Here is a 51,219-nt window from a genome sequence, read left to right as displayed (position 1 = left end):
GTAGAGGGGCGGGAGCGGAGCGGACCGCCCCGCCACCGCTCAAAAAAAACCCGGGAGCTGGCTTACCCAATCCGCTAACGCTGCATCTGTGGGAAATCCCGCAGAGCGGATCACGGAATTAGCGAGGCACCGTAAAGTTCCGCTTCACGCTCCCTGCATAGAGCGGTATGCAGCGTTAGACCCATGCAGCCTGACAGATATCAAGATTGATCATCCTTCAGGCTGCATTTCCACCCCAACCATCACCTCAAATACCTCGCACGGCCACCAAACACCTCCACCAACCTCTAGCAGATGTTGATTTCCAACAAGATCCACCCCAACAGCTCAGCAATACCCTTTTTCCGTCAGTCAACACACCTAAACAATCTCTGGACTTCCTCAAACAATCAATGCCCCCTCTCCAAATTCAAAATCTCCTATTTGAAGACCGACATGACACAATCTACCCCTTCCCTTGTTTGCACCAGCCGATCATACCCTCTTTCAGTCTATATAAGGTGAGCGTTTCCTCAATCTTTCCTTTTGATTAAGGCAAAATTGATTATCAACTTTTTTACAAAGATTTCTGAATTCTAACCTGTACCCTTACCTTTTGTTAAACTCCGTGCTCATTATTATCAATATTAATAGTATTACAATGGCTCATTCACAATCTAGACTTGCTATTCCAGCTTCGATCAATGGTCCTAGTCTTCGTCCAAGAAGCCCAACGGGTCCTAAACCGGGATATGTCATCCAATCCCCTGATTCGCAAGTTTCTGTTCAACGTCCAATTTCTAGTGAAAGTGATTTACCGGACCTGGATTTAGACTTACCATATGATCCGAAAAGTTCTGGAATTGGCTCTGATACTTCGGTTGTAGAGGTCACCAAAGCCAAAGACTTTCTCAAGGTGCTCTCAAAGAAAAAGAAGAAGAATCAAAAGTCGAAGAATCGTGCGAAGGCTGAGGGTCGACCGAGAGGTTCTGGTGCCTCAGCTAGCCTACCTCAAGGGCCACTGTACCTGTGCGTATTCATTTGGGTTTTCATTTCCACTTCAATCTCTCTATCATCATTCATTCAAGTAACAGCTGATAGTCTTGTCTCGTCTATTCCAATCACCGTAGATCGGGATACCGGATGGTGTTGATGTTAACCAGGACTCCGATGTTGAGGTGGTTGAAACCGAAGGTGTCAAACGCGGTCCAGTTCGACTTGCCATGTTGTTAGAGTACTTCTATCCACCCATTCATGTGAAAAATGAGGTCAGTCATGTGTTTCACTTCACTTTCACTTTATTTTTCTCTTAATGTTGTTTCTCATCTCTTTTTGACTTTCCTATCTTCTATGATTGTCGTTTCCTAGACTGGTGATGATCCGCGAGGATATAAGTGTCGATGGTGTAACAGTGTATTCATTTGTGGCTTCCATACTTTCTATAACATCTACGCCCACTGGGATGGTGGTAAGGGTCGAGCCTCTTGCCCTCAAAGAGCTCGTGCCATACGAGCAGGATGTGTCCTTCCTCTCACTTGGTCTCAAGAGGAAGCAGCCAACGCAGCGGCTTCAAGTGAATCAAATGGCCAACTCACCCTCGACGCATTTCTATCATCTTTGACTTTCAGTGTTGAATTATGCAACACGGTCTTGGTGATGTGGGTATTGAAACACGCCCTCCCTTTCAATCGCTTCAACGACATCCCCCTCCGCGCTGCTTTCAAGCTTGCTAACCAACGTGCCGAATTACGGAGTCCGACTTGGGCAGCTGGTGTAGCCAAGAAGTTGTACTGTAGCTTGAGATCAGCGGCGATAGCCTTGGTATATGTAAGTTCCTCTACTTATATCTTTCAAACATTCTAAATTCTGACTGATTCGATTTGATCTCAGGAAAATGCAAGCAAGTTTTCTTTGGTCCACAATGTGTGGACCACCAAGGGTAACAGGTACGCCTTTATCGGGGTTTCCACAAACTTCATCAATGCCCAATGGAACTATCAAACGATCCATCTTAGCCTCAAGCTAGTTGCATGGAACAAGCTTGGGTACTTACTGGCACAACCAGTGGCTCGATTCCTCATAGCACATGGTCTTCATAAGAAGATAAGTCTTTTTATGAGAATTTCTTTCACTTTTTTGATTGGTAACCTTTTCTTTTAATCTTTTCTTTATTTCTTTTGATGAAATGTTAGGCCAGACAACCGACTCTGGATCTTCCAACAATACAATGGCTCGGGAGATGGAGATTATGTTCTCCAAATGCAACAACCAGGCCAATTGGGACTCTGCCAAGAACCACGTTCGCTGCTATGCCCACAAGCTTGGGTTGGTGGTCAAGAAGGGACCCAAGGTGATCGGCTTGGCAGCCGGTCACATTAAACCCACCACACTTCCCCATTTCTCTGTTCCTGTTCCTGCGGTGGTTTTGAATGACGATCTCACCAACGATGCCATCGACTATGATGCCTCCGATGATGAGGGCAATTTAGTCACTCAACCCGGTCATTGCAACTCACCTGATCCCGTTTCAGATCACAAGGACTTCAAAGATGATTTGTCTTATGATGATACCCCAGTCGATGGGTGTATCGTTGTCGAAGGTGCAATGAAGGTATGATACCTTTGCTTCTGAAATACTCACACTCTCATCTAACATCTCAAAACCCCACTGACCTCCAACTGTTTCTTTCTCTTACAGTTAAAGCATCTCAATGCTTTGCTTACTCGGAGCAACGCCAGACAAGGAGAATTTAAAGCAAGAGCAGAGCAGATGGATTACCACGGACCTGGACCTATTGCTGGATGGGGTGTGCGCTGGAATATAGATCTGGCTATGTACTCTCACCTGGTGGCTGCGCGCAATGTAAGTCTATTCCATTTTTCATTTGTAAAGATATGGACTGACTGGATTCAATGATGTCTAGGTGGTGGATTCAATACTTATCAGTGATCGGAAGTGTAGATATTATGAAGGCATCATGATGTCTATGGATGAATGGGATGCAGTTGATTCTCTATGTAAGATATTAGAGGTGAGTCTTTCCCTAACCTTTTCTTTGTTTTGTCCTTTCCATTATTTCATGTTGCTGAATCAGTTGATATCTTTTGATTTCAGATATTTTGTGCCTCAACCAAACGCTTCAAAGGTAATACTGCATCGGGCTTGATGCTTCTCGCAGAGTATCTCCGAGTGAATGAGACTCTTTTGGACATTCATAACAAGACTTACTTCCCATCCCTTCAAGCCATGATTGATGTGATGTTGGCTCAGCTCAAGAAATACCAAGCTGAAGCGGTGGCTGCTGATGTGATAGTACTGGCAACTATCCTGAACCCAAAGTACAGACTCAAGTTCTTTGATCTTCATTACCCAGAGCACGCATCACGAGCTAAGGAGCTCATTGAAGAGCTCTTCAATTCAAACTTGGAAAGTTGACCAACTACTCCGGAACCCTCTCCGTCTCCACTTAACTCTACTGCTCACGAGGCATTCGATCAATTCGACATCTTTACTTCTTGTTCCAGTTTTCAATCAGCTGAATCAATTCGAGCGTCTGAACTCGATACCTATTTGCAAGGCAACGATCCAATTGTCCCTGGTCAATCACCATTGGAGTGGTGGGAAGTCAGTTGTTTTTTTTACTTATCGACCATCATCTGAAATATACACTGACCAATCCTTTCCTTCCTTGACTTCTTACAGGCAAACTCTTCCAAATTTCAGGTGCTTGCTTTGTTGGCCCGCAACTACCTTTCAATTTTGGCCACATCCTGTTGTGTAGAACAAACCTTTTCATTGGCGGCTGATATCGCCGTTCCTGGACAAGGTTCTTTGAAACCAAAGACCATCTCACGTTCAGTTGGAACCAGGGAATGGCTGAGAGGTGGTATCACAACCGATGACCAATTCTCTGAAGCCCTTTCTTACCTGGCATCCTTTGAAATACACTCGAAGAAGAAGAAACAACCCATAGTATTGTTATGACTGGCTCAAGGGTTCTGGGGACGAGGGTTTTGGGATCTCTACCAGGTTCTTATCTTGTTATGCAGATTGTCGGATAAGGAGAAAAGAGGAAAGTGTACAACGTGGCAAGTACAAGTTGGTCTAAACTGTGACATGTGCCAATGGGCCTTTCACCGCCTGTTACGTAGATGAAATCATAACAGTATCCCCCCTTTTACGCCCAAGCTCCCTCTTGAAAGCTCTGCGTACCTCCCCGGGTAGCATTAAAAAACCCCGTAGGGAAAAAGCTTACCCTCTCACTTTTTTCTCTGTGTCCTTTTGTGTCTGTTTGCTGCGTTGGGAAATTTTGTGTTAAATTGGTCTAATAATTCCTTGCTGTTCTTTAAATTGACTTCTGGCTCCCATGAATTGTTTTCCGCGCTAAATCCTTTCCAACTGACTAAGTATTCTCGTTTGTTGTATCTTTTGCGGCAATCAAGTATGTTGTAGACTTCCCATTCTTCTTCGTCGTTAATTTTGATTGGTTGAGGTTCAGCTTGATGTCTTCCGTTGATGGTATCTTGAGAATGTTTCCGTAATAATGACACGTGGAAAACTGGATGCACTCCTTTCATGGAGAGAGGTAATGTCAGTTCATAAGCTGATCGTGATATTTTCTTAATGATATTGAAAGGGCCCAGCCATTTGTGGTCCAGTTTTGGGCTTGGCCTCGTCGTTGAAATGTTCTTGCTGTTGAGCCACACTTGATCGCCTATGTTCCAGTCAGGTGTTGGTCTTACATCTTTGTCAAATTGAGTTCTCATATTTTCCTGTGCAACCTCTAAGCATTCAGTCAGCTCTTCTTGGACTTCTTTCAGTAATTTCAATCTTTCCTCTACCGCAGGTAGGCATTGTTCGCTGGAGGGTATACCACTGAAGTTTGGTTCGAACCCGTAATTAGCTTTGAACGGTGATACTCCTGTCGACGTGTGATCTCTATTGTTATAAGAGAATTCGGCTATTGGAAGTAAGCTGTCCCAGTCGTCCTGTCTGTAGCAGATGAAGTGCCGAAGATACTGCTCTATGACCTTGTTCACAATTTCAGTTTGTCCGTCCGTACGAGGGTGGTATGCTGTTGAAGGGTGAAGTCGTATACCCAGTCGTTTGTCGAGTTCTTGAGTTATTTGCGAAATGAATATGCTTCCCCGGTCTGATGTGATGGTCTTGGGCGTTCCGTGGAGCTTCCATACGAACTTGATCATCAAATCGGCGAGTTCACCTGCTGACATTGTCTCTCTGCAGGGTATAAAGTGACTCATTTTTGTTAGTCTGTCAACCACTGTCAATATGCTGTCGTTGTTATTTGATAGGGGTAGACTTGTGATTAAATCATAACTTATGTCTGTCCACGGCCCTGCAGGTATTGGCAGGGGTTCTAGAGTTCCTAGCGGTTTCTTTGTGCTTGTCTTAGTTCGTAAGCATGAATCACAACCATCCACGTATCTGTTAACGTAAGCTTTCATGGATGGCCAAAAGAAACTCCTACGGATTAGGCCTAAGGTTTTAGCTCTACCTGGGTGTCCCGCTAGAAGGCTGTCGTGTCTGCTTTTCAGTATATGTCTCTTGATGTCTTCGTCTTCAGGTACTTCGATTCGTCCTTGATTGTACAATAGTCCATCCTTCACTTCATATTTCTTTACCGCTTGTTTCAATTTTGTCGATAGAGGGTTCTGTACTGCCTCCATAAGTTCTTGTAATCTTGGGCTTTTCTGGTTTGCTTTCTTGATAAGGTCAATGATTTCGGTGTCGTTGAGTATTGGATCTTGTGGCTCGGTGTCCTCAACTCCTAAAATATCAACCTCAAACCAGTGATCAGCATTATCAAGTTCAATGTCTTCATTATCAAAGAATGATTCGAAACACGCGAGATCTGCGGTGAAAGTTTCTGGTCCTATATTTTCAGGTCTGATCATTTGTCCAAAGGTCAGCTTCTCTTTGCCAGTTGGGGCTAGGTCGGGGCGTCTGGAAAGGGCGTCTGGTTTGGTGGCTTGGCGACCGGGTCTGAATTTTATTTGAAAGTCGAAACACCCAAGTGTCTCTGCCCATCTGGCCTGTCGTCGAGTCAAAGCTTTCGTGGTCATAAATGTTTCAAGATTTCTATGATCAGTGTAAACAATAACCTCCAACCGGTTTGGATTACCTTCAAGGTAGTGTCTCCACTCTTTGAAGGACGCGACAATCGCTAATAATTCCTTATTGAAGATTTCATAGTTGCGTTCTGCTTGTGCTAAAGATCGTGATAAGTAGGCTACTGGGTGTATTTCGCCATCCACTTCGCACTTCTGTGATAACACCGCTCCCAATGCGAAATCTGAGCAGTCACATTCCAATACAAATGGCTTGTATGGATCAGCAATTTTCAAAATCGGGGCTGACGTGAACACGGTCTTCAGTTTATTGAACGCAAGTTCGCAGGTGGTATCCCATATGAAAGGAGTTTTGTCTCTGGTAAGATTGTGAAGGGGTCGTGTCGTGCGTGAGAATTGGTCAATAAATCTTCTATAGAAGTTAGCGAATCCAATGAATCTTTGTAGTTCAGATACGTTGCGGGGTGCTGGCCAGTCAGATACGGCTTTGACTTTAGTGGGATCCATTCTGATTTTATTCTTTGATATAAGAAGCCCGAGGTATTCTACTTCTTTCTTTGAGAATTCGCATTTTTCCGGTTTAAGCCATAATTGATGCTTAGTTAAAACGTCAAGAATCTTATTGACAACTCCTTCATGTGTTGTTCCTTTCTTGGTGTAAATCATTATGTCATCTAAAAATACGACAGTATCCTTTCCAATATGACCCAATAAGATATCCTGCATGAAGTACTGGAAATATCCAGGCACTCCTGTTGGTCCAAATGGCATTGTCAGGGGTGCGAATTGACCTTCCTTACAGATGAAAGCCAGCTTTTCCTCATCGCCTTCGTAAACGCGTAAGTTTCCATATGCGTTGCGTAGATCGAGTTTGGTATATTCGTCGGCATCGAGGAGGCTGTCCACCAGATCCATGGTGAGAGGCAGCGGATACTTATTTTTCACAGTCAATGCGTTGAGCTTCCGGTAGTCAAAGCACGGTCTCAAGTTCCCGTCTTTCTTGCCGGTGAATAGAACAGGGGCGGCCCAAGGAGATGTTGTACGGCGTATTGTGCCATTAGCTAATCCGGTGTTGATCATTTCCTTGAGGACGTCGCTTTCTGCCGGTGATAAGGGTATTATGCGGCTAGCTTGTGGCTGTGCGCCTTCAATCAATTCAACTTTGAAATCATACTTTCGTCTTGGCGGGAGGTGTTGTGCTTGCGACTTCTTGAACATATTGAGATGTCGATGGTAACAGCTAGGTACTAACTCCTCGACCGGTTGGTTTGGAGTTTTCTTCTTTTCGTCAGCTGCCAATCGCGCCGAAGTCGACCAGGATGTCTTGGCGGCTGCAATGTCAAGGGGTATGCTAGAATTCAAGGGAAAAATGGGCTTGCCAGCTGCTTCACGTGGGTTAAAGAGTCTAGGCAAGTCGAACTCACATTGCGGGGGCTTAAACGTATTAGAAACAATACTCGCCCCCTCGTCACAGTTCCTAGCGTGCCCTGTGGGCTCCATTTTTGGGCTTTCGGGGTTCTGTTGCGGACTCGACGAGGCTGATATAGCAGCCGCAATCTCGTGGTCTTGGTGCGGTTCTTTGTGTGTGTTGTCTTGTGTCTGGTTCGTTGTGGTAGCGTCGGTATTGGGCTGTAAATTCAGGAGGGAATAAAGCTTGCCAGTCTTTTCTTTAGGGCTATGGGTGAAAAGATCGATAACAGACTCACTCTGCGGGGATGTTAACGCATTATGTGTAATGCACATCCCCTCGTCACAATTCTTAGCGTCCCTCAGAGGCTCCAACTCGGGATACGTCGAGGGTGGTGTCAGATCGGACGACTCCGCTTCGGTGGAGGCAGTGATTAAATCAATGTGTATTGTCTTTGTCTTCCAGTCAATCATATGGTAATTATCTTGTATCCAGGGAATGCCTAGGATACCATCGTAGGTGTTCTTGAGGTCAATGATGATGAATTGGGTGTCGTGCTTGTCATTGTTGATAGACAGATTGATTTCGTGGGTTGAGCTAGTTGCTGATCCGTTGAATCCAGTGACGGCTCGTGAAGTTGGCGTCACGTATGGTAGTAAGTTTGCTTGGAAGGCAAATGCTTCTCCCAACACGTTGTGAGTGGCACCCGAGTCAATCAAGAGTCAAGCACGGGGGTTCTTAAATGGAGTGGCTTTGGGGTCATGGGACAAAGATAGTGGAACACAGTGAAATAAGTGTGGATCATTTGTATTGCATTTTACAACTGTACTAGCTCCCAAATCTATTGTATTCATGATAACCCCTTTGCTCAAGCTAGGCACTTCCTTCAGGCTTGAGCGCCTCCATTTTTTGACATGTCTGCTCTACTGCTTCCTTCTCCACTTTCACTCCTCTCTTCACTTCTACTGCTAAGCTCAGCTAATTTCACTTCTAATTCGGCAACTCTTGCTTTGTATCCTCCCTTTCCTTTTCCAGATCTGTCATTTTTTCGATTAGGGCAAAAAGTGGAGATGTGTCCCTGTACATTACACCTAAAGCAGGTTCCAGTACGTAATCGTCTGGCTTTTTCGTCGTCAGTAAGTCTCGTGGATGACGCCGAGATGTCCATAGCGTTAGGGTCGCGGACAGGGTTTGGTGGTGCAACAGATGTATCAGCGGATCCATGAATCTTGTTGTCTAGTTTGATAGCGAGATTCGAGATTTGTTTGATGGATTTGAACTCTTCTTGGACAAGGACCATGGCTACTCGGATATCACGCTTCAATCCTTGTTTGTACTGGCTGATCAGGGTTGAAGTTTCCCAGCCAGTGCTTGTAGCGTACAGATTAAACTCGTGAGTGTATGCAGCAACTGTGGACTTCTGAGTGAGGGATCTGATTGCCTTTTCGGCTTTGGATTTCTTCTCAGTGTCGAAGAACATTGCTTTGAAGTTTTGTACAAACCGCTCGTAGGTGACAGTATGAGCGGTTTCGGCGTCGAAGAGCTCAGCGGTAAGCGGTTGGGCCCACGCACTCGCAGTCCCGGTAAGGTAAGAGAGGGCGAATACGACTTTCGAGCGGTGTGGAAATCAAAATCAATGATCATTTTTTTTAACATTACTTGTTGATATTCATTTGATCAAGGATTTAAAGTTATTTAACAGAAAAAAAAAGAAAAAACTATATCAATCTTATATTTTGGGTTTTGTCTTCAAGTGCTCACTCATTTATATTATCTTGTTTTTGATATCAATTCATTAGATCAAGTTCACAATCATGAGCTACAGAATTATTCAAAATTAAGGCTCAAGTTTCATTACTCATCTCAGACTGATCAGGCTTACATTATTTTGATTATGGTCTATTAGATTCAAATCTGGTACTTTTATTATTTTATTACTCATTTCTTCATAACAGAAAGTCTACATATAAGCAAACAAAACAAAATACACAAAAGAAGACATAACTCGAAAATAGTCCTTTAATATTCAATAAAGTAAAGAATACCTACAGTCCAATTAAAATGAAGGTGTCAGTATTATTCATGATCACGATTAGGGTCCAAAGTCAAGATTTAAGATTAGAAAGAAACAGGAATGACATACCAAAATAGAAGGCTGAGATCGAAATTGAAGAGGTTGATTGATGAAGGTTGTAGTTGAAAAGGAGTTGAGATCGAAATTGAATCAGTTCAATAGATCTAGGGTGTGATTCTGAAGATGAGAAGGTGGAGAAGATGTGATAAAAGACTTACTTGAAGGTTAGAGTGTTGAGTTAAGATTGGGGGTGGTAGTTGAAATTGAAGCTCTAGATCGAAATTCAAAACTAAAAGTAACAACAAGAAGTAAAGTAATGATGTCAGTATCAGGAAAGTTATTAAAAGAAGGAAGCTAAGAAGAAAATCAAAATTGAATTCACTCAAAGGATCCAAAATCGAAATTGATTGATTGATTTAAAACACAGTCCAGAATCAAAATTCAAACAAGCAAAGCCAAGATGACCATGAGGATGATGCGATGAGATCGAGGTGGAGAAGGAGATTAGAGGTTGGCATTGATTGAATAAGTGGGGAAGATGAAGCAGATATTAGTATTGAATGAAAGAGAAGAGGAAAGTGGAGAAAAATTAAAGGAAACTTACTGTGATGTGATTAGAGAAAGGAGGGGAATGAGTTGATGATGTGATGCCGGGTGCGATCGGGGGAAATCTTAAATAGATTGGTTGGGGCAAATGATGTGAAAGCAACGGTTGAAGCGAAGGTTGTGAGTATATAAGGAGGGGGGTTTCTAGCGAATGGAATAAGGATCCTATCATCCTATCAGATATGTTTTGATTTGATCATCGTGTTCGTGTGTGTGTTCTGTTTTGTGATCGAGTTCCAGTGATCAATTTAAAAGGTCTTGAAGAGTTTCTTTTTTCAATCTCGAGTGTCTTGTGTGTGTTATTAAGATCAGATAAAGTGTCTTGAAGAGTTTTATTGAGTTTAAATAAGGCTATTGAGAGTCTTGAGAGTGATCTATTGTGTTCTTGAAACTTGCTGAGTCCAGAGCGTTAGTGTTATTGATATTGAAGTCTTGATCGGTTGCTGAGCTGGTGTGAAGACGTTGGTCTTTATTTTTATTATTATTTTTTTTATTTTGTGTTATCTGTGTCACTGTTTGTGAAAGCTCAAACAACTCGGGGCCAACCCTGAGCACCGGTTCGAATCCCATCCTTTCAACAAATTCGCCAATTTTGAAAAATCCCTTTCTGGAAATTCGACTTTGTCAATTATTCGAAACAATTATAAATTGTTAAATTTGGGGTCCGAGTACCAAATTTCTGGAAAATCCCCGCCGCCGACAAAACCATCTCCCCCCTCTCCAATTGTAAAAGTACACTACGGACTCAAAATCCGAAAGTAGTGAAAAATCGAAATTTGCATAACTCCGGCTATAGACGTTGTGTAGGCGTGTACTGTACATCGCCAGACTCCGCCAGACCTTGCGCATCCATCTACGGGATAAACAAAGTTTGACGGGAAAAATTCGTGAAGATAGAAAATTGTTAGATTGCTCTGGTTCTTTTCGAACTGCAACAAAAGGTTGAGGGCAGCTTCACCGCACCCGTAGTTTCATCCGCTCTCACGAGTGGTGATTCTTACCCTCTCCGGCTCAGCCTACGCTACACTGTGTAGGAGTTCTACAGCGGGTGTTTTGAAATAGATAAGGGTGAGCCATCATGTACAGCTGTACCTGACTGGCGAACACCTCTGCTGGTCCGCCTCTAGCACCGTTAAACTTATCAGGCACTGAAACTTTGGGTCCCTTCAGGATGTTTGTAATTTCGGGATGAGCTCCAGATGGGCTAGACGTCGCGGGATTGGTCACATCAGGGTTGGTGTTACGGCCCGCTATCATTGCTTCTAGACGTTCCTCCGCTTGTCTACCTCTCGCTTCTGCTTGTTCTCGCAGTTGACACTCTTCAGCGAGGGAGTTCTGAAGTTCATTGAGCTGGCGTTGAATGGCTTCCATGGCTACTGATTCTAATGCAGGAGGATGTGGGGTAGAGGTAGGATCAACAGAGTTCGAGGAAGATTGGTTCACGCTGATGTACGAGTCGTTCAATTCGGATTCGACGTCGTCTTCTGTGGGGATTCTGTATGAGGGAGACGTGGTTGTGGTGTTCTATAAGGTATAAGGTGTTTCGGTGGAGTGAGTTCTAAATAAGAGATTCTGGGATGATCAATCTGGAAATTCTAGGTTTAAGGTTTCAAGTTTATCCGAGTCGAGGTTCTGTGAGGTTCTGAGTGTATCTATATCAAGTTCTAATCTTATCAATCTTATGCGGGGTTGATTTGCTGGTATTCGTGGAGTTAGATCGTCTTAGTTCTAGTTTAGTTCTAAAATTCGATTCTGGTATTCTGGTTCTGTCCGTTTGTGAATTCTGTAACGCTCGTCGATGAAAGATCCGACAATATGTTATGACTGGCTCAAGGGTTCTGGGGACGAGGGTTTTGGGATCTCTACCAGGTTCTTATCTTGTTATGCAGATTGTCGGATAAGGAGAAAAGAGGAAAGTGTACAACGTGGCGAGTACAAGTTGGTCTAATCTGTGACATGTGCCAATGGGCCTTTCACCGCCTGTTATGTAGATGAGATCATAACAAGTATTAGTAATTGACTAAATGGAGATATGATACACACTAATCTATGTTTTCCTGGTCTTATTTTTTTCCAGAACTTATCCTTCTCTAGGTTTTTTATCTTATTGTCACTGTCATTCATTAAATTTCTCTTCCTTTCTTGATCTTAAGTTTTTATTTTGTCACTCATTAATTTTTTCTTGATATCATTCTTTCAAATTGTCTTATCTTTCTCTTTCTGTGAATTTTGCGAGCCAATCTTTACAGTTATTTTAGTGCTTTTTACATACATGTTTTGAATTGTTTTTGTTTGTTTCAGTTGTTTTGTGTATATATATTTTTCCTTGTACATAATGAAAAAAAAATTGTGAATAGAAAAGATCGCCTTGTGCCGCTGCCCTTCCTGAGAAATTGACAGAGCGGAGCGCAAGCGGCTGAAAAGACCGCCGCGCTGCCTTTTGTCTGTAGCGCTTGTGTCTTGAAAGCGGAGCGTTTTTGGAGCTACATGTAGCGGAAAATCGCCGCGCTTCAAAATTTCCGCGTAATAGCGGAGCGAAGCTGAGCGGTTTAGGTGTTGCCAGTACACAGTCTTCACTAAGTCCCTTGCCAACGGCCCAAGGAACGAGTGAGGGACTTGCCTCAAAAACCAGAATTTTGGCTTGAGAAGTGAGCTGTATTGAGCTCAGAACTGCTACATTGTGTTCTTGGTTTTGTGGCTATTGGTAGTGTACCCTAAGCTCGCGTCGGTACAATACAGTCCATTACGACGGGGATGGGAGGTGTCGGGAGAGACCGTGACCCGAGGCATCCTCGGGGTCACAACCACATTGAGGTGGCGTTCCAGTTTGGAAGGTTTTTGGGAAAAAGTTTTCCTTCCATACTAGAAGCAACCACCTCAGTTCTATCTCTCCTAGACACCTGATTTCTTCTCTCTCATAAAAGCGATCTTGATTCTTTTATTTTGTTTATTCTATAATTTTTTCTGGTAATCTCGTCTACTATACTCATTACTAGTCTATAAAAACTCAGATATATCTATTCCAAAGAAGTTCCGATTGAGAATTATTTGGATGAACAAGGGTCAACGCGAAAATTTCTTGAAGAACAAACATCAACGTCAAGAAATGGTTTCTATGTCGAAACAAGAAGAGGAGAAGAAGAACATGAAGTTGGCGAAACAGGCTGAAGAACGTCAGAAGAGAGCTCAATCTCGCCTCCCGAATTCGTCAGAGCAAGATGGGGTTCCACGTAATCCGAACTTGCAGGAAGAAGAAGACGAGGATAGCGGAACGGACACGGCAGACGTGAAGCCACTCGAGGTTAAGAAGAGAGAACTGGAGAAGATGGAGAAGAGGAGAGAGGAGGAGAAACGTCAGCAGGAGGAAGCTAAGAAAGGAAAAGGCTTGGCTGCCCGGAAAGAGAATGACGGCGCACCGCTTGATGGTGTGTTTCGAATTTTTCCAGCAGTAATTATCTTTCTCCCCTATGTATTTCATCCCTCGAGAAGAGAATTATTCTTTCTCTGATCCAGGTCTCAGGCAGTGATGCATTTCGGCAGCTAGTAGCGCCAGGAGTTTGAAATGTGGAGTCGAGTGTGGTTTGTGCAGGCTGCTATAGCGCCGATAAGTCATGACTGGTAGATCCCAGGTCTAGGGCGGCTGTTGAATCGCGCCTGATGATGTTTCCTGAAGATGGTTGAGTGGAACCATAGAGCAGCTTGAAGCGCTAGTCAATGAATTGAGTGTGATGTACAGTTTCCACTTCGGTGGGAGACTGGTGTACAATATCACAGAACTCTTCTTAGATAACTGGCATCAGTCTATCATTGCAACCAACAATTTCTCTAAAAATCCTGCATGAGATTCAAGAGGAGGCGAAGACATACTTACGAGTTTTCTTCTGGTTTATTGCAGTCATTAAGGACACGTTGAACAGTGGTGCGAGTTCATCAAACCCTGGTAGCAGAGCTATCGTCAAAGCTTTAATCGAGGCGTTAGACAAAAAGAATGGGAAAGAGGCGTATAGCCTCATTGGTGAATTCAACGACAAATTTGGTTCAATAGTCTCTATGGAGTTCGATGAACCGGGTTCGAAATCCACTGCTAGTTCTCATCAAACCCCAGTTCGTCCAGACGGGGATGACTCTAGTCGACTCCTTGCAGCAATCTCAGGTTCCGGCCCCCTAGTCGAACAAGACAATCTCATTGTTAGTAACAAACGAGACAAAGGTGGGAATTCAAAGAGAGATGACAAGAGGACAGATGGTAAATAAGAAAATCCTCCTTCTAGCGATTCTGACGCTTCGAAACCGAGGAAGAAGCACAAGAAGAAAAAAGCTAGGAGACACGAAGGGAGAGACAAACCTAGCAATTCCTCTTCCTCAGATGATTCTGATTCTTCAAAAGCAAAAAAGAAGAAGTTGCCCAGTCCTTCTACGAAGCAGTCAGACTCCGACTCAGATGATTCATCATCAGGCGACGATTCAAGCTCCGATGAATCTGAGAAAGCCAAGAAAGCAATCGTAGATTTCGAAGATATCGACTTTGATTCAGCTGACTTGCCTGACTTGCCGAAGAAATGGGATAAAGGATTCAAGCGTCTCAGTTCTTATGTTCCGTTATCAGCGTTCAAGAAATCTTTTTTGGATACATACAATGATGACAGTGATGATGAGAAGAAAAAGGAGAAGAAAGAGAAAGTGAAGTCAACTCAGAAATCTCTAGAGAAGCAGCTTACCTTTGGAGACTTCGTCGAAATGTGTGATCTTGAAGAGCGCTATGCTAGAGAGATTTATCAACTAGATGGTTATGCGGACTATATTGTAAAACACAAGCAAATAGTTTCTGATTTGAAAAAGAAATACTTGTGCTGGATGGTCGGCCTCCACTATCACTTAGCCATCAGAACTGTCATTTTTCGTCGTCGCAAGTTGATCAAATCTAAGGAGAACGGTAAAACGGTGTACCGGGACAAGATTCGGTTACCTCGTGGTCTCCAGCCGAAGGTCGAGGCGGACGCGAAGTCCTTTGCTGACAGGGCAGGAGACTTGCAGTTTGAAGAGAACCCTTATGCGGTGGGAGGTCCAAAATTTGGCTTTAGTTTCACTACTGGTAGACAGAAAGTTGAGACTCCTTGTCCCAAAACGGTGGAGAAGTCCAATGATCATCAGGACAAGTCGTTTAGAGGGAAAAGGGCGGGGAACAAGAAGCCTTACGTGAGAAAGAACAATAATTTCTTCAATCGTAATGGTGAGTTCACTTGGTCGTACCAATCTGATTGAAAGCTGAAGCTGACTGTGTTGTGAATTTTTTTTTTTGTTCCTATTATGTCGGGTTCTCCTGGTGAAGACAATCCACCGGCAACTAGTAATGCGGTACCGGTGGCCTCCACGTCCTACAAGCCTAACTATCAATTCAAAGGGGCTAAGCATAATGCTAAATCTACTACCCAGGAAGAAAACCAGGCAGTGTAAGTGCTGCACTTCCAATGTGAGAGATGGTGACGGTTGGCTGACAATCCTTTTTGTTGGTTTGGTAATTGTAAATCGTCACGGTATGGTCTGGTTGTTGGGGGGCATGGGACTCATGTGCTTTCTATCTCTTGGGACTGATTACGAATCTTGTTAGTGCTTAGAATGTTGATTATTGTATCTAGCGATGATTGAAGTAGTTCTGAGTGAAATCCTATGTGAACAATTAGTGATAACAGGTTAAGCAGTCCCCTGAGCCAACAGCGAGAGAGAGAGAGGATGCTTACAAACCACAAGTGCACGGTGGAGGAGACCACGACTCTTGATAGGAGCCGGGGAAAAGAGGCAGTTGAAGTCGACTTGCCTGCCACACCTGAAAGAGTAGAAAGAGGACGAAGTCATATCGAAGATGATTCAGTTTCAGGTTCGGAAGCTTCAGTAGAGGAAGAAGATGAGAAGTTGAAGAAGATTCCTATACCTCTTCGTCAGAGGAAACTGTTCATAGCGCCAGTAACGGTCCCGTGGCCTATGCCAGTTTCGTGTAGGATGAAGGTCCATGAGTGGGCATACTTGATGAAGGAGGTAGGCTTAGAAGAGGACATACCATACATAGTCAATGGGTTCAACGAGGGTTTTTGTTTAGGCATTCCCCAACATGAAATTGAAGGAATGCGGTGGTATACACCAGAAAATCACAAATCGGCCTTCGAGGCGAGATCCCAGATCGAAGCAACGTTAAAGAAAGAGCTCGTGGCTGGAAGGATCGCAGGTCCGTTTACCCACGAACAAGTGTACGCAAAGTACGGTTTCTTTTGGTCGAACCCTATGGGGAGTGCGGTGAACAGTGACGGGTCGGTGAGAATGGTTAACGATCTGTCCTTCCCGAAGTATGATAATAAGATACCGTCAGTTAACTCTTTCGTGAACAAGTCAAATTAAGGGACCTACTGGGACGACTTCAACAGAGTAGCAAAGTTCTTCCAAGAGAATCCAGGGGAGTGGGAGGTCACCATTTTTGATTGGCAGAAGGCATATTGACAACTTCCGATACATCCGTGCCAGCGTCGATATCTTTGCATTGTGGATTTCTACAATAGAGTGTGGATAGACCTAGCAGTCGGCTTTGGAGGAGTTGCGAGTTGTGGCGTGTTTGGTGCACCAGCCCATGTATGGAAACTGGTAATTGAAAGGTTGCTAAAAATCATCATCTTCAGATGGGTCGATGACAATCTAATGTTCAGACGACCAGGTGACAAAATTGCTTTAGCAGACGTGACATTTCTGAGTGAAAGTTTAGGGGTTATGACTAATCCAGTAAAGAACCATGATTTCGCCGAGGAACAGTGGTTCGTAGGCTTCATATGGAATGGTCTTGATCATATGGTTCGGCTTCCTGAAGAGAAATTGAAAGAAAGACTCCAGATCATAGTGGACCTAATGAATCCAGAGACCCAATGGGCCTTTAACAAAGTCGAAAGCATAGTCGGGAAATTAGTTCATACGGTCCACATCGTCCCACATATGAAGGCATATCTGAATTCGTTCTACAGATGGATGAAAAGTTGGAGGAATAAGGCTGCTTTGCGATATACGTCAGACAGTGTTAAGGCAGATGTAAATGAGTGGTACTGGGTCTTAAAGAACTTTAACTCACGAAGGATTATACCGTCACCTAAGGCAGCTGAGGTCTCCTGGGTAGGAGATGCGTCTTCGTCCTTTGGGATCACGGTCTTGATAGGTGACCATTGGGCGTGTTTCGAGTTCACCAAGGGTTGGCAAAATTTGGGCCTAGTCGACGACAAACGCACCATAGCGTGGGCAGAGACAGTTACCATGAGGTTAGGCCTGTTAATACTACAGAAAGTACGGCGGGTTGCAGGTGAGTCGGGGATCCGTAAGAATTGTCAGGCAAGCAGATCTGACCAGGACCCTCCTATAGGAATGAAATTTGCGGTCTGGACTGATAATACGACATCGCAAGCTACAGTCAGAAAGAGACGATCGAGAGACAATCTGGTTAATGAAGAGTGGAAAGCCATTCAGAGGCTACTTACTGTCTTGTCATGTGATATAGAGGCGAAACGCGTAACATCTAAAGGGAACATCGCGGATGCCCTTTTGAGAGGTTATCTCGGAGATCTCTTATGGTTTAATGAAGTGAAGATAGAGATTCCCCTGGATTTAGATACGCTGTTGCGACAGGTCTTTCCTCCAAAGCTTCATCCACCTAAGTCTCAATAACGTCAGGACAATTCAAGCCTCCACTCGTCCGACGCCTTAATCGACCTGTCAGGCCACAATGGTAACCAGAGGAACTTCGGTGACCAAGAACGTGGATTTGAAGAAAGTGACAAAACCTTTTGGGGCATTCAAGAAGAATGCGTTAGGATTGGATGATTCAGACGTTGATGAGGTAAAACAGCACTACTTACGAGGTTCGTGGGGTGATGGAACATTGAAAAGTTATAACTCGGGAGTGGTGAAATTGCACCGGTTTGCGGTGGTGAAGAAACTAAACAAGTCAGAACTGTTGCCGATCTCACCAAAAGTCATGAAGTTGTTCGTGGTGTGTGCTTCAAGAAGGAGCGTTGACCGAGCGGAAGACGATGAGTCGGTGAAATATACGACATTGAAAGCTTACATTGCTGGAATAAATGCATGGCACCTTTTTCACGACAAGGAATATCCGGTCGCGGTCGATGGTGCGGTCAAAGCCCTGTTGAAGGCATCACAGATGATAGAAGCGGAACTGGCGGAAGCGGATAAGAAACATCCTCCTGTTATGTTATCGGATCTGGTGGTCTTATTGGAGGTACTGCCAGAAGAAGGAGAGAGAGGTCTGGCAATGTTAGCAGTAGCCTTAATAGCTTTTTGGGGTACAGCTCGCTTAGGGGAATTGATATCTGATGATCCCAAGAAGAACTTACCCAAGTGGAACGATCTATGCTGGGCTGAAGATTGCTCATATGTAACAATTGCGATTTGGAAGGCCAAAACGGCGAGTCCAGGGGAGATCCAGTATATCAAGCTTCATAGACAGAATTCGCTTCTGGACCCGGTGTCAACCCTTGAAGAATGGTTCCATTTCAAGGATCGGAAACTGGGAGACGAGATATCTTCCATTTCAGTGGAGGGGAGAAAGAAACGTCTGGGGAAATTAGAGACGATCACTCACCTCAGAAGTATATGGAATGCCAGACGGTCAAAGAAGAAACAAATGCTACATGGCCATTCTTTTCGCATCGGAGGAGCGTCTCTTCGTTGGAATCTAGGGGCAGATAAAGATGACTTGAAACGCTGCGGTCGATGGGCTTCTGATGCTTACAAAGTTTATTTGAGAAAATATTCCGAGAAAGACTTGAAGAAAACGAAAAGTTTGATGAAGGAACTGATGTGGTTATAAAGTTGTGCGGGTATGAGGAAAATACAGGGATCTGATTTGATGCAAGCCTCAATACATCTGATGAACAATCAAAGTTTCTCCCGCGTGCTCGTTGAAGAGCAGTAGTTGAAAAGATCTCCCAATTTTGAACTATAAAGTTCGAGTAGATGTTTGAGTAGATTCAAACTCTACGGTGGTTTGAGAGATGGGGCTTCTCAGGCTCTTGGCTCAAATCACCGCGAGTTTAGGGGAAGAGAAGCCCACATCGGCTTCTTTGCTCTCACCCCGGCGAAGTGGATCTACCTCGGTGATAGACGTCTATTACCGGGGTAGACCCCTCCCATTTTAGCCGGGGCATACCCCCAAACCACCCACAGTAGATAATACTTTACTAGAAGTGGTCGCAAAGAATAACCGGTAAAGGTAACAATTCTTTGGGATCTCATACAAAATCAATGAATAGAAGTAATTGATAGAGGACAAGCGTGCCCCTTGTGCCCGCACGAATAGTCCAAACACATACCTCTTGTACAAGCTACAATAGCTGAGTTTATATATCCAGCATAATACCCATACCAGTCAAGTAGTGGATACAAACATCACTCCATGAAAAAGAAAAGGTTGTTAGGAATGGTCCATTACACGTGCAGTGCTTCAAGCTCTCTGATATGCCTTTGGGAACTTGCACTCTTGGGTGATCCAAGGTTGGATTTTTTGCCGGTTTCTGAGAAATACAGGCTTCAAACCCGCTCACTGCTCAGGAAGGGGTGAAAAAGTCCAATCAAAAATCACTGAGCAGCAGAACTTCCAGTCCACAAATGGAACTTCTGGAAGTTGGAGCTTATGTAACGGCTTGTGGGCATTATTTTGTTTGTTTGCACAAAAGGGACTTGAATGAGCCAAAAAAATATTAAGATGTAGAGAATCTTTGCTGAGTACAGCCTACTTCTCACGCAAGAATTTGGGTTTTTGAGGTAAGTCCCTCGCTTGAGCCTCGGGCCGTTGGATCAAGTTTGAGTGCCCCCCTCGTGACATCTACCGGCTCCAGTATCACAATCAAAGCGACATCCAGCGTCGTCGCAATGGCCTGTATCGCTACATTCTACCTGTTCGCAGTTATGCCTTTCAGCCGCTCGCCCATCGTCACCGTCTTCGAGACTCGTGCGCAATCGTCTAGTGTCGGAGAAGCCCATGGCTTCGAGTCTTGCTACATCATCCAATAATTCACAAATCGTTGGTGTGACGACAATAACCAAGATCAAGCTTGATAAGACAACTCTCCTCAATTGTACACCTATCATTGTAACAATCTGTAGCAGATCAAATATAAAATATAGGTCACCTTAATTGATTGTAATAAAGTAAGAAACAGAAGGCGAAACTGAGATCATCACGAATGGTGTGAGTATGAGATTCTAGAGAAGATGACGTATGTGTGAGAAGAGAAATGCTGCACCTAAGATTATCACGAGTAGCGTGAGCACAAGATTTTAAAGACCTGAGATCAGGTATGCGTGATGAAGGAAAGGCTGGACTTGTTGGAAGGTGGCAAGATAAAGTAGATACATGTTTGAGTTGATTCCATAAGGGAGGCATCAGTTAATCCAAGCATAGAAAACATACACATACCTGAGATTATCACGAGTAGCGTGAGTATGTACTATGAGGTTGTAGAGACCTGATATCACGTATGAGTGATGAGAGAAAGGCTGCACCTCTTGGAAGCTGGAAAGATCAGATGTTCGAGTGAGAAAACAGCATAGACACAAAAAAACTCTTTATATAGTAAAGCTTTCTATAGACATAGGTCTTCCAAACAATTAACAAGGATTGTGACTCTCACAGATCATGCGTTGATAATCCTGCTGTGAGAATGAACGAAACATATAAAATTAAGTAAGAAGGAATGTTAGATCCTGTTAGATCGCAAAAGATGAACGTGGACTTGTGCTGAGAAAGAAGTGTGGAAAGCGCGAAGGGTTTATACATGGTACTTGATTGAATCAGGAAAGTCCCAACAAAAGTGACCAGGCAACGTTGCAATTGCTAGGGGAATCATTCTAGTAAAAATGAGAAGGACCTACCAGCTTCAGAGCTTTGTGAGTTTTCATTTGGCGCGCCCAGACGTTAGTATCTGGTTCAAGACTCGCTTCGAGAGAAGAAGGGGTGCTTACTCACTTCCACTTTGCCAATTGCGTTGGGTATAGGATGGGTGTGCGTGGATGTTATATATATTGACACGATTTTATGTTGATTGACTGAATGAGCTATTGCAGTGAAGAATCATATCATCAGGATTTGGTTCAGCTGATCTGTGCTTGCATCCTTCAAGTCTGTGTTCTATTAAAAGGCAATGAAATGAACACCAACAGGAAGTCAACTGCTGCAGGAAATTTCAACGAATGTCAAAGAGGGACGTGGATGGTAAAATCTAGTGAACTGTGAGTCGATTGGAGCAGGGCCCTTCTGTCAGACAAATGGCAGGAGCTGATCGTGATGGGAGTATTTATCAACAAAAGTTGAAGGCTTCAAAGTGATCGTCCGAGTCCCTTACGATAAGTTATCATTTCACCGGCTAGGAAGCGCAGAAAGTCGTGTTGCTAAAGCCTTCAGACAGAGTATTTCTTGTGTCGCTCAGTTTTTTCAAAAACGTCAGATGCTATCGTTTGACGCTGAATCGCATGTAACGAGGGGGTATGATGTATATGACGATAGAAACAAGCCACTGTCATTCAAAGTTTTGCAAGGAGTGTGTTGTTTCTGAAACCGTATCACAATCATCATTTGACAACGGGTGATTGGAGCGGGGCTGATTGCTTTCTCCGCGTGATAGTTAGGATTCGGGGAAGGTATTGTTCGATTGAGTCTACTCCCAGCTCTATCATTTGTGTTTTTGGTTTGGGTTTATTAGTCTAAGGATTGATTTTCCCGGGTGTCTCCGTGATATCTAATCATCCTGAAGATTGCATCCATCATCGAGTGAAGATCTTGTCACCATTCAAACTGTTGTTTCGTGGTTCTTTGACACTAGACTGTGAGGAAGAAACCCCGTTTCTGCTAACATATAACCAAGTGCAATCTCCTTCCCCGTGCATTTGAAGTTTGCCAGCGCTCCCAGTAATTTCTTGCATTTGAAGGTTCTTGGTAGGATTGGTGAAAGTTTCCAACCTGCGTTGTTGATCTGGACCGCTTTGTATCGCAATTCTTATTTTACGCTGGTCGACCACAAAAGCCAATGATGGATTACGCGGATGAGCTCGAAAAGAACAATAAAAAAGCCTAGTTATTTAAAGAGTGGGCCCAAAAGCCTGATGATTGGGAGCTATACAACACGAACGACTGAGGAACAATAATAGGTGGTTTGTTTGATCAAGATCAACACCAAGAAAATCAAAGAGGACGTCAGGGAAAATATGCAGACTACGGCAATTTGTATTCATGATGGGAATAGGCAGGTCAGGATGACCAAAAATATGGTAAGATTATCTTGTGGGGAAGAATCTGAAGAGCAGAGGGAACAAGAGGACACATAAGTGCAGTATGTACGTGACTCCAACTCTGCTCAACCCATCACGACGCGTTTTCAACAAAACAGGGAGAAACAATCGTGATAATGAGTCGATTGTTACCCCGAACCATCTGCCCCAATTGCCGCGTGTTCTGTTAAGACTCGTACCAACTACGAATATATAAGGTTGTTTTCGCTATTTATACTCTAGGGTCTTGTCAGGAAACCGTTCAGGCGCTCACGGGAAGTGTCCACTTTTGCTATCAAGCGGCCACTATTTTATCGAAGTGAAACGCACCTCAGCTCCCAACATGAGGTCGTACCTGGTCGTACACCAACCCCACTGCGCACAGTAAGCCTTCCCATTCGGACAATTAACTCGACCGGTTAACAAAAACATGCCGATGAGATGATGCAGAATTGAACGCAAAATATCTACGTTGGTCCACAATGTTTTGCTCTGTTTTTTTGTTTGAGTCGTTTTCAAATGAGACCTGAACGAGAATTGGGGTACTGTTTCAGAAACAAGCAATGTGATTCCATGGTAAATTCCCGTATCCTCTCGTTTGTCGTTGTCCAGGTTCACGACATACATAGTATCTGACGTTACTGGGAAAGATGGGCAAGACCAGAAATCCTTTGTCTGACCTAAAAGCTCTAGAAAGTAGACCTTTCAGGTCTATGAACGGTGTATGTCATGATCGCGACGTGAATTCGGAAGATAATCCCAGCTACTTCCAAGGATATCGCATTTTGCGACAAATTGTCCCCCGAATCTATCCCTTACTTCACTCGATTTACGGTATACTGTAGTATCCACACTCATTCTTGACGGTCTTTGCTTATCATCCATTTGGAATTAGGATATCATGTTGGTCTTCTTTGGATGACTTTCTTGATAGAAGACAGATCAGCTATACCAAGTAATGATGATACAACTCTCCAGCTTGACAAATAGTCGACTAAATCCATTCTAAGGTCACACCAAAAGCCACTAGGAACGTGGAAGTGAGTTATTATCTTACCTTTTCTCGGTGCTTGCCCTGGACCAATCACTGACATCTGGGCATGTGTGAAAACGCGAATAGCTTTAAATCTGGTCTTTATCTGCTCATCTTTATCAGCATTATCCTTAGGGTAAACATCAAGTTTTCTTGTTCTTTCTGCAAGTTCAAATTACCTGATCGATAATAACTGATATAGATCACGCATAATTTCTTCTCAGGTTACAATGAAAGGGGTACACTTCAGAGGAATCATTCTGCTAAGCTTGGTCTTGAGTGTTACGATCATACCAATAATGTGCGAATTGTTGGATGATACAGAAAGACTTGAAGTGATGGGCTTCTCCGACGGTGACCGATTGCGTGCAAGGCTTCAAGAAGATGACAATGGGCCGGCGTCTGAAAGGCATTCCTGCTCGTCAAGACCGTGTGAAGATCATGATAGTTGCCTCCATAGTGGATGCGACCGGGGTTGTGAGGCTGGCACATGTCGCGGGTGATCGTTACTCTTGGTTTCTGGTGGAAATGTGGAAATATGATAGCCTGAGGATCTCCACCCTACTCTGTCTCCTTCCCAAGTATCCTCTAACTTGATTGAGTCCCTCCTCACATCCTCTGGAGCCGACGGAGGAGGGCAAGCTCCGCGTGACGTCTCTGCAGTTGATGATGGGGCTTGTGTTGAGCTAGAGCCTAGAGTATCCTTGATGTTGGCCTTACTCTGAACTTATGCAATGTGACATTGCCACGTGAGGACTGTGACTGAACATTAACAGACGCGCTTCTCACGGGCTCGAACACAGTTTCCCATCTGCTGAGCGGGAGATTGAAGCTTGGCAGGCGGAGAGGTGGCACGCTCACATGCAGTGTCTGATCGAAGGCGCGGCCGCGTACACAACCACATGTAGACTTCAACTGCTCAGCCGCTGTACCTCGAAAGTTCAATCAACCTTCAGATCATGCCGACCAGTTCGAGTGTCCCTGTTAAGCATCCTCATCGTCATCTTGTGCTTGGGTTTGTATTCCATGCAGCATTCCTTGCTTCTAGTCAGTATACTTCCTGTCTTTTAGCAAGTCATCACAAGCTCATTGTTTTTGACATGTTCCAGTTTTCGATATCTACTTTGTGAGCCCTGTTTTGAAGGTCAATCGACGGTTTAGTATATTGGACTCGATCGAAGGAGAACCTGCTGCTTCCCGAGATGATGTGCTGCCTCTGGCTAGTCGAGTGGTCTTGATTGTCGGTTAGTGATATTATCCTTACCAAGTCCCTTCTCTCGTTCGCAGCTACCCCGCCAAGGGACACACAAGACGACAGGAACTAACAAGCTCGTCATGATTTTTCACTCCGACTTCTCTCTGCGTCAAACAGGTGATGGATTACGGGCCGACAAACTCTTTTCTTTGTTTGCCAATCCGCCTTTTGACCCAGTTTTAGCAGTGCCCGATTTGCCAGAACTGAAACCTATTCCAACTTATGAACGCTCCCAACCTCATCTGATGACCCCTGCACCATATTTACGGTCTCTGGTAGAAACTGGCAGAGCTAGCTGGGGCGTCAGTCATACGCGAGTTCCTACTGAGAGCCGCCCTGGTCATGTCGCCATCATTGCCGGCATGTATGAGGATGTAAGTGCTGTCACTAGAGGTCAGTCTCAGTGCCTTTTTTAGAGAAAAACTTACAATACCTTACTGGCATTCTGCTCGACAACACAGGCTGGAAGATGAACCCTGTGAACTTTGACTCCGTCTTCAATCAGTCTTCTCATAGCTTTACCTTTGGATCTCCTGATATTTTACCCATGTTCAAGCATGGTGCATCAGATCCAAACCGGGTTGATGCATGGAGTTATGATGAAGCGGCCGAGGATTTCACCAAGGATGCCGCTGAATTAGACATTTGGGTTCTTGATCGTCTCAAAAAACTTTTCATCGATGCCAAGAAGGCAGGTCCTGGAAGCGAGCTCGACAATCGGTTACGCTCCAACAAAGTCTTCTTTTTTCTTCATCTGTTGGGACTAGATACTACCGGTCATTCCTACAGGCCGCACTCTCCTGAATATCTCCGGAATGTGCAAGTGGTCGATAAAGTCGTTCGGGGTACTGAGAAGCTTTTCGAGGACTTCTACGGTGATGATCGTACCGCATACATCTTCACCGCCGATCATGGCATGAGCAATATTGGCAATCATGGTGATGGCGACCCAGACAACACACGTACTCCAATAGTCGCGTGGGGAAGCGGTATCAAGGGTCGAGCGTCTGTAACTACTAACCCTTCGGTGCCGATTGTGCCTTCAAACGATCCATACTTTGCAAATTGGCATCTTGATAACATGGGGAGGCTAGATGTCGAACAAGCTGATATTGCACCCTTGATGGTGAGCTATCGATATCTCGCGAACCTGACACCAAGTGACGTGGATTGACTAGCTATCGAATGCAGTCCACACTGGCAGGAACCCCCATACCTGCCAACTCTGTTGGACGTCTGCCCATGAATTACCTCAATGCATCTTCGGACGAATTAGCCAGGGCAGCGTACGCAAATATGCGCGAGATCTTACAGCAATACGAAACTAAACATGGTAATGTCCTCCACATCGTCTTTGAAAAAAGACTTGACAAGTGGACTAACCTTTTGTGATTCAAAATCGTAGCTATGAAAGCTTCCACTACTTTCGCATTTCGTCCGTTCCCCGAACTGCCCGAACGTGAATCGATCAAGCAACTAACCACGATACAACGTCTCTTTCACATTCATCGCCTGATATTGACCGGTCGTCATGAAGACGCAGTAAGAGCATCGTCTGAATTGCAAGCTGCTGCGTTAAGAGGTTTGAAATACCTACAACGGTGCGATCAAATCCTCCCCGGCTTATAAGAAAATATTCTGATGTCTTTTTCTACTACATCAGATACGATTGGTTTGTTCTCCGTACCCTTGTCACCAGCGGGTATGTGGGGTGGATGATCTTGAGCGCAATTCATGTCTTGAGAACCTATGCCTTGCCTCCAGTTTCATATCAGTCTCCGCAAGTAGGTTTTGGCAGCGTCTTAGGGTTCGCTGTCTTCCTGACCTTTGCCGTCAAGTTCTTCATCGAACAAGCACCTCTCACTTATTATCTGTATGCCGCCTTTCCGGCCTACTTTTGGAGTCGTATCTTGAACGACTCCAATACGATTCAAGACGTACAAGACTGGGCGCAGTGCGTGGGCTCTCAACAGAGAGCCACGTCGTCCAGTATCTTTATTTGGTCTCTGATAAGTCTAGAGTGCATGGTCCTTGGATACTTTCAGCGATTCTACTGGTCCGTTGGATGGGTCGTGGTCGGCATTGTATGGCCGGCTGTCGGAACAGACTATGCATTCCGCTCTCGTAATCAGCATCTCATGCGCACATGGACAGCCGTAGCCATTGTCAGCAGCATGTTTACGTTGCTACCCGTAGAAAAGGGAGAAAGTATACCAACTATGTAAGCCCGGCATAAGACTGTCCCACGTATGACCTATAACTGACTCTTGTGCACAGCGCTCTTGGCTCGGCTCTTTTTCTTGGAGGGGCATACGTTGCTCGTAAGCGACAATATTCACATCCTACCAATTCGCAGGTCGGTTTTATCGTGGCGGCCTCTGTAAATACGATATACTCGGCTCACAAGCTGAGTTCCAAACAAGGCCTTCCAAAAACAAATCAAGCTTTGGGTTGGATCATCCTGCTTGGATCAATATTGTCGCCTCTGTTTTCTTCGGGTCGTCGCTCTACACATCAATCTACACCTACAAATGAATCACTGCTACATCAGACTCGACTGCTCAGACTTGTCTTCTCGTTCGTGCCGGCGTTCATCATTCTTTCACTATCATACGAGGTCTTGTTCTACTTCTGCTTTTCGCTAGCACTATTGGTCTGGATCGAATTAGAAACTCGACTCGCGAACACCGGAACTCAAGTGATTCGTCAACCAAATGCAACTTCTGAGACAACGCGATCTAAGTTGAGCATGTATCAACCTCAACACATACGATTAGCACTCTTCTTCCTCTTCTTCATTCATGTGGGGTTCTTTGGTACCGGTAACGTGGCCTCGATCTCCTCATTCTACCTGGAACCTGTCTATCGCCTTGTGCCTGTCTTCAGCCCGTTCCTGATGGCATCATTACTCCTGATGAAGATCTTAATCCCATTTTTAATCGTGTCTTGTGCTTTCACAGCTCTCAATAGACAACTGAGGTTACCTCGCATGTCACTTTTCGTTTCCACCTTTGTAGTTTCAGACGTTTTGACACTCAACTTCTTTTTTCTCGTCACTGATCAAGGTTCGTGGTTGGAAATCGGTCAGAGTATTAGTCATTTTGCAATCGCCAGTTTTTTGTTGGGTTGGACAATTCTTTTGCATAGTTTAGGTGAAGTTTTCTTAGGTAGAGATCATCAACAGTTGTATGTCAAGCAAAAATGAGTTGAAATTCATTGTTGGAATGAGGAAAAGCAGCGCGGTCACGCGAGTCCTATTGTCTTAGAGGGTTTCGACACCAAGTCTTAATAGCTCAGTTGGGAGAGCGTCAGACTGAAGTCGTCATGAATCTGAAGGTCCAGTGTTCAAGCCACTGTTGGGACATTGTTTTGTTCCTTGTGTCATTGACATTGATTTTTGTGTCAGTCAATTTTATATGGATCAAGACATCAAACTCCCTTGCAAACATGGACACATTGCTAGCTACATCCAAGATCTTGACCAATACAATATTTGGTACACTAAATCACTACAGCCTAACTTCAATTGAAATTCCTCAGGACTTGTGTGACATCTGTTACAATTCAGTAAGAAACAATTGGTCATGATTTATATTATCAGGCATGCTAATCTATAGGACATAATCTTGGTGTTATTTCTGACACCGAATTAGTGCCAATTCATCAGGGGAGTTTCCCACAGTTGACCAGCTCAACAGTTGTAATACCACAAACCATTTACCAGTGTAAGAAGACTACAAAAGCCTAAGAAAAAAATCTGCATTGTACATAAGTTGTATTTCTTGTTTTATATAAAAGAAACCACTATTCACTGCCTGGAAGAAAAAAACCAGCACCTGCATTTTCTGTAGTGATACCTGTACATACCCGTGCAGTACCAAGGCATTTTAGGCTAGCAACAGCCCCACCAGGAAGTATACCAGGTGGGGCTGTGACCCAACCCTGAAAGTTCAGAGTTGGCCACAAGGCCAAGTCCTAACTTAACAAAGTCCGTCCTCCGCAAGACCGACGGAGGGGGACGCAGGCAGTGGGGGGCTTGTGTTAAGCTAGGCCAAGTCTGGCCTTAGCTAGACCTAAGGGCTGACTAAGGCACAGTTTCAGTGCTTTGTGGGTACAAAAATGTGGCAAAACACAATGTTTTTGACCTACATTGCCATTATATGTGTACAGGAACTTTTTTGGAGGCTATATGAGTCTACTTGTACATCAAGAAGATCTATACTGTGCCTATATTGCTGAAGGAAGAAGATCATTTTGTTTGTTTATCAAAAAAACAAAGGCGCCCGGGTGGGTAGGACTGGCGAAAAGTTCAAGACTTTTGCTCCTGATTCTAGGGACGGGCAGCTTGCATGAGAGCGGGGGAAGAGGACCTTTGAACCAAAGGGTGGGAGGGAATGTAAATTAAGTGAATTTGAAAAATCAGGGATTGTTTCCCATGCATACAGGAGCTCTAAAGAGGTAAGGAGCTTATGAGGATGGACCAGGTAAGCAGAGAGAAGAGGGGAATAAAGTCCTGAATATCTTTGTGGGTAGAAAGAGATTCACTCAAAAGACAGCTGTATGTCTTGTGCCTGGTCTGTGATCATGTCAGGGCAGTTATGACAAATCCTTTGGCTGGTCATTTGTCAAACTCTGGAGCCAAGACTTTCACACCTAAGAGTCATCAGCTCTTTGGTGAGCTTCTGTGGGGTGACATGGAAATGCATGATTCCTAGTGCCGGAGTCACCATGCCACAATCAAAAGCAAAATTAGATCACTAGCAAGAAACTGTGTCCAGTCAAACTTTTTCAAAACTAAGCCAAACCAAAATGACCACAGGTTTTCACTGTTTTTTTAAACCCCCCACAAACAGTTCCTGAACGAAAAGGTGGTTTGTGGTGTATAACAACCACGTACTTCATGAGAAACAATGGCCATGGAAGGACACCAATTGAAGGTTTATTTGATCTAGTCATTGAGCTCAGATGGGCATTATGTACTGTCACTAGTCAAATGGTCCTAACCAAGCAATATTTAAATCTTAAGTATACTGAAAAGAAAAAGGAATAGAATGGAACTTTCTAGACAAGAACAATAATTTGTTAGAATCCTTTGAAGGAAAGGATTCAAGATGAAAATCATTCACAAGACAAAAAAGTTTCCAAAAGGTAAAAAATAAAGGTTTTGAAGCAAGTTTTGTAAATCTCATTTGTTTTGGTAGAAGACAAGCAGAGATTTTCTAAAAGACTAAAATTTTGTATGATATGATGAGATGGTCCTTCCTTCTCTAGGAGGATTGTTCGTTTTATATATGTTTTTACTTTAGTTTGGTGTGTTACCATTTGTTTGGGATGGCTTGGTCATGGGGTCTTGGACTGGTCCTGATTATAAGGGGTCTTTTCATTGAGTTACTTTGTAGCTTTTGCCTGGTCAGGGTCAATTTCATTACAGACCCTTACTTTGTTAGTTTTGGTCTGAGGATTCACTATATTGGCTTTCTGGTCTACTCAACTTGTTATTGATGTAGCTTTTCAGTCAAGGGTTCCATTCATCCTTGGTGATTTTTATTGTAATGTTTCTTTTATTAGAGCATCCACTATTGTTGCAGTAAATTTTCAGTAAATTTACTGTACGTGTCTGTAAAGTACAGTGTCCGTACGTACAGAAACACACAATTCCACTATCGTTGCAGTATATATATTCTGCACAGTACGTATTGTACAGAATGGCCTCTGTTCCACTATTGTGTGTTCTGTGAAAAATCTGCAAATCTCAAAACATCAAGTTTTGACATTTAGTCGTTGCTCAGAATGGGTTGAGTTTCAAAAGCATTGTTTTCATAACAACTGCTCCAAAATAATTGATTAGAGAATCATCAATTAGAGAACAATTGATTGGAAAAACAAAAAGATTGGAAAACGATCGATTGGAAAACAGTTGATTTCAAAAAAAAACAATTTAAAAGAAAGATGTGAACACGAATGATTGGAAAACAGGGGGACTTCATAAAACTGATGAGCAGTAACAAGATGTTATAGTCCAATGCTCATGTTGAGAGTCAGAATCAGAGTGTGGTGTGTGTATGCGGATTGAGAGCATAAAAAGTGAAGTGTATGTAGTCGGACTTTGAATTTTGGGAGTGGTGGTGTGGTGTGCAGCTTGGTAAAAGTCCAGTGCTTTTGCAAATACCAATTCGGTAGAGGTACAGCAAATTTGCTTGACCTCTACTGATTTTCAAGTGATTCTGTAGGTACAGATCTGTATATTGGACACAATTGGGGATTTTGACTTTGGTACGGTAAAGTTTGATAAAATTTACCGTGCCGAGGCCATTTACAGAGACAATAGTGGATACTCTTACACTGTCAAAACTTGTGAGAGAGAGTTGTATTTATTATGTATATATTAATTTAAAAGGATCTTTGTCAATACATGAAGAGTTTTGCTCTACAAAACTTTCTCCAGTTGACAAGCAAACAGAACTGTGCAATCTTTCTTTTTCACCAGTCCTAACACCATTTGTCTGACCCACTGATTTCCAGAAATAATATATGTTGATTGCACCTACAAGACAAACTGGTTCAACCTACCTCTTTTCCATAATCTTGGCACCACAAATTCTGACAAGTCTTTTGTAGTAGCGCTGTGGTTAATGCACAGTGAAGTTGAAGAGAAGTACAAATGGGCTACATGCCAACTGAAGGAAATCATCTTTCACTAAAATGTGGAAAGGGAAATCAAGATGCCAGAAGGAGAAACTGATATCAAAGACAACATTCAAATTCCAGAAGCCAATGTCAAAATTCCAGACACCTATCTTTGGCTTCCCAAGACCTTTGGTACTGACACAGAACAGGCTCTTTGCAATACCAACAGTGCAGTATTCCCTGAATCAACTCACCTTCTGTACATATGGCACATGAACAAACACATTGGTAAAAATTGTAAGAAATGTTTAGGCTCTGACTTGTATGCATTCATTCACAGCCCCCAATCACAATTCACTGGAAGGCCCGTCTGCCCTGGCAACATGAGAATGTTTTGAATTTGTTTTGAATTGGATATCAAATGAATACCACCCATATATTGAGAGGTTATTGAGATATCACCAAAACTGGGATGATGTTGTATGACATTATAAAGCTGTTCAAAACTTCTCCTGTATATCCCCACCAAAAAATATAGTCTATTAGGGTACGTTTGGTAGCATTTATCTTTGGCGATTAATTTGGATAATCACAATTATTTTGCAAAATAATTGCTGTTGAAAGAGTACGTTTGGGACCATTTATGGTACCCAGAAATAAACTCCTTCCCCATACCAAAAGGAGTTCAAAAGGGTCCTTTGGATAAACGCCAAAAGGGAGTTTAACCACATGATAAACTCCTTTTTCACTCAAGAAAATTTCATCTCGTAACTTCAACCCTCCTCGGTGTCATACAAGTCAACCAATTTCCTATTGATCGACCCAAATTCCAATACAGTCATACCTCGGAAATCCGGTCCTCTGATATCTGGTACCCTCCAAAATCTTATTAGATTCTGGTCCACCGAGGTGGTTCCCAGCCAGATATCCGGTAACCTCCAAATTCTGGTATCCGGTGGTTAAAAACAGAAAAATCAAATTCCAGAGGTAGGCTATATAGGCGGATTTAGCTACAAAGCCAAGATTTTGGAGCAAAAAAAGATTCCAAAGTTATTTGTACAGAGTTCTCCTTGCGCTGAACCTGTTTTTTGTCACAAACTTCCCTCAAAACTCCTGTAAAAAAAGCCAATAGGACATTTTTGACATTTGAGTCAATAGTTTTTTCCCCTTCTATTTCTGGCTCCGCATTTCTTTTACTTTTTTTATTTTTTTTATTTTTCTAGAATCTGGTCACCCCTGCTATCCAGTACAAAAGCTGTCCACCAAGCGTACCAGATTTCTGTGATATGACTGTATGTATTCACTTCTTTGACAAGATACTATTTCTTTGACTCAATCCACAACTTCAACACTACACCATCATACTCAACACTCACCAGATCATCTAATCTTCACTTTTCAGCTCTTGGCTGCCTTTGTTAAGATACTATCTTATCAGGGCACCTATGTTAAGATATTATCTTGGTAGGTAGTCAAAGACCATTTCCGCTTTTGGTAATTTGAATACATCTTGGAAGGTTGTACGGTTTGGGTAAGAAGAAATGGTGTGCTGTGCAGTATTAGTGTAGGAAGTTGACCAAAGGGGTTAAGCGCTGAACAACAAAGTGTACCAAGGGGCTGAATGGTAAACGGATTCAAGGGATGGAAAATTTTCTTTCTGGGTTACCTTCTCTCTCTCTAAAAAGTTGTTCTTCCCCCTCTTCTGATTCTTTTCTCGTCAAAAAGAATCAGTAAGTCCTTTCTCCTAAAAAAACTATCAATTTGTCTTTTCTGTTACAACTCTTTCTTTTACTAACATTGTATCATTCTTCTCAGATTGTTAAATTCATTTTTATCTTAATAACTTTCTTACACGTGCTTCACGATATCTTTCAAGCTTGCAGGTAGTGAAAGTTTCTCTTATCTTTTATTTTGATCTTTGTTAATTTCTCTTTCATACTCTTCTATTGTGCATTCATGACTGTCTAGGTTAGTGTCTTGTATTGTCTTAGACCTGCTGCCTGCCGTAGTCTTACAAAGATACCTGTGCCCTCAGGTAAGCTTGTTAAAAAAATCAATTGTTAAATTCATTTTTATCTTAATAACTTTCTTATGCATGCTTCACGATATCTTTCGAGCTTGCAGGTTAGTGTCTTGTATTGTCTTAGACCTGCTGTCCGCCATAGTCCTACAAAGATACCTGTGCCCTCAGGTTAGTGTCTTGTATTGTCTTAGACCGGCTGTCCGCCATAGTCTTACGAAGATACCTGTGCCCTCAGGTTATCAATCTTTTACTACAGGCGAAGTCAGAAGCAGATAGTCAAGACTAAGATTCCTTAGGAATCTCAAGATCACTTTCTCACCAAGAAATTATAGCCTTTCCTTCTGCTGTTGTCTGACCACTCATTACCTCAAATCTATCTTGTGTTTCTCAAATATGACTCTAGAATTGAATTTCATTCTGACGCCTTTCGTATAAAAAGTTATTTTTTTTGTGATATACAGATGAAAGGTTGAAAACAATTCTGATCGTAGAACCGAGTTATTCATTGTTCAACTTCCAGTCAATTACACAATTTCAATCAATCAGTTGATCCCAATCCATTGGTCAATTTCAATTGATTGTTCAAAATCAATCAATCAATCTCAATCAATTATTGAACTTCAAAAGGTACAAAAACAAATCACCCCTGAAAGATGAGATACATAGAAAGTGGAGGAGGGTGTTGAATTTGGTGGGACATGATTTTCCAGTATTGAATACCATTATTGCGAGTGTGTTCAAAAAAAAATTTGTTGGATGGGGAGAAAGATCATGTCATATGATCATTACTTGGATCAGAATCCAGATATTGTCAAAGGATATCAATACGGGTGGATGCAAGGTGGTAGAATGTGAAGACAGTGAGGTGAGGTGAGAGGAGGTGAGAAACCTTAAAAGAACAGTTTACAAGATGTGCCTGGTTGAAATTTTCAACCAAACATGATTTTCTCAAATGTAACCAAAATGGAGTTTATTCAAAAAAAACTTGTTTCAAACAATCAACTCATTTGCCCCAGGGCAATGTGCCTGGGGTCAAACAGAGTTTACAATTTGTAATCGCAACCAAACATACCCTTAACCTTTGTGATGTAAATTGACCAAGTTATTGAGTTTTTAAAAAATAAATCAAGGATGAAAAATACAATTTTTATACTATACTTGGGACACAAATCTTGAATATCTTCTATCTTCATCAATATACATATAATTCAAAATTGATATTCCTCTCTTGTCAGCCCTGGGTACATATACATGTACCCAAAACTAACTTATAATACTGAACTCCCACTTATAAGCCTAATTACATGTACATACAGCTTATAAAACACACGTAATATATATAATAAAACACATACAAACATCAATTACATATGTATATACATTTAAAAACATATGTAACATGTAACAAAATACCAATCACACCTCATAACTCAGTGTCAAGAGTTAAAATGCTTATACTACATAAATTACATAACACGTATATGTAATTATGTAATATTAATAATAATAATAATTAATGATAACCATTAAACCCTAAACCATAGTAATGATACAATCAAATATCACTACTATTAGGTTTGGAGAGGAGAGTATATAAACCCCTCCTCTCTCAGCCTTCAAAGACTTTCCCTCAAGCATTTTTTATTACACACCTCTTTTAAAGAACCCTTTAAAGACTCTTTTGAAGTACATAATCAAAAGTCTTATATAATATAAGACTAGTGATTCACTTCATATCTTTAAAGTAGCTTCCTGACTAAAAGATAAAGTAATCTTATTCTTCATCCTCTGGATCCCTACTTCCCCTAAGTAGAACCCCCTCATCAGGTTAGTGACCTTCCAATAAACATCAGGTTAGTTACCTCTAGAACAACTGCAGGTTAGTGACCTATATCAACTCACAGGTTAGTGTACCTTCTGAACAACTGCAGGTTAGTGACCTATATCAACTCAAGGTTGGTGTACCTTTTGAATAACCATAAGTTGGTGACTTTATAACAACCAGCGTAGTGATTCTACACATCACTCTTCAATCAGTCACTTTGAAGATTGAAGGAAAGCCTTGGATCCAGCTTTCATATTTCTTATAATTATAATCTCCTTTTCAGGAGTCATTTAACTGTAGTCTGTCTGGATTTATCCAAACAGATCAGTTCTTCTCTTCCCCTTTCTCTCTTTTAACTTTATAATTTTATTGTAATACAGCATATTTGCAATATAACTTTAATTAACAAAAATTACCAACCCACCTTACCATTTTTAGTGAGCCCTGAGTATTCTTTTGAATACCCAACCCTCACATCTCTACCATATGTGTCTCAAGATTATTTTCCAGGCATTCTTCCTCTGTGTACAATATTTATATATGTAATTGTTGATTGTATATAATGGTTTGATTTTGTGCAGTTCTATGCTGTTGGGGAAAATTGTGAGAAAATGGATGGAAAGAAACACTCTCAAATTGATTCATATACATGCACACAGTATTCTCCAAAAATGCCTGCCATCAATTGCCCCATATTTGTCCTGAAACCACAAAATCAATGGAAAACATAACTGCTCATGTACAATCCACAATTCCATATAGAAATCTGTCTTGCACTGGAAGACTGGAGGGGAAAAAAGGTGTGGAAGCATGTTTTGGATAGGAACCTTGAATTTAATTTATATATATAGCTTTAAAATATCCATGATTTGAGTCTTGAGTACAGTACAAAAAAAAATTCTGTATCATTGATTGTTTCATTTTTCAAACCTCAATGACTCAGTCAATTCACATCATAAAGCCCAATATACTATATCTTCTTGGTGGGGAAATACAGGAGCAGTTTTGTACAGATTTATGATGCTGTATGATATCATCTCAATTTTGGTGGTATCACATATTTTGTTGGTGACTGACCCAGCCCAAAACATCTTGATAACAGTCACATGTTATATTTTGAAAACATCTTGAGAATGTTTTGAAGACATGGGGCACACTGAGCTGCCAGTGACCAGTAGTTAGGGGTTGTGACTTGATTCTTGATTCATACATAGCATTTTGTCCTTCTGATACAATTGAAAAGAAAAGTACAATCTGCTATGGAAAATACTGTTCATAAGGATTCATAGCATAAATCTAAAGCACATTCAAAAGCATGCAGATCATGACAAAGAACCGATGAAACAATGACTACTTCACAGACAGAGATACTGGGCAGAAACACATTTACAGCCCGGGCAGTATGTTGCATGGGGGTGTTGAGTTCTTTTTTGGTTCTGGGTGGTAAATAGTGGTTTACTATATCAAAAGAAACTTTTTTGTTTGTTTGGTTGTTTGAGTTTTCCATTGATGTTGTTTTCCAAATGTTTTGTAAACACAGAAAAAATAAATAAGAAAAAATATGATGTTGATTGAATATGATTTATGAATTTATAGTGCCCAACATCAAGACTGCTTAAACACCGGATCTTTTTTTTTTGATTTTTGAGCGGGGCCGGGCCAAATTTCAAATTATTTTTATTTGATATAGGTGGTGATATGGCTTGATTGCACCACCTCATCGCTTTGACTCATCCTTGATCTTATCAACTATGCCGCCCAAGAGGCCTCAGAAGGCACAGAGACGTCGCTTCCAACAGTGTGGACCTCCCAAGCGCCCAAAGGCATTTCATTCATCCTCATTATCCAATCTCAGCAGCTTGGATTCAACTGAGTCTGACTTCGAATTGGAAGAAGACTTATCTCACAGTTCTAGAATTGGCTCTGAACCTCCATCGCCACCTATCAATCCTGTTCCAGTACCTTCTTGCTTTCCTTCAATTGAACCTGATCAGTTGAAAACCACAAAACTTCCATTTGAGATCGAGAACATCAACAATGCGTGGGATGAACTCAACGAGGCCATTGAAGAAGCTGCGTTATATTATGACTCATATGATGCTACAGTATCCCAAAGCAACAAATACAGTCAAACCCGCGCTAATGCATAAATTGGGGAGACAATTTTTGCTATGCATTATTGCGGGTTATGCAAATAGGCATAAACCCCCATAATGCATATTTGTATGCATATTGGCCTAAATGCATTGAAATATGCATTATGACGGGTTTTTGTTGAAATTGTATAAGTTTATGCAATAGTACGTTTGTATTTTGCGCGGGTACAAGGACAAGATATTTTTTTGACACCGAAAAAAACACCACTAGGGGTCGGTTTGACCCCATAGAGGGCTCATTGCTGCCTGATGTTGCCAAAATCCTACTTGCAAAGGATTTGATCAGAGTTCAATGGAAAAAAAACACATCCTGGGGCGCTTTGTAGGCATGCATTATGACTTTGGGGACTTGAAAAGAAGTATGCATTATGGTTTTTGACATAATTATGCAATTAATGACAAAATTGGCCCGCACCAGCTGGGTGGAAACCAAAACTTATGCATTTTGGCTGGTTATGCATGTGCGCGGGTATGCATGTGCGCGGGTTTGACTGTATTACAACCAGCTTGGTGAACTGCGAGAGTTCAACAATCGCACCCGACAGCTCAACCTCTGTAACCCACGATCTTCGAAAATCGAGGCTTCTTTGCAAACTGTCCAAAGCTCAATACTTCGAGCTCGAAACCATCCTCAAATCACAAGTGGAGCTACACATGCAGCCAAGATTCGAGCCCAAGCCACTCACATCCTTTCCCACAAACGTCTGGTCGTTGATGGACGTGGTAGATTGACAGATCACCCTTCGATGCTGGACAACTTCGATTTCCGTAAACGTGTCACAGACACAATACCCACCCAGAAAAGTGGAAAGGTGTGGCTATCAATACAACTCACGTTTATATGTATACAAAGTTGTCTCCAGAAGATACTGACCAATGTCCATTGTGTTTTTATTTGTATGCTATAGATCACTCCATCCAAGCTTGCTCATATCATCAACAGTCAGATCTTGCCTGATTTCCCTGACTTTCAAGATCATGTCTCGTATATGACAGCAAATAGATGGATGCATAAGCTTGGTTTGGGTTTTAAGCCATTCAAGAAGTGCCTCTATTACGACGGACATGAACGAGCCGATGTTGTTCTATACCGGCGCGAGTATCTTGACAAACTCACCAGTCTCTGTATCCGTTCTAAAAAATACAATGGCCGTCATCTTGACGAGATCACTGAACCTGTCTTAGGCTTCAGTGATAAGGAGGTCATTCGTATTTACCACGATGAATCAACAGTCCACGCAAACGAGGATGAATCGATGGGATGGTTCTCAAAGGATGACTGTGATCTCCGACTGAAATCACAAGGCAAACTCATGCATGTCTCAGACTTCGTTTCGGAACCAACAGGCCGTCTCATCCTTCCTCTTGATACTGTTACAGACCTGCCATTCACTGATGCAGGTGTTGTAATATATCCTGGAAGCCAAGGTGATGCTTGGTGGGACTGTAACCAGCTTATCCAACAAGTCAAGACACGTGCAATTCCTATTTTCGAAACCCTCCACCCCAACGCTCAGGCTCTTTTCATATTTGACTGTTCTTCGGCTCACGAGTCTTTTGGACCTGCGGCACTCCGAGTCCAGAAGATGAATCTCAACCCTGGAGGCAAGCAAGGTCGACTTCGAGACACCAAAATACCACTTGACAATCCAAACATCCCCCTCCACTTGCGAGGCCAAGCTCAATCCATGGTCTTTCCAGCTGATCATCCAGATCCGCACCTTGCCAACAAAGCAAAGGGAGTCCGAGTGGTGCTTGAAGAGCGTGGTTTATGGAAGCATCATAGCGATTCCAGGACGGCTCGAGGCTCAAAAACGCTTGGTTATCAATGTGCTGCATGCAAAAAGTCAGGACTTGCAAAGGATGCCATCTCTCGAGCTGAACGTCTCCTCAAACAATCTGAGGAATCCTTTCCCAAAAACTTTCCAGCCGAGATGCCTGAGTTACCGGTCGATCACAATGAGATCGACTGCTGTGCCTTCAAAATCCTTTCGATGCAATCAGATTTTGCTCGGGAAAAGCCACTTATTCAAATGACGATCGAGGAGGCTGGTCATCTATGTATGTTTCCACCAAAGTTTCACTGTGAGCTGAATCCGATTGAAATGTATTGGTGTTTCATCAAGAAACGTGAGTAACCCTGTAAAATCTTGGGGTTCATCTCTTGACAGCTGATCATCATGAACATTGTCCTTCTTTTCTCTCTTAGAGTATCGCAAAGAGAACTATATGTGTAAATCATTAGATGAACGAAAAGCTTTATTTGAAAAGCTAAGATCCTCTTGTTCACTGCTCACAATCAGACGTTTCTTTTGGCACATTGATGGAATACAACTCAAGTACATGTAAGCAACACAACTTACAAGCAATTTATATTATTTTTGATGTGTCTGACATGAAATTTTCATATCGATTATAGTGATGAGCAAAAAAGAGAAACGGACCCTGATCACCCAATTCATGTATATCAGTCTCATAGAAAAGTATATGACACAGCTGTCATGGATATTGACAGCTCATGAGCTGACTTCTCTTGTTTTACTTATCTTTCATCGATTATTTTGTTACAAAATATGAAAAAATCCTGTCACACACGCAAAATATACATTTTTTTGTTTTTTTTTCTTTCACACAACTGCGTGCCACCTAACCGACCAGTGTATATAATTTTTAACTGAAACTTGACAGAAATGAAAAAGTTGGTCATTGGCAACCTCTCGATGTTCTGGAGATTTACTCCTATGAAAATTTCCAAACAGTTTTGGATAGCTGCCAATGAGCCCATTACAAAAGTGCAATCAAATCTTGAAAAGCTCGAAAACTGGCCCCGTGCATAGCTTTTGAAAAAATACCTGGTGTTTAAGCGGTCTTGACGTTGAGCACTATAGATATTCATCATTTTTGGCAGGGATATATTGAATTCAAAGCCCAAAGTTTTCATTTCTATCTTTTCAAAATCATGTTTATCTTTGTATTTTATGAATATGAGTGTCACTTATCATATTATGGATTTGTTATGACAAAAACGGAACCCAGAATGATCCTTTAAGTGTGATCTCATCACTAACACAAGCCCTCTCTTTCCAGCCACCTCCAGGGGCTTGGAACTCATTAAGAAAATCTGACTGGAGCAAATCAATGCTTAAGTCCCCTTATGTTTTTTTTTCATTTTTTTTCTCATTTTCACTGTGAACGTCATTCAACTTCTGCAAGTTGGAAGAGGAAAATGATTAATGGTACAGCTTCCCATAAAAGGATTGGATACTGCACACCTCAGCCAACACACCCACACTACATATGTGCAACAAGCTAAGTAAATAGTTGTCTATCATGTACATGCAGGTCTGCTCAGTTTTTTGCCCATCAGAATAAATAAATCACATATTATACCACATGTAACTTTTTTGACTTTGAAAAAATTGTCCCAAAAATTCCCTACATATAATTATGTAGCTGCTCAGGCAATATTGTAGAAACTATTTCTTAGTAACAGAAAGGGTGTTACATGCAGTTGAGTTGATGAGATTACACCAAAACATTGAGTCAGTGTATGTAGTCAATCTTTGGAATGCTTTTGTCAATCTGAAAAAAGTTGCAGCATGTATTACATATGAACAACTTATCCTGATGAGCAGATAACTGAGCAGAACTGTATGTACTTGTTGTCAGCTATGAGGAGTATCTTGCAACACTCCCACTATCTGTCAATACTCATGTACATGTATCGGATCAAAAGGATCAAGACAAGAGTAAGACTCTGTAAGATCCCTCCGAGGTCTCAGTTATGGAACAAACAAAAGAAGCAATCAAGCTTGGGTGAAGGAACTGAGCTTGAAAGCATAAGACCCTGATCTCAAAGAAGGATAGATGTTTCATTAATCCTTGTTACATCCTAAGACGGTGACCACAAGATTAGAAACATGTAACATCACATTGGTTACATAAGGACCCTTATGAACGCATGAAGAGATCCCTTATGTGTTAGATCACAAAAACACATACACAGTGATATATAAGCAATGGCTTTCCGCACCTCAACAAGGAGAATAAACCTTTTACAAACCAACAACTTTACTTTTAGAAATCAAACTCTATGACTTTTTACTGAAAAACCAGCTCATACTTTTAACTTAGATCGTATCCAATTTAGTATCCACTTTATTGATCCTATCTTTTTTATTTGACTCCTACCGTTTTTTATAACTGTTATCGTGTATCTTTTCACTAAAGAATGTCGTTATTGAACTAAAGATCCCAACATCTACTTCATCTTATCGTCCAAAATGTTATCGAAGATCATTATTGATAAAGACGCCTCTTTATCAATATGTAGAAACTAGACATAGATTACCTTCCACCGTCCAAGATGTTTTCAAAGATTGTTATTAATAAAGATGTCTCTTTATTAATACATAGAAACTAGACTGCATATACCTGAGACAGGAGTACTCTTGTACCTACCTCAGAAGACCCTGATTGGAACAGACCTTTCAGCGAGTATCAGGCAGCGGTAGCCATCCCGCACCTAAGACAACATGGAGTTGCCAGCTCCTGTTTATGAAGGCTTGAATTTACTTCAGTAAGATACTGTAACAAAGCCAATAAAGACGCATCAAGCGCACAAGTATTCAGCTTTGATTCTCTTAAAGCCACCTGTTTGAAGTCTCAGGCTGACACTTGTTAACCACCTATTCACTGAGCCTGCTACACATATGTAGTGTGGGTGTTATGGCTCAGGTATGGAGTGATAGATCATTTTATGACAAATCATACTCCCAATATTTTTTTCCTGCACACTTGGGGAATTTGAATGATGTTTGCAGTGTTTCCTCACTGATAAAGATCACTTTAACTCACAAGCCAAAGTTTTTCATCATCATACTCTACATATCTTCATAGTATGATATTATAGATACCCCAAAAGAGATCCATCCAACCAACTGATTTGAACATCTCAAAAACTTTGGCCTGGATTGTATTGCAGTCTTTTCTAGATTTTTCAAATTGCTTATAATGGCACAAATCCAAGCTGTAGACTGTTTTACACAGTAAGACATAAAGCTGGAAAAACTCAGCTCAAGAACAAGACAACAAAAGATTCTTGAATGGTACATCAATGGTGAAACAGTACATCTAGATAGGCATTCTGCAAACCTGTCTGTAAGGTAAAGTGATCTGTGTTAGCAAGGAAGAGCAGGAAACATTAAGAAAAGTATAATAAGACAACTCAAGTGTTAACAGGTATGCTCCATTCAGATTTTGTCAGCCAGGGCATAAGTACAGATGTATCTATCACCTGGCTAACATAAGATTAAGTAAAATCGCACTTATAAGGAACTTAACTTATAAGAGTTAATAGTTTTATCTTCCGATGAATACATTCTTTTTCTGAATATTTTTAATCAATTCTTTCTTTTATTTTTTGAGTCAATTTCATTTTTCTATGATTCAAATTCAGTTTCTTTTCTTGTAAAGACATTACTGATATATCAATTAATGATGTAAGGGCTCACCACAAATTAGTAATGTCACAAGTTCAGGAGGTGAAGGGATTCCCAGTTTAGACAGAGGGTTGGACTTGGAGTGATCACCCAACCCAGCGTCCTGTAAAATCAAAACCAGACTGGATCTGGCGCCTGGGAAACGCTGATCTGACAGTCTGAGATGACCTGAACCAAATGAGCAAGTGATTACACTATATTTGTAATGATACTTGGGTGTGCACGTAATAACATCTAAAAGAATACTTGGCACTTTAGTAATAATGATGTGTACCTGGTTTTCCGCTAAATTCATTATTAACATTTGAATTATTTGTAATGTCTGCTTTTCCGCTCTTTTGGCTAGTTTGTAGGGTATATAAATGCCTATTGTTTTCCTCTTATTTCTCCTTTTTCTTCATCTTCTAATATAACCAATCAATTAATCAGTACCTTTATTTACAAAGTTACCACCGCGTCCCAAACAACCTCTTTTGCTCTTTAAAACCCTTGTCCTTTTAAAGCCCTTAGGTTAGTTATTTGCTCCACATGAATTGTTTTATTATTTAGTTTTTGGTTATTCTATTACCTTACTACTATTAGTAGTATAAATCTTACTTTGCATCTAGTTCAATAAGTCCGCTTATTGACAGATTTCCATTCCAAGCACCTGAAAGGATGTGGAAGTGGCTGGCAAGAGAGGCATTGGGTTAAGCTAACTGTAAAGTGATATCAATAGCCGGTCTCAAAGCAAACCCGGTACACCTGGTTGTCTTTTTGGCTGGGAGGTGTCAAAGATGTCAAGTCAATACACAAAGTTACCACTACAAAAGCAAGTGGGTTTACCGGGTTTTTTGGCAACTGGGGTTGCTTTGAGACCAGCTAATGTAAACCAGTGCATTTTTGAACTCCCACAGATTCACATCCTTGCTAAACTATGTACTGAGTTGTTCCTTGCTTGACCCATAGCTTGAACTCATAATGTACTTTGGATTGGATGATTAACCTTTCATTGGGGTATTCTGAAGCCTGTCAAAATTATCCTTTATGCTGCAATTCAATAAATGATAGGCCTTTATGGACTAGGAAAACTGTGTTTCAATATCCCCGTCTTAATAGCTCAGTTGGGAGAGCGTCAGACTGAAGTCACTTTATCTGAAGGTCCAGTGTTCAAGCCACTGTTGGGACACCTTTTTTGCAAGCAGAAGCTTCATTTCGAAGTAATGTCAATGTGTTTTTGGTCGTTAGAACCCGTCGTGTCAAAAATCGACAAAGTTCATGTATTTCGAAAACTTTTAACCAAACTTCCAGGTAGAACAGGATAAATACATGAAAGAATCAGCATCAGCATCAGAATCAGAGAAATGTTTAAAGTTGAAGAACGAATCGAACCAGGAAATGGAATGATTCGAATAACTTCCAAATCTTATACCGAAGACTCAAACTCAATCAACACCAAGCAAATCAAAACCGATTTATCTATCCTTAAATTTAGTTATCCATTAAAATTAATTCCAATTAAATCATATATAACCCGAACAGAATCAAAGAATGAAGATTCAGAAGAAATGAAGAGTTTAGCGGTAGAAGAAGAAAGAGAGATTCAAAGGATATATATCTTGAGTTATGGTGGAGGAATGGTCAATGGAGATTTAATTAAATTAAGAATCGAATTAGAAGAAGAAACTGGATTAGTTTTACTTACTCAAGGTTCTACAAAAGGTACAATCCTATAAAACTCTCCTGTCTTTCTGTGAGAGGTTGATTTCAAGAATGTCATGAATTTGTAGTTTTCAAACAATTCGAACCGAAACAGAACTCGATGACTCCATTCAAACTTAAATCAATCAAATCAAAACAAATCATCACAGTGAACTTGAAAGCCAATTCGATTTTAATCAGTTTACCATCACCTATTACTACTTACAAATCTTCTAACTTTTCACAATCACAATCCTTCAGATTAGCTAATCAAACGTGTTCTTTATTAATCTTAGATTGGTTAACAACTGGTAGAAAACATTTCAAAAAACCAACCAAACACCCATCAGAATCAGAAAGTAAAGAAGAAGGTAAAGAAGGTAAAGGAGAAGAATGGGAATTCGAACAATACAAATCGATCAACTCATTTTATCTCCAAGACACATTAATCCTAAAAGATTCACTAACCTTACGACCATCCCAAGAGAACGGAACCTCAAGCCACCAAAGATTTTCAATTCTACTCACAATTTATTTGATAACTTCTTCATTAAGCTCTCATGAAACTTTACATTCCCTACACCATCATTTCGAAAGCTTACAACAATCAACTAAACCAACTCATATTGTCAATCATCATTCTAATACTCATCAACCTGATCAATTGGTTTGGTCATATACTCAAATCCCATTAGATTCAGTAGATCAAACCTTGAATGATGGAATCAAGATCGGATTAATTAAGTGTATTGGAAACGATTACATTGAAATCAATCAATGGGTTTCCCAAAACTTGACTTCCATTCAACCTTTAATCGGTTTAGATCTTTATCAAAATGCATTTCGATAAACCAAAAAAACCAGAAAACCAAAACCAAAAACCAATTTCTTGACACTTTTTTTCTTCTTGAAAAATATGTTGTTTACTTATTCATTAAATTTTCATCTGTATGTATGTATCATAAACCAAAAAAAACCCAAATCCAAACCTCGAAAAAAAAAATACATTGCAAAATTCACAACAAAACTCCAAAAAAAAATCCAACAAAAAAAAAGGATAAATCTCTCAACTTTTTTCACAGTTTTCTTTTCAATTCTTTTTAAACTCTCAAACATTTAATTTTCTTACCCATCGAAATCGCTAACCAATCTCTATAGGCAACAGACCAAGTGATCGAATTGATTTCTTGTACTGAATCATAAGCCAACAATGGATCTCTCATCAGTTTGGGTTGAGTGGTAGTTGAACTTGAGCTTCTTGTGTTGGTTTGGGTTTGGTTGGGTTTGGATTGGGATTGAGTAGATTGGGATTGGGATTGAGTTGATTGGGATTGGGATGGGTTTGGATGGATGGTTGAAGTGGTTCCTGTTTCAATTAGGTTTGGAATTCCATTAAAATCCCAAATTAATACTTGACAATCATCACCTTTTCAAAACACATCCCAACCCAACCAGAAAAGCAACACAAACAAAGAAACAAAATATTAGTGATTGATCAAGTTTTCCATTTTGATGAAAGAAGAAGCCGTACCACATGATCCTAATAAGTTTCCATCAGGTGACCAAGCCAACCCATTCACAACAGAAGCATGAGCCTTTAATTCAACCACAGGTACACCAGGAGATCGAACATCAAGTAAATGAACCTCATGACCCGAAGCGGAAGAAACAGCAATATAATTAGGATCGATCGGATTGAATTTCAGCCTTAGGAGAGCCGGAGCTTGAGCAGTGAGTGGTAAAGGATTGGATTCGAATAAGATTGTAGAATGATCTAAAGATCTTAAATCAAAGATCCGAACCGATCCATCGGCCCCTACAGATGCAAAGATCTCACGTGATGAAGTTGACCAACATACATCGTAGACTTCTCGATCGTGGGCGATGAGTTGGGTGATGGCTGATGAAGAGGATATGTCCCAGACTGTACAGGTGGTGTCGATTGAAGAAGTGACGATTAAAGATGGATCAAGTTGTGACCAAGAAAAAGAAGTCAGTGGTGCAGAATAATCAGCTTTACTCTAAAAAAGAAACCCATTGATGGGAAAAAAAATCAAGATCAACAAATTCAGAAAAGTTACCAAAAGAAAAAGACGAAGTGTTTAAGATCAGTTTTGCCATACTTTGGTTTACTTGGTTTTTGTAATCAACTCACATTTGCCATTTGAGAACGTAAGACAAGTTGATAACCCGAAGATTGAGAAATCTTTCGATGATTCTCATTCACATACCCACTCGACCCGGAAGAACCATCAAAGTTACCCAAAGCGGAAAGATGCGAAGAATGATGATGAGCACCATAAGCAAAATCCCATAACCTAATACATTCTGAACTAGTAGCCAACATCTCTCTAGTTTTCAAACATGAATTCGTACCACTTGAAGCTTGTAAAGATTCCGATAATCTGATTGGGGAGAAATCAATTGAAGTAGTAGGGTATGGATGTAATGCTTTGGCTATAGGAGTTAGTTGGGTTTGGTGGGTGAATGGATGTGATTGAAGACCTAGGATTGTCACATTGTTTTCAGAATAAGATTCAATGTAAGATCCGATGGCTAGTTTTAAGTCTGGAATGTTGGATGTAGATTTGGTTTGATGAGTTGATGATGGTTCATTTGAATTAGAATGAGTTAAGGGTGAAAATGCTAATGAAAAAGTTGAACCTTTTAGCAAACCAAAAAAAGAAAGTTTAGCTTAGAGATTCTGGGATGTTGATTTGTTTGAGAATGGGTTGACTTACAATCTGATTCGTAGTCTATGACAAGGTCTTGGTTCATGTTTTGAAGTAGTCTTGATAAGATTGATATGGTTGTGAATGTGATTGATTGAAGATGAAGATCCCACCCGATTTCATCATTAGGAGACCCGAGCTATGACGGTGATCTGAGTCGGACTCGGTTAAATACTCGATCGATGAGGGTCTTTGAAGTTATAAATAGTCTGTTTACTCTCAGTCTCAGTGCTAATGAACATCGAATTCGACTTTCTCAATCTTCTATCTTCAAGTTCAAGACCAACGCAATGGCATTCCAAGCGATCGTTAATGGAGCAGATTGTGGACCATCCAATCCACTTCAAAGTTTACTAAAACATATCGAAAGAGATCCTAAATCTAATCAACTTGATCATTTCTCTCAACTTGAATCTTCGACTTCTTCGGCTTCTTCTTCTTCTTTCTTATCGAATGAAAACCAAAGTAATTTGAAAGAAACTCAAGATTTCTTGAATCCTACTTCTCACTTCAATCCTCTTCATCATCATCAACAACATCATCATCATCATGAGAATTTGTTGAATCATCCACACTTTTCGGGTTCTCATAGAGGTATGATCTTTTACTCTCCATCTTTTTTTGGATTCACTAATTTTTTCCTTTTTTTTGGTTTATAGATTCTCATCAAGAGTTTTTACCACATCATTTGAATTCTACTACACATTCGATCATCACACCAGAAGAAATCAATCGTATGGAAAGATCATTCCAAGGACCACCAACCCGGAACGAAACTAGATTTCCAAACGAACAACCAAAAGAATGGACACAAGAGTTTTCATCATCTGCCATCGAAACTGGTCAAGTGGATCCAATCTCTGAAAGTTCAAGTACTTATCACCCTAGATCTAACTTTGGAATGGGTCCGAACCGGTTCATGAATCAGTTTAGTCAGCTAGGAGGTCTAGGAGGAGGTTTACATGATATGATGGGATCTTCTTCTATGATCTTCAACTCTGGTTTACCCATCACTCAAGCTCAAGCTCACGCTCAAAACCAATCACAATCACAGAGCAGCCAATTGATTGAATTATCAGATGAGAATTGGGAAGCCGAATTTGCAAAAGTAGGGATCTCGGACCGATCTGAAACCAAAGCCGATGAAAGCGTTGGGCAAACTGAACAAAATAGAAGAGCAGTAGATGAAGAAAGTTCAAGCAGAGAAGAAGAGTTAGAATTAGAAGAAGCAGATGATGCAGCATTTATGAGATCATTAGAAACTACATGGAAGAATTTAAATTTGACGGGTTCGATTAATGAATCTGAACTTCATGGATGGTCAGAAGAATTTGAAAAACTTAATTCAGAGTATCATTCATCATCGATTTTAAATAGTGAGAACATTGCCGATTTTCTAAAAGATCCCAAACCTTATCCATACCAAACTGAACATAATCCATATAAAGATTTAGAAGATCCATTAGAAGAAGGTAAAAGATTAATTTCAATGGGAGCACCGTTGAGTGAAGCTGCATTAGCATTCGAAGCAGCATGTCAATTGAATCCGAATCGAGGAGAAGCTTGGAGAATGTTGGGAGAAACGAATGCAGCGGATGAAAAGGAGTTTTTAGCGATCAAAGCCTTTGAAAAAGCCATTGGATGTGGAGGGATCGATGGTGAAGCTTCTTGGATGGCTTTAGCGATCGGATGGGTGAATGAAGGTTATGAACTTAGAGCCTTAGCTACACTTGAAAGATGGTTAGAACTTACTTATCCTAATGTGATTCGAAAGATGAAATCCGATTCGATCCATCAAACCCATCATAATCCTTGGGAACGACATTCTAGAGTCGTCGATTTGTTTTTAGAAGCCGCTAGAGCTGGACCTAAACTTAGAGAAGGAGAAGCTAAAGAATCGATTCAAAGTCAACCAGTCGATGCTGAAATTCAAATCGGATTAGGAGTTTTGTTTTATAGTAATAATGATTTCTTAAGAGCTAAAGATTGTTTTGAATCAGCTTTGAATGTGAAACCGAATGATTATCTTTTATGGAATCGATTAGGTGCTACTTTGGCAAACGGAGGTGAACCTGAAGAAGCCATTGAAGCTTATCGAAAAGCCTTGGAGATCAGACCGAATTTCACTAGAGCGATTTATAATCTTGGAGTCTCTTGTATGAATATTAATTGTTTTAAAGAAGGAGCTGAACATCTTTTAGCTGCGATTTCGTTACATCAGAAATCATGTGATGTAGGGAAGAATGGTCAAATGAAGATTGATGGTGATCAAATCGGTTTGGAAAATCAACCACATGATGTTTTACCTGATGGTGATGGTAGTCAAAACTTATATAGAACTTTACAGCGTGCATTTATTTGTTTAGTAAGTCTTTTGATTCTTTGAGATTTAGGTAAAAAAATTGGATCTTGATTTTTGGTTTTTTTTTCTCTCTTTCGATAGGATCGTCAAGATTTAGCTGATCGAGTGAAGTTTGGAGTTGATGTTGAGATCTTTAAGAGTGAAGGATTTGAATTTTGATTCAAAAGACAAGAAAAGAAGAGAGAAATCAATTGAAAGAAAATGAAAAAAAAGAAAAGTTGAGAAGTATACTTATCTTTATAGGGAAAAGAGGTATAAGATTGATGGTTTTATTAGGTTACTTTTCTCAATGTTTTTTAATGAGAAGATCAAAATCAACTTGGGTTCTTCTCTGTTTACATGATACGTAAATTTGTCTTTTTGCAAGAAAAAAATCCGGGTTTCTCTTTCCTTTCTCTCTTTCTCTCTTTCTTTCTTTCTCCTTTCTTTCTTTCTCCTTTCTTTCTTTCGTTTAATGTTCATTTATTTTTTAAAAATCATTTTTACATATTATTTACCAAAAACAAACAGATTATGATGTAAGAAAGATAAAGTGTTGTACTAATGTTTAGGGGGTTACTTTTTTTTGTTTTTTATCAAGTCTTTCTTTATCTCTTAATTAAAGAAATTGTGGTATGTGATACAATGTTTTATTTCTCTGATCTTTTTTATTAGTATCTTATAGACTTTTTCATGTTCATTTTGATTTGATTCAGATGTTGTTTTTTTCTTCTCTTTTTGAATGAGTTTAATTTGTAATCTTTTTATAAAAAAAAATTGGTTTTTCTTTCATTTTTGATGATGAATTGATTTGTACAAATTTTAATCAGTGTTTTTTTGCTTGACTTGACTTGATCATCTTTGAATGGTTTACTTTGATGATGTGTGTTTAATGTGATGATCCAAGGTGTTCTGTTCAGAATGAAACTATTTGAGTCAAGATAAATGTCACATATGTACTTGAGTCAAACTTAACTAAGTCCCTTGTGAGTTGTACTGGCCAGCTCCCATGTTGAGTTACAGTTGTTATCACCTATGTAGACTCAACTAGGGCTGTAACCCGGCCCTGAACTTTCAGCGCCAGCCCCGGGGCGCCGCCTGGCCTCAGTGAAGCCCAAAGGCCTTTCAAAATGGATCAGGGCCAGGCAGGGCACACCCTGAATCTGACGCCTTGGGGCCAGGCAGGGCCAGGGGCTGTTTTTAGCCACAAAAACCACTCAGAGAGTCATTATTTCATTCAACAAAATTGTAAAAGAGTGACTTACCGGGGGATTTTTTGAAGGAAAATGATTGGCAGCCCCGGTGCCTGACCCGCCCAAGGCACCCTCAGTGCGTGCTTGTGATCATCAGCACGTTAGGTTTGGCGGCCCTGGGGCGCATACTGTGAGTGCACTGAGATGGCTCGGCCAGAGTGTGCCGGGGCTGGGTCGCAGCCCTAGACTCAACCATAGCTTAATCCAGTTTGGCCCCGGTCCCAGCTGCAGTCCAACATGTACTTTTTTGTGGTTGTTGAATTTCTCACATGTGGTAAGAGCATCTCCAACGGAGCTTGTAATTTGGGGGCTCCCAAACAGACCCCC

The 51,219-nt window shown here is 41.3% G+C and overlaps 7 protein-coding genes across 7 annotated transcripts; 4 read left to right on the top strand and 3 right to left on the bottom strand.

The window, feature by feature from the left end:
• Positions 1-19,997: 19,997 nt before the first annotated feature.
• On the bottom strand, positions 19,998-20,291 carry MELLADRAFT_124272 (uncharacterized protein; the record flags this gene model as incomplete). The annotated part of the gene is made up of 1 exon (XM_007404948.1): positions 19,998-20,291. The coding sequence occupies one exon, from the start codon at positions 20,289-20,291 to the stop codon at positions 19,998-20,000; it is 294 nt and encodes a 97-aa protein (XP_007405010.1).
• A 1,671-nt stretch (positions 20,292-21,962) lies between these two features.
• Positions 21,963-22,898, bottom strand: MELLADRAFT_102298 (uncharacterized protein; the record flags this gene model as incomplete). The annotated part of the gene is made up of 3 exons (XM_007404947.1): positions 21,963-22,246; positions 22,627-22,669; positions 22,797-22,898. 3 exons carry the CDS (start codon positions 22,896-22,898, stop codon positions 21,963-21,965), a joined length of 429 nt encoding a protein of 142 aa, XP_007405009.1.
• Positions 22,899-23,729: 831 nt separating this feature from the next.
• MELLADRAFT_124268 (uncharacterized protein) lies at positions 23,730-24,002 on the top strand (the record flags this gene model as incomplete). Its single annotated transcript, XM_007405298.1, has 1 exon — positions 23,730-24,002. The coding sequence occupies one exon, from the start codon at positions 23,730-23,732 to the stop codon at positions 24,000-24,002; it is 273 nt and encodes a 90-aa protein (XP_007405360.1).
• Positions 24,003-24,458: 456 nt separating this feature from the next.
• On the top strand, positions 24,459-27,959 carry MELLADRAFT_33250 (uncharacterized protein; the record flags this gene model as incomplete). The annotated part of the gene is made up of 8 exons (XM_007405299.1): positions 24,459-24,546; positions 24,609-24,743; positions 24,872-25,147; positions 25,216-25,880; positions 25,946-26,087; positions 26,160-26,355; positions 26,418-26,975; positions 27,032-27,959. The coding sequence occupies 8 exons, from the start codon at positions 24,459-24,461 to the stop codon at positions 27,957-27,959; spliced, it is 2,988 nt and encodes a 995-aa protein (XP_007405361.1).
• A 16,270-nt stretch (positions 27,960-44,229) lies between these two features.
• On the top strand, positions 44,230-45,416 carry MELLADRAFT_102296 (uncharacterized protein; the record flags this gene model as incomplete). The annotated part of the gene is made up of 2 exons (XM_007405300.1): positions 44,230-44,587; positions 44,656-45,416. The coding sequence occupies 2 exons, from the start codon at positions 44,230-44,232 to the stop codon at positions 45,414-45,416; spliced, it is 1,119 nt and encodes a 372-aa protein (XP_007405362.1).
• A 250-nt stretch (positions 45,417-45,666) lies between these two features.
• Positions 45,667-47,344, bottom strand: MELLADRAFT_102295 (uncharacterized protein; the record flags this gene model as incomplete). Its single annotated transcript, XM_007404946.1, has 4 exons — positions 45,667-45,992; positions 46,098-46,587; positions 46,722-47,230; positions 47,308-47,344. 4 exons carry the CDS (start codon positions 47,342-47,344, stop codon positions 45,667-45,669), a joined length of 1,362 nt encoding a protein of 453 aa, XP_007405008.1.
• A 221-nt stretch (positions 47,345-47,565) lies between these two features.
• MELLADRAFT_76645 (uncharacterized protein) lies at positions 47,566-50,470 on the top strand (the record flags this gene model as incomplete). Its single annotated transcript, XM_007405301.1, has 3 exons — positions 47,566-47,892; positions 47,958-49,663; positions 49,742-50,470. The coding sequence occupies 3 exons, from the start codon at positions 47,589-47,591 to the stop codon at positions 49,817-49,819; spliced, it is 2,088 nt and encodes a 695-aa protein (XP_007405363.1).
• Positions 50,471-51,219: the final 749 nt, after the last annotated feature.

The sequence above is a fragment of the Melampsora larici-populina genome, assembly GCF_000204055.1.
Source record: "Melampsora larici-populina 98AG31 unplaced genomic scaffold MELLAscaffold_3, whole genome shotgun sequence".
NCBI lineage: Eukaryota > Fungi > Basidiomycota > Pucciniomycetes > Pucciniales > Melampsoraceae > Melampsora > Melampsora laricis-populina.
The sequence above is the reverse complement of the archived record's forward strand: the minus strand, read 5'-3'. Positions and strand labels throughout refer to the sequence as shown.